We start from the raw sequence: 66,138 nt of genomic DNA on the forward strand, positions 1-66,138 counted from the left end.
AAATGAAAGTGAATGTTAAGAGATATAATAGACAAAACAACTGTGAATAGTAATATTTTGCTCTAAATTTGTAGTATTTTACAAAGTTTACTTCATAACCGACTAGTCATTGTTGTCATGATGAAGATCAGTTTGATCTTCATCATTAGCTTTGATCAATGAGCCAAGTTCCGTTTTTTTGATATTTTTAAAAGTCGTAACTTTTAAACGCCCACGTTTGAGTTGGGTTATGCTAATTTTCTGTCTTTGTTGATTGTAGTATATGGTTTGCAACACTTTTGACTTTTACTCTTCACAAACTGATTTATATAGTTTTCATAAAACAGCTGTCATTTAAAGCGATTACATCAGAAGTGATTTAAATCAATTTCAAATTGAAAAACACTGAAACAAATTGTGATATTTGAAGTGAAAATTAAACGTTCATATTTAGTTAAAACTAGAAATTTTATTCAATTTCATTCAAACATGTTGCTGGCAAATGATTTGAAGTTTTCTGTAAAGAAAATCTTGATCGTATTGTTCAAATACACTTTCAATACATCAATTGTTTAGTTCTCTCTAAAATAATCATTTGACATCACTGTCAACCATTGTTATCAACTTTATTGTTTTCATCATCGTCGTCACCGCCATTCACCATCATCCTAGTCATCGTCAGCAAGTTTTTGCTTTTTGTCATAACATAATAAATCAATATTTAGCAAAAATAATACAAATTCATAATAAAAATTGTCAGAGTTTATTCAACATTATAAAGTCAATTTGAAATATAAACAAATAATCGTAGAAACAAGTAAGAAATTATAGTCGGGCGAGGCCGACCATATAATACCCTACACCTTTGACAAAAATATAATGTGATTTAGTTGCCATAATAAAGCATTTAAGTTGAATTGTACCTTGCCTTAGATATACATACTTAAGCCGTTTATTGTTGAATAAAATTGTGGACATTTAAGTGAAATTTTGATGGGGGCTTTTCATAGGGGCTAGGGTCATATGAGAACCTATTATTATGGAATTCGTGAGGGTCATCAAGTCTTGTATACAACTTGGTTATTGCAGCTTTTTGTCGAGATATGAGTATATTAAACATAATTATGAACTTAAAAGCCCTATTCGGCGGGTTCAGTTGTATGGGGGCTAGGTGAAATAATGGACCGATGTAAACCATTTTCAACAGACTTCATCTACGGTACCATAAAAGATCATGTGCCAAATTTCATTTCATTATTAATAATGGACCGATGGTAACCATTTTCAATAGGCTTCGTCTACGGTACTTTTATTGTAAGCTCAACTAAAGTGGTGTAGGGTATAAAAATAACTGTCGCAAAAATACAAAAACATCAGTCAGTCATCATTGATTTTTTACACATTTCATTTCTTTCTTTTTTGTATAAATAGCGAAAAGCTATGTTAGAGGAAATATGGTAAATTAATATAAATATTGATTTTTGTTATCAAAATGAGTGAAAAATCAGTGATTTTATAAAAGATCTAAATTAAGTATTAATAAAATATGCAAATTAGACAGTTGAGCTTACAATAAAAGTACGATGAACTTATTGAAAAGATTCTCTATAAATAGATCTAATAGTGGTTCTACGAGCAGACAAATTGCAGCTTAAATTCCAGCATTATCTGCAGTTTTCTCTAATATTTTAGAATAGACTATAGACTAGACTATAGACTAGACTATAGACTAGACTGTAGACTAGACATGACTATAGACTAGATTATAGACTAGACTATAGACTAGACTATAGACTAGACTATCGACTAGACTATAGACTAGACTATAGACTAAACTATCGACTAGACTATAGACTAGACTATCGACTAGACAATAGACTAGACTATAGACTAGACTATAGAATAGACTATAGTCTAGACTATAGAATAGACTATAGTAGACTATAGACTAGACTATAGACTAGACTATAGACTAGACTATAGACTAGACTATAGACTAGACTATAGACTAGACTATAGACTAGACTATAGACTAGACTATAGACTAGACTATAGACTAGACTATAGACTAGACTATAGACTAGACTATAGACTAGACTATAGACTAGACTATAGACTAGACTATAGACTATAGACTAGACTATAGACTAGACTATAGACTAGACTATAGACTAGACTATAGACTAGACTATAGACTAGACTGTAGACTAGACATGACTATAGACTAGATTATAGACTAGACTATAGACTAGACTATAGACTAGACTATAGACTAGACTATAGACTAGACTATAGACTAGACAATAGACTAGACTATCGACTAGACTATAGACTAGACTATAGACTAAACTATCGACTAGACTATAGACTAGACTATAGACTAGACTATAGACTAGACTATAGACTATACTATAGACTAGACTATAGACTAGACTATAGACTAGACTAGTCTATAGATTAGACTATAGACTAGACTAGTCTATAGATTAGACTATAGACTAGACTAGACTATAGACTAGACTATAGAGTAGACTATAGACTAGACTATAGACTAGACTATAGACTAGACTATAGACTAGACTATAGACTAGACTATAGACTAGACTATAGACTAGACTATAGACTAGACTATAGACTAGACTATAGACTAGACTATAGACTAGACTATAGACTAGACTATAGACTAGACTATAGACTAGACTATAGACTAGACTATAGACTAGACTATAGACTAGACTATAGACTAGACTATAGACTAGACTATAGACTAGACTATAGACTAGACTATAGACTAGACTATAGACTAGACTATAGACTAGACTATAGACTAGACTATAGACTAGACTATAGACTAGATAGACTAGACTATAGACTAGACTATAGACTAGACTATAGACTAGACTATAGACTAGACTATAGACTAGACTATAGACTAGACTATAGACTAGACTATAGACTAGACTATAGACTAGACTATAGACTAGACTATAGACTAGACTATAGACTAGACTATAGACTAGACTATAGACTAGACTATAGACTAGACTATAGACTAGACTATAGACTAGACTATAGACTAGACTATAGACTAGACTATAGACTAGACTATAGACTAGACTATAGACTAGACTATAGACTAGACTATAGACTAGACTATAGACTAGACTATAGACTAGACTATAGACTAGACTATAGACTAGACTATAGACTAGACTATAGACTAGACTATAGACTAGACTATAGACTAGATATAGACTAGACTATAGACTAGACTATAGACTAGACTATGGACTAGACTATAGACTAGACTATAGACTAGACTATAGACTAGACTATAGACTAGACTATAGACTAGACTATAGACTAGACTATAGACTAGACTATAGACTAGACTATAGACTAGACTATAGACTAGACTATAGACTAGACTATAGACTAGACTATAGACTAGACTATAGACTAGACTATAGACTAGACTATAGACTAGACTATAGACTAGACTAGACTAGACTAGACTATAGACTAGACTATAGACTAGACTATAGACTAGACTATAGACTAGACTATAGACTAGACTAGATAGACTATAGACTAGACTATAGACTAGACTATAGACTAGACACTACTAGACTAGATAGACTAGACTATAGACTAGACTAGACTATAGACTATAGACTAGACTATAGACTAGACTATAGATAGACTAGACTATAGACTAGACTATAGACTAGACTATAGACTAGACTATAGACTAGACTATAGACTAGACTATAGACTAGACTATAGACTAGACTATAGACTAGACTATAGACTAGACTATAGACTAGACTATAGACTAGACTATAGACTAGACTATAGATAGACTATAGACTAGACTATAGACTAGACTATAGACTAGACTATAGACGACTATAGACTAGACTATAGACTAGACTATAGACTAGATATAGACTAGACTATAGACTAGACTATAGACTAGACTATAGACAGACTATAGACTAGATATAGACTAGACATAGACTAGACTATAGACTAGACTATAGACTAGACTATAGAAGAGACTATAGACTAGACTATAGACTAGACTATAGACTAGACTATAGACTAGACTATAGACTAGACTATAGACTAGACTAAGACTAGACTATAGACTAGACTATAGACTAGACTATAGACTAGACTATAGACTAGACTATAGACTAGACTATAGACTAGACTATAGACTAGACTATAGACTAGACTATAGACTAGACTATAGACTAGACTATAGACTAGACTATAGACTAGACTATAGACTAGACTATACTAAAGACTAGATTATAGGCTTATATATAGAGAGTACTGACTACAGACTAGACTAATTGATTCTTGTCTACAAAAACTGTTCCTTCGATCCAGAGCTTTTTTAAAACCCGTTCTTTACGTTATAAATATTAAGGCTTTCTTCTTTCAAAGAAGTCCTTCAAATTCCAAACCTATAATCTATTTTCCTAGAAATTTAATTCCATCAAAACTTTTTCTATTTGCTTTTCCCTATCAAATACTTTTTTCTAAATTATGAACAAAACATGCCAAACAATTTTTCTTTAACTTTGTTAGTCTTTCTCACCCAAAAATCTTTGTTAACCTTTTTTTATCAGCTCTGTTGCAAAAGAAAAAAAGAATTAAAGCAAAAAATGCAATAATTTATTTAAGTTTTTCACTACAACCTGATTTTGAAGGTTTTAAACTTCAACATTTATCACACATTTAGTTTCTTGTTTTCCCTCCTTAAGTTGTTTTTCCTTATTGACTAGAAAAAATGGAAAAAAAATGAATAACAAACTGGACAGAGGAATTTATTTTACAAATAATGTAGAGAAACGAGAAAAATAAGAAAAAATTTGGTATTAAACAGTTTTCACCGAGTAGCGTAAACGGCAACACCCAATAATACAGAGGAGATGAGCTATTGCCCATAAAACTGTCGAATTAGTTACAAAACTCATAGGTAACAAGTATTTTGTTTTAGGTTTGTTGATATATAACACGTTTGTTGATATTTTATAGCTCTGATTCTCGGCTCGAAAGACCATGAATATCAATTCACATTATCTCCTAAAATGTTAAGCAAAATGAAATGTTGTTTTGAAGGACCATTATCCAATTTAAACACTGAATAGCAAACTTCAATATCTTATTGTCGACAAGGATCTTAAGGGGTTTGTTGGCATTAAAAGGTTCCACATCGTGGTTCGATGTGGAAGTTCTGATATTTTGAAACATTTGTCTCTTTATAACACAATTACGAAAAATTCTAATATCTAGTCGACAATCAGTGGATCCATATCTGTCTAGTGTATAGTCTAGTCTATAGTCTAGTCTATAGTCTAGTCTATAGTCTAGTCTATGGTCTAGTCTATAGTCTAGTCTATAGTCTAGTCTATAGTCTAGTCTATAGTCTAGTCTATAGTTACTCTATAGTCCGTCTATAGTCTAGTCTATAGTCTACTCTATAGTCTACTCTATAGTCTAGTCTATAGTCTAGTCTATAGTCTACTCTATAGTCTAGTCTATAGTCTAGTCTATAGTCTAGTCTATAGTCTAGTCTATAGTCTAGTCTATAGTCTAGTCTATAGTCTAGTCTATAGTCCTAGTCTATAGTCTAGTCTATAGTCTAGTCTATAGTCTAGTCTATAGTCTAGTCTCTGTCTAGTCTATAGTCTAGTCTATAGTCTAGTCTATAGTCTAGTCTATAGTCTAGTCTATAGTCTAGTCTATAGTCTAGTCCTATAGTCTAGTCTATAGTCTAGTCTATAGTCTAGTCTATAGTCTAGTCTATAGTCTAGTCTATAGTCTAGTCTATAGTCTAGTCTATAGTCTAGTCTATAGTCTAGTCTATATTCTAGTCTATAGTCTAGTCTATAGTCTAGGCTATAGTCTAGGTATAGTCTAGTCTATAGTCTATTCTATAGTCTAGTCTATAGTCTAGTCTATAGTCTAGTCTATAGTCTAGTCTATAGTCTAGTCTATAGTCTAGTCTATAGTCTAGTCTATAGTCTAGTCTATAGTCTAGTCTATAGTCTAGTCTATAGTCTAGTCTATAGTCTAGTCTATAGTCTAGTCTATAGTCTAGTCTATAGTCTAGTCTATAGTCTAGTCTATAGTCTAGTCTATAGTCTAGTCTATAGTCTAGTCTATAGTCTAGTCTATAGTCTAGTCTATAGTCTAGTCTATAGTCTAGTCTATAGTCTAGTCTATAGTCTAGTCTATAGTCTAGTCTATAGTCTAGTCTATAGTCTAGTCTATAGTCTAGTCTATAGTCTAGTCTATAGTCTAGTCTATAGTCTAGTCTATAGTCTAGTCTATAGTCTAGTCTATAGTCTAGTCTATAGTCTAGTCTATAGTCTAGTCTATAGTCTATTAAAAGGTTCTACATCGTGAATCGAAGGACCAGGTAAAGGTGGTTTCGAATTTTTGATATTTTGAAACATTTGCTTTTTTATAATACAATTACGACAATAAGTGGATCCATATCTCGGTTCGAAGGACCAAAATGAGCAATATGATTCAAGCAATTTATGTTTTCCTATAAAATTTTTTATAACAATCAAGAACCATGATAAAGGTAAAATGTTATTTAAAGTCAAATGTGGGTTCGAAGGACCATAATCTAGTTAAAGCTCTAGATAGTAATTTTTATTCATTGACTTTTTTATAACACAATTACGACGTATTTAAAAGGTTGGTAAAATCGAATAGGGTACCAAAACTAACAACATATTCTTTTCAAATTGGATTTTGCCATGTATATCTGGGGGAAAAAAATGAATGGACATTGACAATACAGCAAAAGAGTGGAATAGGAAACAAACAATCTAGTTACACGTACCAAAAGTGCTATTAATCGCAAAAGAAAAAGGAAACACTAAAGGGCATAAAATTAAGGGCGGGTGGTAAAAAGTCCCCTGAAAAGCTAAACACACTCTTACAAAAGCTTAAAATTTTGAAATTCTGATAAGCTTCAAAAAGCCTTTAAACTTATAACCCTCACTGTACTGCATGATTAATACGAAAGTCTAGTTATAATTTTTTGTTCCAACATTCATTGTAAAACTTAACTAAATCCATTTGAAATGCCATGTAAAAGGTAACCATAGATAGATAGTGCAACTACTTTTTGCATGTATAACTTGGTCATATTGTAAATGTATGTATGTTACAATGGAACATGTAACATATGTATGTAACCAACCGTCCCTCCAAACATTCATTTCAACTGACTCTTAACCAGTTACCAGTGGAAGAAGAATGTACTAAGAGCAAAAAACACAAACCGGCTAGACGCGTTTTCTAAACTGCAATCAAGCATTGTCAAAGCTAGAAAAATAATAAAACTTAAAACTAGAAACCAGGCACAAAACCATAAGACAAAGAACTACAAGTATCTATTGGATAAAAAACTGAAAAAAAAACAGTTAACAAAATAAAGTGTTAGTGAAGTTTTGCACAGAAACCAGCCAACCAACCAACCAACCAACTAACAATTTAAGCCATGACAGGGTGTACTCCATATATTAAATGTTTAAAGAGCAACTATTTTTAAAAGTTGTTAAAATACAAAGGGGGTGGGTGTTGTGGTAGTGATGTTGATGCTTTACAAACTCTTGCCATTTTACAAATGTTAACATAACGCTTGGAAAGATTTCCGTATGTGTGTTTAAATGCCATATAACTGGCCATGAGAGTCTTAGTATGATGGTAAAGTATGAGAATTGTTCGAAGAAGATGTATGCAATTGAGATAGATTTGGCAAGGAGGACGGTGGTCGACTTGGGTAAGAGCTATAGTTGGATAAAAATTGCAATGTCAGGCGATTTAAAGGAGCATTAATAATTTTAAGAACAAATAAAGGAAAATTAGAATGGACGGTAAGAAAGGTTCATCTTCATGAAACGATTTTAAGAGAATATCAGGTTCGTAGGACCATCATTGCAAGTATGTTAGCTGTGGATCGAAGAACCCTTTACTTAGTGGGATTTTTATCGAAACTCGAATGGCAATTCGTTCTCGGTTGTATTTTTATTGACAACATTATTGTGTTCATAAACGTAAGTTTCCTATAAAGGGTTCGAAGGACCGAAGACAAAGTTCCAGTAAATCCGTATGTTTGTTGAAATAATTTAATAGGGAACTGGTTTGGGGGACCTAGTAGTTAGTTAGTTAGTTAGTTAGTTAGTTAGTTAGTTAGTTAGTTAGTTAGTTAGTTAGTTAGTTAGTTAGTTAGTTAGTTAGTTAGTTAGTTAGTTAGTTAGTTAGTTAGTTAGTTAGTTAGTAGTTAGTTAGTTAGTTAGTTAGTTAGTTAGTTAGTTAGTTAGTTAGTTAGTTAGTAGTTAGTTAGTTAGTTAGTTAGTTAGTTAGTTAGTTAGTTAGTTAGTTAGTTAGTTAGTTAGTTAGTTAGTAGTTAGTTAGTTAGTTAGTTAGTTAGTTAGTTAGTTAGTAGTTAGTTAGTTAGTTAGTTAGTTAGTTAGTTAGTTAGTTAGTTAGTTAGTTAGTTAGTTAGTTAGTTAGTTAGTTAGTTAGTTAGTTAGTTAGTTAGTTAGTTAGTTAGTTAGTTAGTTAGTTAGTAGTTAGTTAGTTAGTTAGTTAGTTAGTTAGTTAGTTAGTTAGTTAGTTAGTTAGTTAGTTAGTTAGTTAGTTAGTTAGTTAGTTAGTTAGTTAGTTAGTTAGTTAGTTAGTTAGTTAGTTAGTTAGTTAGTTAGTTAGTTAGTTAGTTAGTAGTTAGTTAGTTAGTTAGTTAGTTAGTTAGTTAGTTAGTTAGTTAGTTAGTTAGTTAGTTAGTTAGTTAGTTAGTTAGTTAGTTAGTAGTTAGTTAGTTAGTTAGTTAGTTAGTTAGTTAGTTAGTTAGTAGTTAGTTAGTTAGTTAGTTAGTTAGTTAGTTAGTAGTTAGTTAGTTAGTTAGTTAGTTAGTTAGTTAGTTAGTTAGTAGTTAGTTAGTTAGTTAGTTAGTTAGTTAGTTAGTTAGTTAGTTAGTTAGTTAGTTAGTTAGTTAGTTAGTTAGTAGTTAGTTAGTTAGTTAGTTAGTTAGTTAGTTAGTTAGTTAGTTAGTTAGTTAGTTAGTTAGTTAGTTAGTTAGTTAGTAGTTAGTTAGTAGTTAGTTAGTTAGTTAGTTAGTTAGTTAGTTAGTTAGTTAGTTAGTTAGTTAGTTAGTTAGTTAGTTAGTTAGTTAGTTAGTTAGTTAGTTAGTTAGTTAGTTAGTAGTTAGTTAGTTAGTTAGTTAGTTAGTTAGTTAGTAGTTAGTTAGTTAGTTAGTTAGTTAGTTAGTTAGTTAGTTAGTTAGTAGTTAGTTAGTTAGTTAGTTAGTTAGTTAATTAACAGTATGTTAATGGTGGACTGAGGGACCATATATTCCTGATTATATTATATTCCTGATTATTCCGGTTTTCACTACAAAGTCTCATAGAATATAATGTGTGATAGACACAGAGACGTCAATCGTCAAAATTCGTTTCCATAGAAATATGACTCGAAAGCTCATCTTCTTATTATATTATTACCTTCTGTATAGCACCTAACAGTTCTAGTTCAGTTCTAGTTTACTTCTAGTTTAGTTCTAGTTCAGTTCTAGTTCAGTTCCAGTTCAGTTCTAGTTCAGTTCTAGTTCAGTTCCGAAAGTATGTTAATGGTGGATTGAGGGACCTTATATTAGTCGGGTTTTCACTAAAAAGTGTGATGGAATATAATGTGTGATAGACAAAGAGGTGTCAACCATTAAAATTTATTTCCCCAGAAATATGACTCGAAGGACCATCTTCATATCATATTACATATTGCCTTCTGTAGAGTACCTATTTTTAAAAATACCAAATTTTTCTCATAAACATTTCTCTTCAACAACATATTTATTTTCTACAATCTACTGCAACGTCAATTTTACACATTTTGTGTGCTGTCCATAACACACTCTCATTCGCATTGGCAACACTTTCGGCATCAGCAATCCGTAACACAACAACAGCAATATCAGCAGCAGCAGCTTTAGAAAAAAAAATATAATTTCAACACTGACTTTTACATAAACTTGAACTTGTTTAAAAAAAGCTTATTGCAGTGCGCGGAGAAAGACAGTTAAAGTAAACGTGATAAATTGTAGAAATGCAATAATCTAGGAAGTTAAAGTAGAAAAATTTTTCACATAATAGAATTTCTATTGTTTTCTTTGTTGTAAGTGAAAAAAAATATAAAGAAAAGAAATGTGTAAAGAAATTTTCTTATTAATAACACGTTTTATACAAAACACATAATTTGTTAATTTAAACGTTTAAGAAGTTTTTTTTTTTTTCAACAAAATAATTTCTTTACTTTCATACCTGTCTAAACGATTATGAAATATTTTTAGAATAATAATAGTTTTTCGTTATCATAAAACGAAAGTTTCTTTATAGAATTTTTAATAAAATATAGTTTACAATTTTGGACAACGTTAATGGTTCCGTTAGTGATAAGAACTATCGATTTCAATAGAAATGTTATATTAATTAGTTTTACTTATCTTTTTAATAAGAAATTTAATTAAAAAATTATTTTATTGATAAAAAATACCGAGGAATTCCATTTTAAAACGATAGACAACCTTTTGTCTAATTTATCGCTCTGACTCGAAAAATGACTTTCTAGTTAATTTCCACCTCAGTTCTAGTTCAGTTCTAGTTCGGTTCTAGTTCAGTTCTAGTTCAGTTCTAGCTCAGTTCTAGTTCAGTTCTTGTTCAGTTCTTGTTCAGTTCTAGTTCAGTTCTAGTTCAGTACTAGTTCCGTTCTAGTTCTAGTTCAGTTCTACTTCAGTTCTAGTTCAGTTCTAGTTCAGTTCTAGTTCAGTTCTAGTTCAGTTCTAGTTCAGTTCTAGTTCAGTTCTAGTTCAGTTCTAGTTCAGTTCTAGTTCAGTTCTAGTTCAGTTCTAGTTCAGTTCTAGTTCAGTTCTAGTTCAGTTCTAGTTCAATTCTAGTTCAATTCTAGTTCAGTTCTAGATCAGTTTCTAGTTCAGTTCTAGTTCTAGTTCAGTTCTAGTTCTAGTTCAGTTCTAGTTTAGTTCTAGTTCAGTTTAGTTCAGTTTTAGTTCAGTTCCAGTTCAGTTCAGTTCTAGTTCAGTTCTAGTTCAGTTCTAGTTCAGTTCTAGTTCAGTTCTAGTTCAGTTCTAGTTCAATTCTAGTTAAGTTCTAGTTCAGTTCTAGTTCAGTTCTAGTTCAGTTCTAGTTCAGTTCTAGTTCAGTTCTAGTTCAGTTCTAGTTCAGTTCTAGTTCAGATCTAGTTCAGTTCTAGTTCAGTTCTAGTTCAGTTCTAGTTCAGTTCAGTTCTAGTTCAGATCTAGTTCAGTTCTAGTTCAGTTCTAGTTCAGTTCTAGTTCAGTTCTAGTTCTAGTTCAGTTCTAGTTCTAGTTCAGTTCTAGTTCAGTTCTAGTTCAGTTCTAGTTCTGTTCTAGTTCAGTTCTAGTAGTTCTAGTTCAGTTCTAGTTCAGTTCTAGTTCAGTTCTAGTTCAGTTCTAGTTCAGTTCTAGTTCAGTTCTAGTTCAGTTCTAGTTCAGTTCTAGTTCAGTTCTAGTCAGTTCTAGTTCTAGTTCAGTTCTAGTTCAGTTCTAGTTCAGTTCTAGTTCAGTTCTAGTTCAGTTCTAGTTCAGTTCTAGTTCAGTTCTAGTTCAGTTTTAGTTCAGTTTTAGTTCAGTTCTAGTTCAGTTCTAGTTCAGTTCTAGTTCACTTCTAGTTCAGTTCTAGTTCAGTTCTAGTTCAGTTCTAGTTCAGTTCTAGTTCAGTTCTAGTTCAGTTCTAGTTCAGTTCTAGTTCAGTTCTAGTTCAGTTCTAGTTCAGTTCTAGTTCAGTTCTAGTTCAGTTCTAGTTCAGTTCTAGTTCAGTTCTAGTTCAGTTCTAGTTCAGTTCTAGTTCAGTTCTAGTTCAGTTCTAGTTCAGTTCTAGTTCAGTTCTAGTTCAGTTCTAGTTCAGTTCTAGTTCAGTTCTAGTTCAGTTCTAGTTCAGTTCTAGTTCAGTTCTAGTTCAGTTCTAGTTCAGTTCTAGTTCAGTTCTAGTTCAGTTCTAGTTCAGTTCTAGTTCAGTTCTAGTTCAGTTCTAGGTCTAGTTCAGTTCTAGTTCAGTTCTAGTTCAGTTCTAGTTCAGTTCTAGTTCAGTTTAGTTCTAGTTCAGTTCTAGTTCAGTTCTAGTTCAGTTCTAGTTCAGTTCTAGTTCAGTTCTAGTTCAGTTCTAGTTCAGTTCTAGTTCAGTTCTAGTTCAGTTCTAGTTCAGTTTTAGTTCAGTTCTAGTTCAGTTCTAGATCAGTTCTAGTTCAGTTCTAGTTCAGTTCTAGTTCAGTTCTAGTTCAGTTCTAGTTCAGTTCTAGTTCAGTTCTAGTCCAGTTCTAGTTCTAGTTCAGTTCTAGTTCGGTTTCATTTTCATTGCACAATTAAATTTTCATTGAACAAAATCATGACATAATTTCTAAAACACTGAATCATAATTTGCTATAAAAATGTTCTTAACGATAAATAGTCTATTTAAATTATAGCTGCTAAATCCCACGTTTAAACATTTAAAATTGTGATTAAACAAAATAATCATACGATTAAAAACGATAAATGGGAATTTTGTTTAAAGTTATTTTTAAAAGAAAGTGTTTTAGATAAGAAGTGCAATGATAATAAAAAATAATTAGCAAGTAACAAATTGTTTAAGCAAATAGAATTACTTAGTTTTTTAAAACTGTTTAAAACGCAAATGTGAATGTTAGTGATAAGAAGAAAATAAATATAATATTAAAAGTTGCAATTTATAAAGGCAGGTGACTAAAATTGGCAATTAGCAATATATTTAACTTTTTCATTGAAAGTTTTAAAGCTATTAAGTGATTTCGTTTAAAAGCTGTTAGCGGTTTGCAGTGACATTGTTTAATCACTGCATTGCTTAGGCAATTAAAGCTGCATTGAAGTTAAGTAGGCAATGAATTGTTCATTAAATAATGCTCTAGCTTATTACTAACTGAAGATAATGTAATGAAACAATTTGTTCAATAATAAAAAATTATTTTGTAAACATTTTCTTAACCAATTACTGTAGATTTCTTTTAGCATTCTTAAGAGGTTTTAAAATTTTCCTAAACAATTTATGTTTTCACATTATATCACCTCTAAGTTGTGGTTTCCATCACTACCATAAATTGTTTCAACATATTTGGACATTTGTGGTTAAATATCATTAGAAACTAAATAAGTATCATAGACGAAAGTTTGAAATTTCTCCACAAATATTTCATTTATTTTTACAGCATATAAACTTGAAATGATTTCATTTCTCATCATAGACAAAAATATTTATTATAGTACTACTGTATGTGATCTCTATATATAATAATAATACAATATAATACTCAATTAAAATAATATTAATAATTTCCTGGTCATTTAAAATAATATGTCTACATTGAATATGAACGTAATACTACTTTTACTCAACAATGAATAACTGAATCGTATAGGAATTATCATGCTAATGTAACATTTATAATGAAATGTTCTATAACATATAGACAGTAAATTATCATAAAGCGGGCCATTTCCGTAAGAAAACTAAAACGGAAACCATCTTACCAAACTATCTTAAAGATCTGTAAATTATTTAACATGTTGTTTGTTAATCACAACCATAAACTAGTTATTAAAGAGCCACCTGTGATCATTTATGAAATTGATCTTTGTAACATTTCTGTGTGTTTGAGGAATATTGACTGACTTATCCGTTGTCTTCATTATCACTTAACCACTATACTGCCATTTCTTTGTGTTATTAATCTTTATATAGAGTTTATCAAATGTTAATGACCTCTACCCTCCTCTATTTTATTTTAAACTAGCTTTCGTAAAGTCTTCTTTTCATACTACTTATTATACTCGTAATATGTTTCAGTTAACCAACAACAGCATCCATCCATCCATCTCCCAAGCAACTTAAATCATTATGTTTTATGATTAATACTAAATTATTATTTGCCATTTGTTGGTTTTAGTTGCTTTTAATAACTTCCAACATTCAACTAAATGGCAGGCTGTTCCAAAGCCTCACAAAAAACACACACGCAATACTTTATATGTGGGCAAAGTTTGAATTCCAAAGAAACTTGTTCAGACATATGAGTTCACTAGCAAACAATATATATTGTTCATACATTTAACTACAATTAGTTTTTTGAAAGTAGTTTTATGAGTTCAAAAGGAAATTCTAATACATTTTAATTATAATAATATTAACAAGTCTATATCGTTTTTTAAAATTGCTCGAAATCAGTTTGAAACGAATTAAGCATGAGCTAAATGAAATGAAATTATTGCAGAACAAATTATGAAACAAGTTTGATCAAACACAAGATCAAGCTATTGAACTCTGTAATTGAAATCGTTGATCAAACAATTGTCATAGCTTCTTACCTTTTAACTAGATTGCAGAACAATTGAACTATAACTGAACTAGAAACTGAACTAGAACTGAACTAGAACTGAACTAGAACTGAACTAGAACTGAACTAGAACTGAACTAGAACCGAAGTAGAACTGAACTAGAACTGAACTAGAACTGAACTAGAACTGAACTAGAACTGAACTAGAACTGAACTAGAACTGAACTAGAACTGAACTAGAACTGAACTAGAACTGAACTAGAACTGAACTAGAACTGGACTAGAACTGAACTAGAACTGAACTAGAACTGAACTAGAACTGAACTAGAACTGAACTAGAACTGAACTAGAACTAAACTAGAACTGAACTAGAACTGAACTAGAACTGAACTAGAACTGAACTAGAACTGAACTAGAACTGAACTAGAACTGAACTAGAACTGAACTAGAACTGAACTAGAACTGAAGTAGAACTGAATTAGAACTGAATTAGAACTGAATTAGAACAGAACTAGAACTTAACTAGAACTGAAGTAGAACTGAAGTAGAACTGAACTAAAACTGAACTAGAACTTAACTAGAACTGAAGTAGAACTGAAGTAGAACTGAAATAGAACTGAAATAGAACTAAAATAGAAATGAACTAGAACTGAACTAGAACTGAACTGAACTAGAACTGAACTAGAACTGAACTAGAACTGAACTAGAAACAGAACTAGAACTGAACTAGAACTGAACTAGAACTGAACTAGAACTGAACTAGAACTGAACTAGAACTGAACTAGAACTGAACTAGAACTGAACTAGAACTGAACTAGAACTAAACTAGAACTGAACTAGAACTGAACTAGAACTGAACTAGAACTGAACTAGAACTGAACTAGAACTGAACTAGAACTGAACTAGAACTGAAACTAGAACTGAACTAGAACTGAACTAGAACTGAAACTAGAACTGAACTAGAACTGAACTAGAACTGAACTAACTGAACTAGAACTGAACTAGAACTGAACTAGAACTGAACTAGAACTGAACTAGAACTGAACTAGAACTGAACTAGAACTGAACTAGAACTGAACTAGAACTGAACTAGAACTGAACTAGAACTGAACTAGAACTGAACTAGAACTGAACTAGAACTGAACTAGAACTGAACTAGAACTGAACTAGAACTGAACTAGAACTGAACTAGAACTGAACTAGAACTGAACTGAACTGAACTAGAACTGAACTAGAAACTGAACTAGAACTGAACTAGAACTGAAACTAGAACTGAACTAGAACTGAACTAGAAACTGAACTAGAACTGAACTAGAACTGAACTAGAACTGAACTAGAACTGAACTAGAACTGACTAGAACTGAACTAGAACTGAACTAGAACTGAACTAGAACTGAACTAGAACTGAACTAGAACTGAAACTAGAACAGAACTAGAACTGAACTAGAACTGAACTAGAACTGAACTAGAACTGAACTAGAACTGAACTAGAACTAACTAGAACTGAAACTAGAACTAAACTAGAACTGAACTAGAACTGAACTAGAACTAACTAGAACTGAACTAGAACTGAACTAGAACTGAACTAGAACTGAACTAGACTGAACTAGAACTGAACTAGAACTGAACTTAGAACTGAACTAGAACTGAACTAGAACTGAAACTAGAACTGAACTAGACTGAACTGAACTAGAACTGAACTAGAACTGAACTAGAACTGAACTAGAACTGAACTAACTGAACTAGAACTGAACTAGAACTGAACTAGAACTGAACTAGAACTGAACTAGAACTGAACTAGAACTGAACTAGAACTGAACTAGAACTGAACTAGAACTGAACTTGAACTGAACTAGAGTTGAACTAGAGTTGAACTACAACTGAACTAGAACTGAACTAGAGTTGAACTAGAACTGAACTACAACTGAACTAGAACTGAACTGACAATTAAAGATCTAGTTCTTCTATAAGTGAATCGTTATAAAAAGAGAAGTATGGTAAGACTGTAATTCAATCAGGGGAAGATTGACAATAATCTTCTTTGCAGCATTCTGGATCGTGGACGTCCTCTAAATGTAAATATGACACTAATTACTTGGATTGGATCTTCATTAGTTTGAGCATTTATCAAAAGATGTGTGCATAGGTCCTTGAATCAGTAAAAAGATTGTATGTGTTTGATCATATATGCGTATAAGATCTTCTTGACTCGTAAATAATAATAAATTGTGAAATTTAGTTATAGAACTATGAAAATGAAAAACTTAGCCGAACTTCATCAAACTTCTTCAGTTTACTTTTTATTGCTCTGCAACTGCATACCATTAACAGTTATTTGAGATTTTATTATTTCCGAGTGTTTTTAACAGAACTTGTTTTGAAACAAATTTCAGCACGAACTGTTACTGAACCCATTCGTAATAAAATTATTTATTCAAACAATTGCTTCCTCTTTTTTTTTTTTTTTGAAATAATTTAATTACTTTCTTCCCAATAAATTCCGCACATGACTAAACAAATGAATAAAAATTTCAAAGATTTTTATATGATTAAAAATCGATAAAAAAAATAAACAGGTTATCACCAAAATAACGCATACGCACACACACACAAAATTTTAATTATTTACAAATTTACTGATATTGTTTATAAATAATAAAATTTTTATAGAGATTACTAACAAAATAAACAATTTGATTAATTTAAACTCTCTTCTCTATGATAGTACTAGTAATACGATTGGTTGCTTCCAAAGTCTTCAAAAATTTTCGTAAAAATTTATTCATTCATTCATTGACAAGCAAACCGCCAGCAACAAATCTGCTGCCAAACAAACAAATCAAGCAACCAACAGCAAACGACGTTTGAACTTGATACAAAGTCAATGACTGTGCGTCATTAACTTGTTGGCCAAAAGCAGCAGCAAACGAACAAACAACAACAAATTGGAAACACTAAAAAAAAAGTTTTGTTTTTAAGTTAGCAGCAACAAAAACAATACAAAAACGTGGCTTAAGTCAAGGTCAGCTTTTAAGAAATTAAACGTTTTTATGTTTTGATTGGACTAAACTTCTTTTAATTTATTGCCTTTTCTTCTTTACATTTCTATTTTATTTTCTTTTTAACTAATTTTGAATTTTTCTTTTTTATTTATTTTTTCAGGTTTTCTGTTTGTACTTATGTTTGACAACCAACCCCGCTTAATAATGACTGCTTCCTAAGTGCTAAAAGAAAAAGGTAAGTTTTTCTTTTTAATGTGAAATTTTCAAATACTTAATTAAGTTTTCTACCATTGAAATGCTCAATAACAATAATAATGCAAAACTTTTGCAACGAAAATTAATTTCAGTTTAAAATTTTTGCTTTTCAATTTTACTTCCATTTTGCTTTTTTTTTTTTGGCAAAACTTTTAACCGAAAAGTTTTATAACACAATATCAATTTCCTTTATGAAAAGTTTAGAGCCATCAACAGAAGGAAACTGATACATAAAAATAAATAAATGAAATTGTTATGAAAATTGTTAGGAAAAGAAAAGGAGAACGAGGGACAGAATAATGACAAAACGATAAAATTGTTTATAAAAAGTGTGTATAACAGTTAGATAAAGTATGTCAGTGCGCAATGAAAATAAGTTTTGAACTATTTGTTTATATAATAGTTTTTCTGTTAAGCAAGGTCAGTTATGATACTAAAAATACTGGTAAAATTGTAATGGCCCTTAGGCAAATTTACTGATTTGGTCAGAACATAAGTTATAGCTTAGTGAGTTTCTCAATCAGAGACTAGTTTCTCATTCTGATCTAGAGAGTCTGATCGATACACTAGCCTAAGTTTAATTCGAGGCACTAGAACAGTGTCTAATCAAAATATTAGTGAAGCCTCTAATAAAGACACTTGAATGAGGAAAACACTAGTCCAGTGTCTAATCGATAAAATACACTCCAATAATATTCGATCAAAGCACTATAATAATATATACAGTATATGATCGAAACTAATCTCTCCCAAGGTCTGACCAAGACTTTAGGCTAGTGTTTGTTCGAGACAGTGCAATGGACTATAATCTGATCAAAGCACTAGAATTATCGAGACAACTGACTAGTGTCTGGCGAAGACATTAGATCAGATTTTCTCCTAGACTAGTTCAGTGTTTTGACAGAGATATTAGACTAGCGTCTAGCACAGAAGCTGATTGAAAGATCGACTAGTGTCGGACTTAGACAAAGCATAAGTGCAGGACCCGAACTAATGTCTGATCGATACAATTAACTAAAGACTAGACTAGCGTTCTAAAGAAGTATTAGCATTGATCCCAGACTAGTGTCTGATCAAAACATTATAAACAATCATTCTGATTGAGGCTAAACTAAAGACTAGAATAGAATCTATAATAGATTCTAGACTAAAGATTAGATAGATTCTAGATTAGACTTTAGACTGGAGTCTAGACTGAACTCTCGACAACAACCTAGGCTAGACTCTAGACTAGTCTCTAAACTGTACTCTGGATTAGACTCTAAATTATACTATAGACTAGACTCTAGACTAGACTCTAGACTAGATTCTAGACTAGACTAAACTCTAGACTAGATTCGAGACTAGACTAGACTAGATTCTAGACTAGACTAGACTCTAGACTAGACTAGACTAGACTAGACTCTAGACTAGACTAGACTAGACTCTAGACTAGACTAGACTAAACTCTAGACTCTAGACTATAGACTAGACTCTTTGGACAATACTTGAGATTCTGGACCAGGCTCTAGACTAGATTCTATACTAAGCTCTAGACTAGATACTATATCCGGCTCCAGACTTGATTCTATACTATACTCTAGATTAGACTCTATACTAGACTGTACACTAGACTCTATACTAGACACTATACTCTATACTAGACCCCATACTAGACTCTATACTTGACCCTATACTAGACTTTATATTAGACTCTATACTAGACTCTATTCTAGAATCTAGACTAGACCCTATACTAGACTATATACTAGACCCTATACTAGACTATATACTAGACCCTATACTAGGCTATATACTAGACTCTATACTAGACTCTATACTAGACTCTATACTAGACTTTATACTAGACTCTATACTAGACTTTATACTAGACTCTATACTAGACTCTACTAGACTCTATACTAGACTCTATACTAGACTCTATACTAGACTCTATACTAGACTAGACTCTATACTAGACTCTATACTAGACTCTATACTAGACTTTATACTAGACTCTATACTGGACTCTATTCTAGACTCTAAACTAGACTCTAGACTAGACTCTAGACTAGACTCAATACTATACTCTATACTAGAATTTATACTAGACTCTAGACTAGACTCTAGACTATACTCTATACTAGACTCTAGAGTAGACTCTAGATTAGACCTATGCTAGACTCTATACTAGGCTCTACACTACACTCTTCTCTTCTAGACTCTATACTAGACTCTGTACTAAAATCTAGAGCAGACTCTTCCCGTTGTTCTAAAGACAATTTCTGCTTAAGTAGCCTTCCATATTTTGTTGTGGAACTATGACGAATTATTATTCCGTTTTAAATATCTATTTTCCTCTACTTCTGCTTAGTAAAGCCTACAACGTTTTCAAAAAAAATGTTTTTTTTTTTTTGCCATTAAATCATTTTAAAATCTTGGTTAATATTTTTATTTCCTTTAATTTCATAATCTTCAAGAAAAAAAGCAAAGCTCTTTTAAAATATCTTTATTTTTTTGTTAATTTCAAAATTACGTTTTAGACAATCTTATAGACGGGGAGACAGCTTAAGATAAAAATAATATAAATAAAATAAAATAGACGTAAATACAATAAGACTTCCTACAAAAAGAAGTTATCAACTGTCAACGCCATTTCTAGCCATGGCTTTACAACTACAAAGACTACTACTTCTGCCTCTCTCGCCGTTTGGCTTTTTTATAATCCCAACAACTTGAAAGTATGAAAATCACTATGTGTACTGACTGACTGTCTGAATACCTATTATAAATATAATGAAAAAAATATGATTTTTTTTGCTGCTGCTTATTTTTGAATACATTTATAGAAAAAAAAAACGAATGGCTGGCTCAGCATTTTAGACAAGAAGAAACTTTGCAAAACGCCAACTAACAAAGTACTTAGATAGATATAAAGAAAAAACAAACATAGATTGGTGAATACTAACAGACAAACGGACGGACGGACGCACCGACATAGGGACAGATGTTTGCAGAGGGGAGTACAGATATACGCATAGATAGACTTACATATAGACTAACAGATATTATGATTATTAAAATGATGACGATAAACACAAAGATAAACAGTAAGCGCTATAAAATTGTGGTTCCAAAAGAAATTGAACACGATTTTTAAAAAGTTTTGACCATAATAAAGAATAGAATATTTAAAGTAATGGTTGAATTCAGATTTTTAAACTATTATATAAAACCTTGCTTTTAAAGAGCCACCTGTTTAACATCTATAGACGTTTGTTAGATTATTTACGTATTTTCGTCATTACAATTCAACAGCTTTAACAACTTCTTAAAAAAAACCACTCTCATACACATATTCACAGCAGGAATACTAAGTTTCAAATTCATTCATATGACTCTTACTGGGGATTTTTTTGTTTCCATATAAAAATATCATAAAAAATATATAATAGTCAGCAGCCAGTAGTAATAAAAAGAAAATCATTTTCTATATAAAAGCTGAGAGTTATTTTATTTATTTTCTTTTTTTTTTTACACTTCCAAATATGTTCTGTCTGTCCCCCTCTTTACATTGACAGCTTTTTGTCTTCCCAAGTAGTCATTGTATTTAAATTGCAAGTTTTTTTCCTAATATTTTATGACAAAAAAAAAACAACTCAGTAATGTACATTTAGTTGCAATTTCAATTTATTTCTTGGAGTAGTCGACTGCTTTATTTTATACACAAAAAATATGAGTGGTTTCCAACTCTCCCTATTTCTTAGCTGTGCAATTCAAGTGCAAATGACAATGTAATAATCGCTTTTCTAACACTCCTCCTTTATATAGAAGCAAAAAAAAAAAAATGAAGTAGTTGAATAAAGATGTGTACTTGGGAATTATATTATAAGTGTTAACATACTCTTATTTTCTTGCAAAATGCTTAGAGAACTTGCAAAGTACTTGGTATAACTAAAGAAGTTTTTCTAGGGTGGAGTATTGAGACAATAAGGTTTTGAAATGGGAATAACTAAAGTTTGAAATGTTAAAAAAATATGAAGAAAATCGAATGCACCAAACAAAGACTAGTAAAGAATTAGGTCTAGATTCTGGAGTTGCGTCTAGAAACTGGTTTAAAGCCTAATACTTGTCTAGAGTTTGGTTAAAAGTTTAGAAATCATTATAAAGTCCAGAGCCTCGTCTAGAGCCCAGCCCTCATTTTAGTATTGAGTATAGTCTAGACTATTATGAACTCTAAAATCGTATCTAAAGTCTTATATACTTAGAGTCTAGTCTAGAATCAAGTTATAGTATGAATGTTTGCCCAGAATAAAGTCTAAAGTATAGACTCCAGAACAGAGTCTAATCTAAGGTGCAGATTATTGTATGGAGTCTAGTATAGAGTCTTATATACAGTCTAGAATAGAGTTCAGTATAGAGTATATTCTAGAGTCTAATACAGAGACTAGTATAGAGTCTAATATGGAGTTTCGTATGGAGTCTCTCGCATGTAGTCTAATAGGGAGTCTAGTATAGAGTCTAATATGGAGTCTATTATCGAGTCTAGTATAGAGTATAATAGGGAGTCTAGTATAGAGTCTAGTATAGTGTCTAGTATAGTGTCTAGTATAGAGTCTAGTATAGAGTCTAGTATAAAGTTTAGTATGGAGTCTAGAATGGAGTCTAGTATAAAGTCTAGTATAGAGTATAGTATAGAGTCTAGTAGAGAGTCTAGTATAGAGTCTAGTCTAGAGTCTAGTATAGAGTCTAGTAGAGAGTCTAGTATAGAGTCTAGTCTAGAGTCTAGTATAGAGTCTAGTCTAGAGTCTAGTATAGAGTCTAGTATAGAGTTTGTCTAGAGTCTTGTCTAGAGTGTAGTCTAAAGTCTTGCATAGAGTCTAGTCTAGAGTTTGTCTATAGTCTTGTCTAGAGTCTTCTCTAGATTCTAGTCTTGAGTCTAGTCTAGAGTCTAGTCTAGAGGCTAGTCCAGAGCCTAGTCAAGTCTAGAGTTTAGTCTAATCTAGAGTCTAGTCTAGAGTCTAGTTTAGTGTCTAGTCTAGAGTCTAGTCTAGATTGTAGTCTAGTCTAGTGTCTAGCTTAGAGTCTGGCCTAGAGTCTAGTCTAGAGTCTGATCTAGAGTCTACTCTACAGTCTGGTCTAGAGTCAAGAGTAGAGTCTAGTATAGAGTCTAGAGTCTGGTCTAGAGTCAAGAGTAGAGTCTGGTCTAGAGTCAAGAGTAGAGTCTGGTCTAGAGTCAAGAGTAGAGTCTAGTAAAGAGTCTAGTACAGGGTCTAGTAAAGAGTCTAGTATAGAGTCTAGTATAGAGTCTAGTATAGAGTCTAGTATAGAGTCTAGTAAAGAGTCTAGTATAGAATATGGTAGAGAGTCTAGTATAAGGTCTAGTATAGAGTCTAGTCTAGAGTCTAGTATAGAGTCTAGTCTAGAGTCTAGTATAGAGTCTAGTCTAGAGTCTAGTATAGAGTCTAGTCTAGAGTCTAGTATAGAGTCTAGTCTAGAGTCTAGTATAGAGTCTAGTCTAGAGTCTAGTATAGAGTCTAGTCTAGAGTTTAGTATAGAGTCTAGTATAGAGTCTAGTCTAGAGTCTAGTATAGAGTCTAGTCTAGAGTCTAGTATAGAGTCTAGTCTAGAGTCTAGTATAGAGTCTAGTCTAGAGTCTAGTATAGAGTCTAGTATAGAGTCTAGTTTAGAGTCTAGTATAGAGTCTAGTTTAGAGTCTAGTATAGAGTCTAGTTTAGAGTCTAGTCTGGAGTCTAGTATAGAGTCTATAATAGAGTCTAGTCTGGAGTCTAGTATAGAGTCTATAATAGAGTCTAGTCTAGAGTCTAGTCTAGAGTCTAGTATAGAGTCTAGTCTAGAATCTAGTATAGAGTCTAGTATAGAGTCTAGTATAGAGTCTAGTATAGAGTCTAGTCTAGAGTCTAGTATAGAGTCTAGTTTAGAGTCTAGTATAGAGTCTAGTCTAGAATGTAGTATAGAGTCTAGTATAGAGTCTAGTCTAGAGTCTAGTATAGAGTCTAGTTTAGAGTTTAGTATAGAGTCTAGTTTAGAGTCTAGTATAGAGTCTAGTTTAGAGTCTAGTCTGGAGTCTAGTATAGAGTCTAGTCTAGAGTCTAGTATAGAGTCTAGTATAAGGTCTAGTATAGAGTCTAGTATAAGGTCTAGTATAGAGTCTAGTCTAGAGTCTAGTATAGAGTCTAGTCTAGAGTCTAGTCTAGAGTCTAGTATAGAGTCTAGTATAGAGTCTAGTCTAGAGTCTAGTATAGAGTCTAGTCTAGAGTCTATTATAGAGTCTAGTCTAGAGTCTAGTCTAGAGTCTATTATAAGGTCTAGTCTAGAGTCTATTATAGAGTCTAGTCTAGAGTCTAGTATAGAGTCGAGTATAAAGTCTGGTCTAGGGTCTAGTCTGGAGTCTAGTCTAGAGTCTAGTCTAGAGTCTAGTATAAAGTCTGGTCTAGGGTCTAGTCTGGAGTCTAGTCTAGAGTCTAGTATGGAGTCTTGTCTAGAGTCTAGTATAGAGTCTAGTATAGAGTCTAGTATAGAGTCTAGTTTAGAGTCTAGTATAGAGTCTAGTTTAGAGTCTAGTCTAGAGTCTAGTCTATTGTCTAGTCTAGTCTAGAGTCTAGTATAGAGTCTCGTCTAGAGTCTAATCTAGAATCTAGAGTCTAGTCTAAAGTCTAGTCTGGAGTCTAGTCTAGGGTCTAGAGTCTAGTATGGAGCTTAGTATAGAGTCTAGTTTAGAGTATAGTATAGAGCCTAGCATAGTGCCTATTTAATAATCTAATCTAGAGTTTGTTCTAGTGTATAGTGTACAAAATCTAGAGAGGAGTCGAGTCAAGAACTTGTTCCCTATAGTGCAGTCTGTTTTTTTCATTCCTGAATCCAGTGTCTAGTCTATCATAGTTTATAGTCTTTTTGCAGGGTCCCGGCTAGTTTATTGTTTAGTCTTGCGTCTAATCTGTTGTCTTATCTAATTTTGGAATTATTTTACAAAATTGTACTCAAACTTTAAATTATTTGTAGAGTAAAATAAAATACAAAAGTAAAATATCCTTAGGAGTCCTCTAATTCCCATTTCACTATTCGACATATGTAAACAATTTAAAAAAATATTTTGTTTAATTTTTTTTAATAAAAAAAATCACAATTTGATTTGATTTCCTTGTCACGTACCTAACTAACTATATAAAGTAACTCGGATATTTCACATGCACAATACTATTCCTGGTAATCAGGAGTAGAAGCAGAAGTTATAAGTAAGAAAAAATATATGTTATTGAAAATCATTATAATACAAAATGAAATTGTATATTGAATGTACTTCAAAAATGTTAAATTTTTACAAAAAAAAAGTAAAGCAAGTATTGAACAGGAGAAATCTGTAATGTAGAAAATGTAAAGAAATCATATTCTATAAATATGTGATGCCTGGCAGTCATATAAAATGAATAGAATAAAACACTGAAAGAAAAAGTGTGGATAAAAAGACTTGTAAACATCATAGAGAACAGTTTTTTTTTCCAAGCTGTTAAAGGTGCAGTTGAGGAATGTGTGGCCTGTAGTTGGAAAATATGTTTAGAAAGAGTTCTTTTAAGTTCAATTTTTTTCAGTGTATTTTATATTTGCTTTTCCACAAGACGATTGAATCTTCATTTTCAACTTTATATATGTTTCCAACTTTAAAGATTGGTATAACATCGTCAACGATTGACTTTGATTGCAAAATGCGCGTGTTGCATACTGAATACTGTGCAGTCACTACTCAGTCACTCATTGATGCATTCATTCATTCTTTCATTCATTCATACATATAGTACGTTTCATCATTCCATTGTATTTTATTATAAGCAACGTACAATATTGTTGATTTATAGAAAATATACCGCCAATATCTCGACAAGAATTTGTATGAGAAAATATGTTTTCTGTTCAAACTAAAAAAAAAAGAATATCTGCAATTTTCTGTGGCACAGAGTTAACTTAACTGAATAGTTGTAGAAAAAATTGATTACCTACCGAAAAAAAGAGAAATACCATAAACTACAGAAAACAAAATGAGCAAAATTGGTTACAAATTATAAATCAAGGAGAAAACCTAATTTACTATGCAATGGTAAATAATAAAATTTATAAAAGAAATGAAAATATTGGAAAATTATGTTTATGAAAAGCTTAAAATTAAACTTTAAAGCCCAATTTTACTACAGCAGAAACAGTGTTCGGCAGTCCTAGCTTTTAAGGGCCAAGAGATATAAGCTACTAACACTGTTTTAATTAATCATTAGCTTTAAGCCTCTCTCTATGCTGACCCCTTATCGCTAAGCTTTCAAAAGCTTTAAAGCTTTTACTTTAATTAAAAAATCTGCTCTTTAACTTTTGTATGCTAAACCAAATTTCTAGTGAAAAGCTATTCCTTTTGTTTTCTAGTTTATGGCCTTATTTATTTTTCTATTTTGATGGATTATACATTATTCTTGTTGTTGTTGTTTTCTATTATTTTTCTTTATTACCATGTCACCTTTAAAAAGTTTTTTTTTTTTTGTTTTTTTCCTCAACTTTTTGTTTTTAATTAAAAAATTATTTACTAAACAAAACTTGTCATATGAAACCATATAAATCAACATCCATTCAGCAACATAAACACCAACTGTAACAATCAAAATTATTGCACAAAAAAAAAGTTAGTTTTGTTGCTTGTGGTGTTTTTATATTGTTTAAACAAAACAAATATCATCTAAAACAATAACCAACAACAACAAATAACAATAACATTTTCCAACTTATACTCTCTTTTTTTTAAGGCAGATGTTTGATAATCGGCAATAACGAATTTTGAGAACCCGACAACCAATATATCATTGACACTTGTAGACTATAATAGACTAAAGTCCAGTCTTTAGGCTAGACTAGTCTATAGAATAGACTAGAGTCTCGCTTAGAGTGTAGTCTATAGAATAGACTAGAGTCTAGCTTAGAGTATAGTCTATAGAATAGACTAGAGTCTAGTCTATAGAATAGTCTATTCTATAAACTCTAGTCTATTCTAAACTAGACTCTAGTCTATAGAAGAGACTAGAGTATAGTTTAGAGTCTAGTCTATAGAATAGACTAGAGTCTAGTTTAGAGTCTAGTCTATAGAATAGACTAGAGTCCAGCTTAGAGTCTAGTCTATAGAATAGACTAGAGTCTAGTTTAGAGTCTAGTCTATAGAATAGACTAGAGTCTAGTATATTCTATAGACTAGAGTCTAGTCCATAGAATAGACTAGAGTCTAGTCCATAGAATAGACTAGACTAGAGTCTAGTCTATAGAATAGACTAGAGTCTAGTCTATAGAATAGACTAGAGTCTAGTCTATAAAATAGACTAGAGTCTAGTCTATAAAATAGACTAGAGTCTAGTCTATAGCATAGACTAGAGTCTAGTCTATAGCATAGACTAGAGTCTAGTCTATAGCATAGACTAGAGTCTAGTATATAGAATAGACTAGAGTCTAGTTTAGAGTCTAGTCTATAGAATAGACTAGAGTCTAGTATATTCTATAGACTAGAGTCTAGTCCATAGAATAGACTAGAGTCTAGTCCATAGAATAGACTAGACTAGAGTCTAGTCTATAGAATAGACTAGAGTCTAGTCTATAGAATAGACTAGAGTCTAGTCTATAAAATAGACTAGAGTCTAGTCTATAGCATAGACTAGAGTCTAGTCTATAGCATAGACTAGAGTCTAGTCTATAGAATAGACTAGAGTCTAGTCTATAGCATAGACTAGAGTCTAGTCTATAGAATAGACTAGAGTCTAGTCTATAGAATAGACTAGAGTCTAGTCTATAGAATAGACTAGAGTCTAGTCTATAGAATAGACTAGAGTCTAGTCTATAGAATAGACTAGAGTCTAGTCTATAGAATAGACTAGAGTCTAGTCTATAGAATAGACTAGAGTCAAGTCTATAGAATAAACTAGAGTCTAGTCTATAGAATAAACTAGAGTCTATTCTATAGAACAGACTAGAGTCTAGTCTATAGAATAGACTAGGGTCTAGTCTATAGAATAGACTAGAGTCTAGTCTATAGAATAGACTAGAGTCTAGTCTATAGAATAGACTAGAGTCTAGTCTATAGAATAGACAAGAGTCTAGTCTATAGAATAGACTAGAGTCTAGTCTATAGAATAGACTAGAGTCTAGCCTATAGAATAGACTAGAGTCTAGTCTATAGAATAGACTAGAGTCCAGTCTATAGAATAGACTAGAGTCCAGTCTATAGAATAGACTAGAGTCCAGTCTATAGAATAGACTAGAGTCCAGTCTATAGAATAGACTAGAGTCTAGTCTATAGAATAGACTAGAGTCTAGTCTATAGAATAGACTAGAGTCTAGTCTATAGAATAGACTAGAGTCTAGTCTATAGAATAGATTAGAGTCTAGTCTATAGAATAGACTAGAGTCTAGTCTATAGCATAGACTAGAGTCTAGACTATAGAATAGACTAGAATCTAGTCTATAGAATAGACAAGAGTCTAGTCTATAGAATAGACTAGAGTCTAGTCTATAGAATAGACAAGAGTCTAGTCTATAGAATAGACTGGAGTCTAGTCTATAGAATAGACTAGAGTCTAATCTATAAAATAGACTAGAGTCTAGTCTATAGAATAGACTAGAGTCTAGTCTATAGAATAGACTAGAGTCTAGTGTATAGAATAGACTAGAGTCTAGTCTATAGAATAGACTAGAGTCTAGTCTATAGAATAGACTAGAGAATAGACTAGAATCTAGTCTATAGAATAGATTTGAGTCTAGTCAATAGAATTGACTTGAGTCTAGTCTATAGAATAGACTTGAGTCCAGTCTACAGAATACTAGAATAGACCAGAGTCTAGTCCATAGACTAGAGGTCTATAGAATAGACTAGAATCTAGTCTATAGAATAGACATTATTTCAATGACTTACAAACAGCATAACAGAATCATAATATCAACAACTTTATAGCGGTTGTTGTTTTGCTAACAGTCATCACTCATTCACTTGACTTTATTTGCAACAATAGTTGTTATTGTTTTGGTCATCACTAAACAAATCCCCTACTTCTTATCCACCTACAACATATTGTTTTAGAATTCTAAACGGCCTACAAAACTCAAAGGAAGGGAATAACAGAATGACGGACTGACTGAGTTAGTAAGAGTGAATGATGAATGTCTAAACAAATAGTTTCGGTTTTAGACTCATCACTCAGTCCGTAAAGTTTTCGCATATTGTTTTTGTTTTCTTGCTCTGACTGACAACAAGTGACAGTTTTGTGTTTCCCTGCCTTTAGGCCTTTTTCTGTAAAAACTTGATTGTTTATATAAATGTATGAAAAAAATTGTAACACATCATAATCATTATCTCTATCATCACCGCCGAGACAAATAAAGTAAAAATATGTTAAACAACAAATTTCATAAAATGTGGTCATTAATCAAAATATATCAAAAGTCAAAAAGGAAATTTTTTTTGTTGAGTTAAGTTTCTGTTGTTCAAAAACAGAAAAATAGCTTTTAACCTGTAGTGGTCTTTTTGCTCTATTTCGGAAATTAAATTAAAAAAAATGTTTGGAAAATTTAACGTGGGAAAATATGCGTTAGCAGTTAAAGGATATGGAGACATATTAAGTTTCCTCCTATTAAAATTTGGAGTTAACTGGTTAGAAAATATAGTATAGTATTGTCTGTAGTCTGGTCTGGTATAGTTTATAGTATAGTAAGTATTCTTGTATAGTCTATAGTCTAATCTAGTCTATAGTCTAGACTAGAATATAGACTAGATTATAGACTAGAATATAGACTAGACTATAGACTAGACTATAGACTAGACTATAGACTAGACTATAGACTAGACTATAGACTAGACTATAGACTAGACTATAGACTAGACTATAGACTAGACTATAGACTAGACTATAGACTAGACTATAGACTAGGACTATAGACTAGACTATAGACTAGACTATAGACTAGACTATAGACTAGACTATAGACTAGACTATAGACTAGACTATAGACTAGACTATAGACTAGACTATAGACTAGACTATAGACTAGACTATAGACTAGACTATAGACTAGACTATAGACTAGACTATAGACTAGACTATAGACTAGACTATAGACTAGACTATAGACTGGACTATAGACTAGACTATAGACTAGACTATAGACTAGACTATAGACTAGACTATAGACTAGACTATAGACTAGACTATAGACTAGACTATAGACTAGACTATAGACTAGACTATAGACTAGACTATAGACTAGACTATAGACTAGACTATAGACTAGACTATAGACTAGACTATAGACTAGACTATAGACTAGACTATAGACTAGACTATAGACTAGACTATAGACTAGACTATAGACTAGACTATAGACTAGACTATAGACTAGACTATAGACTAGACTATAGACTAGACTATAGACTAGAGACTAGACTATAGACTAGACTAGATAGACTAGACTATAGACTAGACTATAGACTAGACTATTATAGACTAGACTATAGACTAGACTATAGACTAGACTATAGACTAGACTATAGACTAGACTATAGACTAGACTATAGACTAGACTATAGACTAGACTATAGACTAGACTATAGACTAGACTATAGAACTAGACTATAGACTAGACTATAGACTAGACTATAGACTACATAGACTATAGACTAGACTATAGACTAGACTATAGACTAGACTATAGACTAGACTATAGACTAGACTATAGACTAGACTATAGACTAGACTATAGACTAGACTATAGACTAGACTATAGACTAGACTATAGACTAGACTATAGACTAGACCTATAGACTAGACTATAGACTAGACTATAGACTAGAACTATAGACTAGACTATAGACTAGACTATAGACTAGACTATAGACTAGACTATAGACTAGACTATAGACTAGACTATAGACTAGACTATAGACTAGATTATAGACTAGACTATAGACTAGACTATAGACTAGACTATAGACTAGACTATAGACTAGACTATAGACTAGACTATAGACTAGACTATAGACTAGACTATAGACTAGACTATAGACTAGACTATAGACTAGACTATAGACTAGACTATAGACTAGACTATAGACTAGACTATAGACTAGACTATAGACTAGACTATAGACTAGACTAGACTATAGAATTGACTATATATATGGACTAGTCTAGACTACAGTCTGGCCTTTAGTCTATTCTATCGAATAGCCTACAGCGTAGTCTATAGTCTAGACTTTAGTCTAGACTATAACCTAGACTCTAAACTAGACTTTAGACTAGACTATAGACTAAACTATAGACTAGACTATTGGCTAGACTATAGGCTAGACTATAGACTAGACTATAGACTACACTATATGCTATTCGATAGAATAGACTATAGATTATTCGATAGAATTGACTATAGACTAGACTATAGACTAGACTATATAGTCTAGTCTAAAGCCCAGTTTTTAAAAAATCTGTCAATAAAATTGACATTTCATTTGTCCCATTGACTGCTTCCCTTGTACATATACATACTTAGCTTCTGTTAAAAATATAAACTACCAGTTGCTGCATTTGATACTTCCTTTACACTAAAGAAACAATTCATCACGCAATTTATTTGTAGAACAAAAGATCTTTTGTTTATCACTGAAATACAATCTTTGTAAATTACCCCTCTTTTAATATTTCAGCTCTGTTTTATTTATTTTAAGTTAATTTTCAGCATGAAACCAAAACGAAATGCGCTTTAATTTAGAAAAAAATATATGAATTTGCGTTTTTATATTCTGCTCAAACAGAAAACAGATTCACGCTTTATTATAAATTTCAATAGAGATCATGTTAGGGATCATCTATAGAAAATTTTGTGTGGCCGTTTTGAAATTAAATATTAGTTAGAGTCTTTGTTTTCAATAGATTTTTTCAATTTGTTTAAATTTTTTGGTTTATTATTTCAACACTTTGTAAAGAAAAACCTAAATATAGTATTGGTCTATAAACATTTCACGATTCTTTTGATGGTGGTTTTGTGTGGTTTTTGAATGCAAAAAGTGTAAGGTTTAGTATTAAGGGTATTCACAGCAGCATGTAAAGAAACTTTGAATTGCAATAGTTGTATGTGCTATGTCTTTATTGGCCGAAAGTTGCTAAATTCTTTTTAAGCTTTTTTTGCAAATTGTAATTTTCCTTGTTTAGTGAATACCCTTATTATTTCAATTTTAAAAACCCTATACCCTCATTATGATCCTCTTATTTTCACAAGCTTTTAAAAACCACAATCATCGCCATCATCATCATCCTCATCTTTCCTATGCCAATTGCATGCTTATTATTTATGAAAATGCAATTTCTATTGTTGAATTAAATTTAAAATTTAAGATGACCAGATGCAAAAAATGTTTCAATTTAATAATTCGAAATAAACTAATATTTTAAGAAGTTATAAAGTCAACTAACGACTATTTACCAACGACTATTACTTACCATTCTTATTACCTTTAATATATACTGAACTTCATTACTTGTAAGTTGTTTAGTAATGGCACCTAAATAATATGATTTAAAATCAGTTGCCTAACCAGTGCATATCTCCCTTGCAAAGTAGAGGTGCTTTCTTCCATATGCTTTCTTCCAATTTGTATTCACAATTTTGCTCCTTACTTGTAAGCTTGTGGTAAGCACTTGTTTCCCATTGTTCTAATTCCCCTATTTTTATTATTTTCTATATCAGTGTAGAAGCCAATAAAAACTCTGGTCATCTTATTATTTATATTTCCTTTTGGTTTACACTTCCCTAGTCATATTTCAAATTATTTAAATTTCATTTCTAAAAAAAATAAAATCCACAAATCACGATTTTTAACTTTTGATTATTTACTTTTTTGTTGCTTTGATTACAATGCAAATTTCCAAAAAAAAAAAATGCTTTAAAAAGGCAGATGCTTAATAATAATTTTATTTGCAATTCCCCTATAATATATAGTTTGTTCAACATGTTTTAAAGGAATGAAATAAATCGATCAAGTAGTGTAATCTATTTATTAAAATCGACCGAAAATTATAAAATAAAATGGATTTAAATAAAAGCCGCAAAACAAAGTCCTATAAATGAGTAAAACAAAAACTAGGAAAAAAAATATCAAAACAAGTAGCCTTTCAATCAGTGATTTCGATTGTAATCAAGCCTATAGGCTGGCCTAAAAACCGGACTGTAGTCTCCTCTTTAAACTGGACTGCACCGCCTATAAAAAGAACTATAGTCTCACTCATAAGCTGAAACATATTCTTGTTTATAGTCTGTACTATAAACTCGTCTATAGCTTTAACCATAGTCTCGTCTATGGTCTGTAATATAGCCTCGTTTATAGTATGGACCATAGTTTCATCTATAGTCTGGACTGTAGTCTGGATTATAGTTTTGTATATAGTCTTAACTATATGCTCGTTTGGACTATAGACAAGTCCATAGTCTCGTATATAGACTGGACTATGGTATAATTGCTAGCCTGGCCTATCGTCTACAATCTGGACTACAGGCTCGCCTATAGTTCACATTATTGCCTCGTCTATAGTCTGGATTTCTGTCAAGTCTATAGTCTGAGCTATACCCTAATTTATGGTTTGGACGATAGTATATTCAATAGTCTAGACTATAGTTTGGACTATAATCTTGAATTTATTTTGGACAATTTTCTCGTCTATAGTCTAGACTATAGTTTGGACTATTCTCTCGTCTTTATTTTGGACAATAGTCTATATATATATATATATATATATATATATATATATATATATATATATATATATATATATATATATATATATATATATATATATATATATATATATATATATATATATATATATATATATATATATATATTCTATAATCTATTAATCTCATCTGTAATCTGGACTATATCTCGTCTATAGTCTGAAAAATAGATTCGTCTTAGGTCTGAATTATAGACTCGACTTATATATAGCCTGGACTATAGTATCGTCTATAGTCTGGACTATAGTGTCGTCTATAGTCTGGACTATAGTCTCGTCTATAGTCTGGACTATAGTCTCGTCTATAGTCTGGACTATAGTCTCGTCTATAGTCTGGACTATAGTCTCGTCTATAGTCTGGACTATAGTCTCGTCTATAGTCTGGACTATAGTCTCGTCTATAGTCTGGACTATAGTCTCGTCTATAGTCTGGACTATAGTCTCGTCTATAGTCTGGACTATAGTCTCGTCTATAGTCTGGACTATAATGTCGTCTATAGACTGGACTATAGTCTCGTCTATAGTCTGGACTATAGTCTCGTCTATAGTCTGGACTATAGTCTCGTCTATAGTCTGGACTATAGTCTCGTCTATAGTCTGGACTATAGTGTCGTCTATAGTCTGGACTATAGTGTCGTCTCTAGTCTGGACTATAGTGTCGTCTATAGTCTGGACTATAGTGTCGTCTATAGTCTGGACTATAATGTCGTCTATAGACTGAACTATAGTCTCGTCTATAGTCTGGACTATAGTCTCGTCTATAGTCTGGACTATAGTCTCGTCTATAGTCTGGACTATAGTCTCGTCTATAGTCTGGACTATAGTCTCGTCTATAGTCTGGACTATAGTCTCGTCTATAGTCTGGACTATAGTCTCGTCTGTAGTCCAGACTATAGTCCAGAGAATATAGTCTGAACTATAGTCTGTACTATAGTCTGCACTATAGTCTGCACTATAGTCTGCACTATAGTCTGCACTATAGTCTGGACTATAGTCTCGCCTATAGTCTGAGCTATAGTATAGTCTGGATTATATTCTTGTATATAGTCTGGATTATGGTCTCGTCTATAGTTTAGACTATAGTGTGGAAAATAGTCTAGTGTGGATTATAGTCTAGTATATATTCTGGACTTTATTTTCGTCTTTAGCCTGGACTATATTCTGGAATAGACTCGTATAGTCTCGTCTGTAGTCTTGACTGTAGCCTTGTATATAGTCTTGTAATATTCTGGACTATAGTCTCGTCTATGATCAAGATTATAGTTTCGACTACAGTCTTGCTCGTCTACAGTGTAGCCTAAATTCTAAACTATTGTCCGGAGTATATTCTCATCTACAGTGGGGACTATAGCCTAGTCTATAGTTTTGACTAATAATGCCTGTATATTCTAAAAAGTAGTCTGGACTATAGTCTAGGCTACAGTATGAGCAATAGTCTTGTCTATAGTCTGGACTATAGTTTCATCTAGAGTTTGAACTAAAGTCTCGTCTATACTGTAGATTATTGTCTTGTCCATATTTTCTAAGTACTTTATAACCTAGTGTACTTGACTAAAGTCTCGTTTGTAGTCTATATTTTTATCTGGATAATTGTCGGGACATTGTCTTCTATAGTCTGGTCCATTTGTATTGTATTTGGTTATAGGGATCTTTGCCAAATTCTGGAAATATTCTCTGTTGTGATGTAAAAAGAAATCGGATGAGTAATGTGATTTATAAACAATGTTTTAAAAGTAAACTTAGAAAGTGCGAAATTCGAAAAAAAAACTTTTTGTTTTAATTTCTGTCAATTCTAATTAAATTTTATTTATTTTTACCAAAACCACAAATTATAATTAACCTGCTAAACCAACAGGCATAGAAAAGTTAATAAATTTTTTCTCACTTTATTTTTTTTTTTTTTTCAAGTTTAATTTTCCATTTTCAACAGAATAGAAAAAGTGCTAGAATTTGCACAATTTTATGGATTTTGTTTTTGGTGTTTATTTTTAGTTAGAAATAATGAATATTTATTATTTTTATGAAAACAAAAAAACTTAAACTGGATTCTAACAGCAACACCAACATGAACTTTTATGAACTCTCTATCTAACCATATGTATGGTACAACCAACCAATACAACAAGGAGATAGAACCGAAAAAAAGAAAATATATTAAAAGTATCTAACGTTAGCTTAAGATACAATAGAAACCAGTACATTTAATACTAAAACATTACAGTTTTATGATTACTTTTTTTTGAGTTTTTTTGCTGTTGTCTTTATCTTTCTTCTTTTGCGGTTCAATGTTATTTTTTCTAATTACATAAATTGAAATCTCTGATTCAAGAATTGGAGTGTAGCAGCACACACGACTTAATGGTAAAAGTTGTAATAGAAAGACACACCAAATCGTCTTATACATAAACTAGAATTTCCATGAAATTGATTCTAAAGGCCAGGAACCAAACAATTGACTTTTGATAGTTTTTTTCTTCTCGAATTTAATATTCATTGAGTGCTAGTAGCTATAGAGCTAGAGTTTTGTAGCCTATTGGCTGTTAACTGTGGGTATTTGAAAGTTTTTTTTTTGTTATCTTGCTATAGACTTGTTTGCACTGAGATGTTATTACCACTTTTGGTTTGGTTTTTTAGTTTAAGCCATAAAACACTACAAATCCATAAGTAGGTAGCAGCTAAAGTTTTTTGTATTTTGTTCGCCAAGTCTAGATGTTTAAGCCTGATCATGAATATTTTTTTTTTCTTTACGCTGTTAACGGTAAAAAGCTGTTATTTTAGTTTTTATGACCATATTTTCTTTTATTACTATTTTAATATTTTTATTAAAAACTGGCTGCTGAGCATATGGGACCAATAATTGATTATTGTATTTAGAGCAAAATAATATTAAAATTAAGAGTTGAAAAAGAAATCTGAAAAACTGAACTAGAACTGAACTAGAACTGAACTAGAACTGAACTAGAACTGAACTAGAACTGAACTAGAACTGAACTAGAACTGAACTAGAACTGAACTAGAACTGAACTAGAACTGAACTAGAACTGAACTAGAACTGAACTAAAACTGAACTAGAACTAAACTAGAACTGAACTAGAACTGACTATAGTCTGGTTCGTACTATAGTCTGGTCTATAGCCAAGACTGTAGTCTGATGTATAGTCTGGACTATAGTCTGGTTTATAGTCAGGACTATAGTTTGAACTATAGTCTGAACTATATTCAGAATTATAGTCTGGACTATAGTCTGAACACTATTCAGAATTATAGTCTGGTCTATATTCTGGACTTTAGTGTGGTCTATATGCTAGACTGATATATAGTCTGGAATATAGTCTGAATTGTAGTCTGGACATTAGACTCTATTTTAGTCTGGACCATAGTCTGTTCTATGGTCTAAACTATATTCTGTACTATAGTCTGGTCTATGGTCTCGACTATATTCAGGTCTATAATCCGGACTATATGTAGGCGTAGAATATTGTCTGATATTTAGTCTGGACTTTTGTCTGGAACATAGTCTGGTATATAGATTGGACTATACTCTGGACTATAGCCTCTGTTAAAGTCTGGTCTATAGTCCGGACTATAGTGAGTTCTATATGCTGGACTATATGATGTGTATTCTGGAGCATAGTCTGAACTGTATTCTGTATTATAGTTTGGTCTATAGTCTGGTCAATGGTTTTATAGCTTAACTATAATCTGTACTATTGTCCCGAGTATGGTAAAGACTATAATGTGCGCTATAGTCTGGACTATATTCTGGTCAATAGTCTGTACTATAATCTGATCCAGTGTCTGGACTATAATCTGGAGATAGTATGTCCTACAGAGTGGGCTACAGTTAAAACTATACTCTGAACTATAATTTAAGCTTAAGTCTATAGTATAGTCTAAACTACATTCTGCCCTATAGTCTGAACTGTAGTCAGGCTATACTCTGTCCTATAGTGTGGACTATAGCCTGGACTTTTGTCTGGATTTAAGTGTGAACTATAGTCTAGACTAATATCCAACCATTTTTATACTCCGTGCTATAGTCTGCAAGTATCATGAAATATGTTTATTATAAATCTTTAAAAAAATATAGGTTTTAATATGTCCTCTCTATTAAATTCCTTTTTTGTTCAAGCAATATTAATTCACCTTTCTGTATTCTTTATATACATACATATGTATTTATATACATACATTCATGCATCTTCAATGACTATGAAATATTCATAAATTTCATAATGATGCAATTTTTCATCATTTCTTTTATTTTATGCAAAATATTCTTCTATCTCTTACACATTTTCTATGAATTTTCAACTCCCAGCTGTAGCTTTTGCTTTCTGTTTCCATCTATTCGCTGTCGACAAACAGCATGATATGGTTTTCATCATTATTATGTTTCTATGAAAAAAAAGGATTTTTATATATATAAGCAAGAAAAAAAGGACCAAAAATGACATAAAAAAGGAGGCCATTGAAAAAAGTTTAAAATTTAAAAACAACATGGATTAGAAGTAAAAATTAAATGCATGAAAATTATAAACACTTTAAGTTAAAGCAACGTAGAAGAAAATGTATGTTTTTAACCCTCAGATGATAATTATATCGCGGAAATGAGACAAATAAGAAAGATGAGAAAGTATTCAAAACGGAATTAATTGAAGTAATCTGCCAACTTACTGGATAAGAAATTAACTTGATTCTGAAACAATTTTAAAATTATAAATTTGTTCGTCCTTTAAAGGGTTAATCTCTTCATACATATTCATAATATACTTATTTATCTAAAATCATCCGAAAATAGTAAAAACAAACAAACAAAAAACTCTAGGTGTTGGCCAAAATGTCAAGGGAAATTGCATAAATATGTATATTATCCACAAGAAAATCATCATCTCTGACAAAAAAAGAAAAAAGCTCAAACCTGAATATGATGAGCAAAATTATTCTAATGCTTTTGAAGGCTAGTAGAAAAAAAGTAATAGTAAAATGCTAAATGAAGACAAGAAGAATATGTAACCAGCATATAATGATGCTGTTGATGGTGATGATGATTTTGTTGTGTTTGGCTTCTGTTCTGAAAAACTAGATAATTTTAAGTGAAATGCAGACATTATGCAGATCAAGGTAAAGATGCCACCACCAACAACAGCAGCAGCTATTATTTGTTATGCAAAAAAGGAGTAAAAATATAGAAAAAATATGTATATGAAAAATAATGGTTGGATGATAAAAAGTTTAAGAAAGTGTTAAACAGTAGCAAAGGGATTTAAGCGAAAACATAAGATTTAAGGAGTTAAATAAAGAAAAAATTTTATATTTTTTCATGAGAACATTTTGGAAGAGGATAACTACTACTGCTGATGAAATGTGGTAAATTGTGAAAAAGGTGTAAAGTCAAGATTTTATGTTAAGAGAAAAAAATATATGACTACGACTAGAATATGACTAGACTCTGACTAGACTATGACTAGACTATGACTAGACTATGACTAGACTATGACTAGACTATGACTAGACTATGACTAGACAATGACTAGCCTATGACTAGCCTATGACTAGACTATGACTAGACTATGACTAGACTATGACTAGACTATGACGAGACTATGACTAGACTATGACTAGACTATGACTAGACTATGACTAGACTATGACTAGACTATGACTAGACTATGACTAGACTATGACTAGACTATGACTAGACTATGACTAGACTATGACTAGACTATGACTAGACTATGACTAGACTATGACTAGACTATGACTAGACTATGACTAGACTATGACTAGACTATGACTAGACTATGACTAGACTATGACTAGACTATGACTAGACTATGACTAGACTATGACTAGACTATGACTAGACTATGACTAGACTATGACTAGACTATGACTAGACTATGACTAGACTATGACTAGACTATGACTAGACTATGACTAGACTATGACTAGACTATGACTAGACTATGACTAGACTATGACTAGACTATGACTAGACTATGACTAGACTATGACTAGACTATGACTAGACTATGACTAGACTATGACTAGACTATGACTAGACTATGACTAGACTATGACTAGACTATGACTAGACTAGACTATGACTAGACTACAAACTATACTACAAATTATACTACAAATTATACTACAAATTATACTACAAATTATACTACAAACTATACTACAAACTATACTACAAACTATACTACAAACTATACTACAAACTATACTACAAACTATACTGCAAACTATACTACAAACTATACTACAAACTATCCTACAAACTATACCACAAACTATACTACAAACTATACTACAAACTTTACTACAGACTAGACTACAAACTAGACTACTAACTAGACTACAAACTAGACTACAAACTAGACTACAAACTATACTACAAACTATACTACAAACTATACTACAAACTATACTACGAACTATACTACAAACTATACTACAAACTATACTACAAACTATACTACAAACTATACTACAAACTATACTACAAACTATACTACAGACTATACTACAGACTAGACTACAAACTAGACTACAAACTAGACTACAAACTAGACTACAAACTAGACTACAAACTAGACTACAAACTAGACTACAAACTAGACAACAAACTAGACTACAAACTAGACTACAAACTAGACTACAAACTAGACTACAAACTAGACTACAAACTAGATAACAAACTAGACTACAAACTAGACTACAAACAAGACTTCAAACTAGACTACAAACTATACTACAAACTAGATTACAAACTAGAATAGAAACTAGATTGCAAAGTAGACAAGAAACTAGACTACAAACTAGACTATAAACTTGACTACAAATTAGATTACAAAGAAAACTCCAAAATAAACTATACACTAGACTACAAACTAGACTTCAAACTGAAATACAAACTAGATTACAAAGAAAACTCCAAAATAGACCACAAACTATATTGCAAACAAAACTACAAACTCAACTACATATTGTATTACTAATTACTTAGACTACAAACTAGACTACAAATTTGAATTCAAAATAGACTACAAACCAGACAAAAAGCCAGACTGCAAACAAGACTACAAATTTGACTTCATAATAGACCACAAACTACATTGCAAACTAGACTACAAACTGGACTACAAACTAGACGACCAACTGGACTACAAACTGGAATTCAAACAGACTATAAACAAGATTAGAAACTATACTACAAACTGAACCAGAAATCAGATTTCAAATTCGACTACAAACGTTACTATTACAGTGACTACAATCTATACCACAAAGTAAACTACAAACCAGGTTTCAAACTAATCTACAACCTATACTACAAACTAGACTCTAAAAGTATAACTCCCTTTTCAATTTCAAACTTCTAATTAAATCTCTACTTTATTCCATTCACTACCATTTGGTCACATTTTCAAACTATTTCAGTTAATTTTTATATATTTGTCTACAATTAATCAATGTCAAGTATTAAACATTAAATAAAGCAAAACTAAATATTTATTTGCTGGTGTTTTTTTGTTTAATAAAAATAAACATATTATTTGTATTCAAAACCCTGCTTGTTGCCGGTATTTTAAGTAAATAGTTTGACAGTCAATAAGATCGGTATGTTACAAGTCAGAATAAATTATGGTTTTATAAGTGGGCACTGCTCACTAACCTGCCCTGTGTCTGTCCAGTACAAATAATTTGAAAAGTGCGCCAAGCCTTTAAACAACATTCAAGCGATTGAAATAAAAACTAACAACTTGAACAAAAAATTTATAACCAATATTTTTAAAATTGGTAATAGATTGTTATAATAAAGTGTTAAAAAGGCGAACAGTGGATTAGATGAAAATAAAGCTTAAAGCTGAAATTCAAAAAATTTGCAAAATATAGAAAATAAAAAAACCTATGCCGCTGGACTAGACTACACTGCCCACTGTTTTATTTTTATTAAAAATCTTGTTTGGTATCTAGAATCAATAATATTCATTAACATTTATTTATTTTCATATAAAAAGCTTGTAATTTGTCTACAAAATCAAGAACCAGAAATAGCTAAAATGACCTAATTTGAGTTTTTTTGAAAACAACTACAAAAACTAGATAATTTTTAAAAAAAGTAGCATGACAAATAAATTAACAAATAAATTTGCATAAATTCTTAAGTTAGAAAAAAATAGTCACAACAAAACGAGTTTTTAAGTGGTTAAACCCTTCTTTGATAAAACGCCTAAAGGTAGGTGTTGATAAAATATCAAAACAGGCAGTAGCAAAGTGGCACAGTGTAACGTAGAAAGCAAAAAAGTAAAATATAACTAAATTGGAATTGGCTAGATAATGACTATGACTAGATATGACTAGACTATGACTAGACTATGACTAGACTATGACTAGACTATGACTAGACTATGACTAGACTATGACTAGACTATGACTAGACTATGACCTAGACTATGACTAGACTATGACTAGACTATGACTAGGACTATGACTAGACTAGGACTAGGACTATGACTAGACTATGACTAGACTATGACTAGACTATGACTAGACTAGACTAGACTATGACTAGACTATGACTAGACTATGACTAGACTATGACTAGACTATGACTAGACTATGACTAGACTATGACTAGACTATGACTAGACTATGATGACTAGACTATGACTAGACTATGACTAGACTATGACTAGACTATGACTAGACTATGACTAGACTATGACTAGACTATGACTAGACTATGACTAGACTATGACTAGACTATGACTAGACTATGACTAGACTATGACTAGACTATGACTAGACTATGACTAGACTATGACTAGACTATGACTAGACTATGACTAGACTATGACTAGACTATGACTAGACTATGACTAGACTATGACTAGACTATGACTAGACTATGACTAGACTATGACTAGACTATGACTAGACTATGACTAGACTATGACTAGACTATGACTAGACTATGACTAGACTATGACTAGACTATGACTAGACTATGACTAGACTATGACTAGACTATGACTAGACTATGACTAGACTATGACTAGACTATGACTAGACTATGACTAGACTATGACTAGACTATGACTAGACTATGACTAGACTATGACTAGACTATGACTAGACTATGACTAGACTATGACTAGACTATGACTAGACTATGACTAGACTATGACTAGACTATGACTAGACTATGACTAGACTATGACTAGACTATGACTAGACTATGACTAGACTATGACTAGACTATGACTAGACTATGACTAGACTATGACTAGACTATGACTAGACTAGACTAGACTAGACTAGACTAACTAGACTAGACTAGACTAGACTAGACTAGACTAGACTAGACTAGACTATGACTAGACTATGACTAGACTATGACTAGACTATGACTAGACTATCACTAGCCTATGACTATGACTGCAAACTGCAAACTAGTCTTCAAACTAGACTACAAACTATATAGTAGACTACAAATAGGTTACAAACTACACTACAAACTAGTTCACAAACTGGACTGCAAACTAGACAAACAAATTAGACTCTAACCTAGACTACAAAATAGGCTTCAAACTAGACTACAAACTATACTATAAAATAGACTACAAACTAGACTACAAATTTGACTACAAACAAGACTACAAACTGGACTACAAACTAGACTACAAACTAGACTACAAACTAGACTACAATTTAGACCACAAACTGGACTACAAAGTAGACTCAAACTAGACTACGAACTAGACTACAAACTAAACTACAAACTGGGCAACAAACTAGACTACAAACTAGACTATAAGCTAGACTAAAAACCAGACTACAAACTAGACGTAAAACTTGGCTACAAACTAGACTACAAACTAGTCTACAGAATTAACTACAAACTAGATCTCAAACTATACTACAAATTAGACTACAAACTACACTACAATCTAGACTACAAACTAGACTGTAAACTAGACTAAAAACTAGACTTTAAACTAGACTACAAACTATACTAAAAGCTAGACTACAAACTAGACTACAAATTAGACTTCAAACTAGAGTACAAACTAGGCAGCAAACTAGACTACAAACTGGACTACAAGCTAGACTATAAGCTAGACTAAGAACTAGACTACAAACTAGACTTAAAACTTGGCTACCAACTAGACTACAATCGAGACTGCAAACTAGTCTACAGACTTGACTGCAAACTAGACCACAAACTATACTACAAACTATACTACGAACTGGACTACAAACTAGATTACAAACTAAACTACAAACTATACTGCAATATAGACTACATGCTAAACTACAAACTAGACTATAAACCTGGCTACAAATTGTATTAAAATATACTGAAAATTAGACTATATACTAGACTACAAACAAGACTGCAAAGCATACTACAAACTAGACTAGAAACTAGAGTACAAACTAGACTATAAACTAGGCTTAAACTATTCCACAAACTAGTCTATAAACTAAATACTTAGCTAGACTTTATAGTCTAGCTAGTCTATTATAAAGTAGACTATATAGAATATTTAAAAATTTTTATTTTTTTGTATTATTTTTTGTATCTTTTCGTTACACTGTTCCTTAACTTTTATCTGCATTTTACTTAATTTACAAATATTCTTACTTTTTTAATTCTTTTTATTCTAAAAAGTTTTTTTCTCTATTATTTTTGTTAATTTCATTTTGTTATATTTTTCCCCCCATCCAAGTGTCTATTGCATTAACAAAACAATTACAACAAAAAATTGTTTGGCATTTTTTAATTTAACACTTAAATTGAGGTTAAAAATCATTAAAGATTCTATTGAGCAGTAAGTAGTTAAAGAATCACCTAAAAGAACACGAAAACCGTTATAATAAAATTTTTTTTTTAGAATTTAAATTAAATTGAATTGTAATCTAATGCTTTGGAAATGATAATAAAAATTTATATGGTTTTTGTATGCTAAAAGCTATTTTAAAGAAATCAATGCAGAAGCAACAGTGTGGTCTAAGGAACGCTTAATGTTTCAAGGTTAATGACCTGTGCTAGAGAGCAATCATTTTGGTAGAATATTGGAATTGAAGGTTTAATGAGAATGGTGGAGAATGTTTTCAAGAAGTTTTAAGGTGTTATTTGGTTTATATAGTAGAGAATTTGGTTGTAATTGCGTTGCAAGTTTGTTTAAGTTTAGTGAAATTATGTTTAAGGGATTTATGGCCATTTAAGATGTATTGGATAGGTCTTGTAGTGGTCTTTAAGAAACTGAAAGAATTTTGTGTGATTTTGCTTTATATACTTTTTTTAGCAACTTTTGACAATTTTATTAAAAATTATAAGTTTTTGGAGTAAAAGTCCTTATGAAAACTATCATGCTAAGTAATTAAACCTTAAGGCTGTCATATCGTTGACCCAAAATTATAATAACAAATTTCTTACTGACAGCCTTAAACAGGCTACATTCATAAACTGTCCATCCGTTTTTGTGACATGTCAGACTATAAAGACAATTTTAAATACTTGTCTACAAAATTGTCTAGCTGCAGGTCTTTGGCAACAATAGATATTCTTTAACAAGGAAGAATAGCCTCAACAATGTCTTTGTCCTTATGGACAAACAATTTTCTACTGCATAAATATTTTAAATACAAAAAAAAAAACTTATAATAAAGACAATTTAAACCAGAAAAAGTTAGTCTTTACCAGCAAAAAGTTTCTTAAACAAAGCACAAGCAAAACTCTAAATTATTCCTTAATTTAACAAATGACAATCAAGGAAAACTGACGAGACATTTGGCAGTTACAAAGAAAACACAAAGAAACCTTCTCTTCCCTCCCAAAAAATAAACAAAAACACAAACAGCATTTAAAACAAGCAACCAACATTCACGCAGGAAGTGTAAAATGTAAAACGGAAATAGACGCCACAGGAAATAACAACAACAAATAATAATAATAACAACAGTTAGACCAGCAGTACTAAAACATGGCAACAATGTTTCAGTTGTCTTAGGCAAAAGAAAAAAAAATCCTGAAAACATTTCTAATAAAATGTACAAAGCAACAACCATAATAATAATCATGTCGAGACCAAAGTCTTTAATGTTTTTATTTATTTAAAGCTAACATTTTCTACTACTATTTCCGTTTCCCTTTTTGACCCTTAATGTTAATTAGGAAGTTTTTTTTTTAACAAAGCGCCCCAACAACCCAAAAATCTCTAAAACAACAACATTTCATATAACAACAAACTAATTAAGTCTTTTTTTCTACTATAACAAACAAAAATAACAATTTTATTATATTCCTCTTTTTCTTCTTTTGTCTCATTTCAGCTTTCATCACACATCTTTATAAACAGGAATTTTTGCTCCCATGCCTTACTTTCCTATTATAATTTTCTAATTAAATTTGTTTAAATTACGTTTTTTTTTTTCTGCCCAAAAAAAAAACAAAACCCTCAAAAATCACACTCAAATAGTCAAATCCCATATAGACTCAAAAATGGCGCGCACAAATGTTATATTAAAAATCCTTTTCACTTTATGTGTTTGGTCCTTCGTCATAATTGGCGTCTTTAAAATGCAGGGCACAAATATTGTGTCACAAGAGTATGCCTCAATGCCCTTGAGTGGTCGTATATTGTTACAAAAGGATATGCTGAGATTTGCAGAAACAACGTCAACAACTACAGATAAGTTTGATCCTTCGGAAATATTGGTCGATAATAGAACGGGTGAGTACAAGCAAAAGCGAAAGACACAAATATGACCATACTTTAAACAGCCTATGACTAGACTAAAAACTAGACTGAAGACAAGACTACAAGACTACACTATAGACTAGACTATGGACTATTTTATATACATGCGAATAGAGTAGACTATAGACAAGACTATGGACTACACTAAAGACTCGCTATAGACCAGACTATAGACTAGACTATAGACTAGACTATAGACTAGACTATAGACTAGGACTATAGACTAGACTATAGACTAGACTATAGACTAGACTATAGACTAGACTATAGACTAGACTATAGACTAGACTATAGACTAGACTATACTAGACTATAGATAGACTATAGACTAGACTATAGACTAGACTATAGACTAGACTATAGACTAGACTATAGACTAGACTATAGACTAGACTATAGACTAGACTATAGACTAGACTATAGACTAGACTATAGACTAGACCATAGACTAGACTATAGACTAGACTATAGACTAGACTATAGACTAGACTATAGACTAGACTATAGACTAGACTATAGACTAGACTATAGACTAGACTATAGACTAGACTATAGACTAGACTATAGACTAGACTATAGACTAGACTATAGACTAGACTATAGACTAGATTATAGACTAGACTATAGACTAGACTATAGACTAGACTATAGACTAGACTATAGACTAGACTATAGACTAGACTATAGACTAACTATAGACTAGACTATAGACTAGACTATAGACTAGACTATAGACTAGACTATAGACTAGACTATAGACTAGACTATAGACTAGACTATAGACTAGACTATAGACTAGACTATAGACTAGACTATAGACTAGACTATAGACTACACTATAGACTACACTATAGACTAAACTATAGACTAGACTATAGTCTATAGTCTAGACTATAGACTATAGACTAGACTATAGACTAGACTATAGACTAGACTATAGACTAGACTATAGACTAGACTATAGACTAGACTATAGACTAGACTATAGACTAGACTATAGACTAGACTATAGACTAGACTATAGACTAGACTATAGACTAGACTATAGACTAGACTATAGACTAGACTATAGACTAGACTATAGACTAGACTATAGACTAGACTATAGACTAGACTATAGACTAGACTATAGACTAGACTATAGACTAGACTATAGACTAGACTATAGACTAGACTATAGACTAGACTATAGACTAGACTATAGACTAGACTATAGACTAGACTATAGACTAGACTATAGACTAGACTATAGACTAGACTATAGACTAGACTATAGACTAGACTATAGACTAGACTATAGACTAGACTATAGACTAGACTATAGACTAGACTATAGACTAGACTAGACTAGACTAGACTATAGACTAGACTATAGACTAGACTATAGACTAGACTATGACTAGACTATAGACTAGACTATTAGACTGACTATAGACTAGACTATAGACTAGGAAACTATAGACTAGGATATAGGACTAGAATATAGGACTGACTATAGACTAGATATAGATAGAAAGTAGACTAGACTAAGACTAGACTATAGCTAGACAAGATAGAGATAGGACTAGACTATAGACTAGACTATAGAACTAACTTTTTTTAGGACTAGACTTGATCTGACTATAGACTAGACTATAGAATAGACTATAGACTAGACTATAGACTAGGACTTAGAATAGACTACTAGACGCGACTGTATAGACTATAGACTAGACTATAGACTAGATATAGACTAGACTATTAGACTAGATATAGACTAGATATAGACTAGACTAAGACTAGACTATCAGAACTAGGACTATAGACTAGACTATAGATAGACTATAGACTAGACTATAGACTAGACTATAGACTAGACTATAACTAGCTCTAGACTAGATCTATAGCTAGACTATAGACTAGATATAGACTATACTATAGACTAGGACTATAGACTAGACTATAGACTAGACTATAGACTAGACTATTAGACTAGACTATAGACTAGACTATAGGACTAGACTATAGACTAGACTATAGACTAGACTATAGACTAGACTATAGACTAGACTATAGACTAGACTATAGACTAGACTATAGACTAGACTATAGACTAGACTATAGACTAGACTATAGACTAGACTATAGACTAGACTATAGACTAGACTATAGACTAGACTATAGACTAGACTATAGACTAGACTATAGACTAGACTATAGACTAGACTATAGACTAGACTATAGACTAGACTATAGACTAGACTATAGACTAGACTATAGACTAGACTATAGACTAGACTATAGACTAGACTATAGACTAGACTATAGACTAGACTATAGACTAGACTATAGACTAGACTATAGACTAGACTATAGACTAGACTATAGACTAGACTATAGACTAGACTATAGACTAGACTATAGACTAGACTATAGACTAGACTATAGACTAGACTATAGACTAGACTATAGACTAGACTATAGACTAGACTATAGACTAGACTATAGACTAGACTATAGACTAGACTAGACTAGACTATGACAACTATAGACTAGACTATAGACTAGACTATAGACTAGATTATAGACTAGAACTAGACTATTAGAAGACTATAGACTAGACATAGACTCGAATATAGACAGACTATAGACTAGGACTATAGACTAGACTATAGACTAGACTATGACTAGACTATCGATAGACTATAGACCTAGACTATAGATGCTATAGACTGGACTATAGACTAGACTATAGACTAGACTATAGACTAGACTTAGGACTAGGACTATAGACTAGACTATAGACATTTAGACTAGACTAGAATATAGACTAGACTATAGACTAGACTATAGGACTAGATATAGGACAGACTATAGGACTAGATATAGACTAGACTATAGGAATAGAATATAGACTAGACTATAGACTAGACTATAGACTAAGGACTATAGGACTAGACTATAGACTAGACTATAGACTAGACTATAGACTAGACTAGGACTAGACTATAGACTAGACTATAGACTAGACTATAGACTAGACTATAGACTAGACTATAGACTAGACTATAGACTAGACTATAGACTAGCTATAGACTACTATAGACTAGACTATAGACTAGACTATATACTAGACTATAGACTAGACTATAGACTAGACTATAGACTAGACTATAGACTAGACTATAGACTAGACTAGACTAGCTATAGACTAGACTATAGATTATAGACTAGACTAGACTATAGACTAGACTATAGACTAGACTATAGACTAGACTATAGACTAGACTAGACTAGACTATAGACTAGACTATAGACTGGACTATAGACTAGACTATAGACTAGACTATAGACTAGACTATAGACTAGACTATAGACTAGACTATAGACTAGACTATAGACTAGACTATAGACTAGACTATAGACTAGACTATAGACTAGACTATAGACTAGACTATAGACTAGACTATAGACTAGACTATAGACTAGACTATAGACTAGACTATAGACTAGACTATAGACTAGACTATAGACTAGACTATAGACTAGACTATAGACTAGACTATAGACTAGACTATAGACTAGACTATAGACTAGACTATAGACTAGACTATAGACTAGACTATAGACTAGACTATAGACTAGACTATAGACTAGACTATAGACTAGACTATAGACTAGACTATAGACTAGACTATAGACTAGACTATAGACTAGACTATAGACTAGACTATAGACTAGACTATAAGACTAGAACTATAGACTAGACTATAGACTAGACTAGAGACTAGACTATAGAATAGAACTATAGACTAGACTATAGCTAGACTATAGACTAGACTATAGACTAGACTATAGACTAACTATAGAACTAGACTATGACTAGACTATAGACAGACTATAGACTAAACTATAGACCTAGACTATGACTAGGACTATAGACTAGACTATAGACTATACTATAGACTAGACTAATGACTAGACTATAGAACTAGACTATAGACTAGACTAAGACTAGACTATAGACTAGACTAGATAGACTAGACATAGAGCTAGACTATAGACTAGACTATATACTAGACCTATAGACTAACTATAACTAGACTATAGACTAGACTATAGACTAGACTATAGACTAGACTATAGACTAGACTATAGACTTAGACTAATAAGACTAGACTATAGACTAGAAAGACTATAGACTAGACTAATAAGACTAGAAAAACTATAGACTAGATATAGACTAGACGATAGACTAGACTATAGACTAGACTATAGACTAGACTATAGACTAGACTATAGACTAGACTATAGACTAGACTATAGACTAGACTATAGACTAGACTATAGACTAGACTATAGACTAGACTATACTAGACTATAGACTAGACTATAGACTAGTCTATAGACTAGACTATAGATTAGACTATAGACTAGACTAAAGAATAGACTATAGACTAGACTAAAGAATAGACTATAGACTAGACTAAAGACTGGACTATATTTTGACTACATATAGTAAAGGTTTCTTTCTTATTTAATATGTTTTCTTTGTTTTTCATCTTTCAGCCATGGACGACGAACAGCTAGTACGCGATGTCGAATCGCGCATACCCTCACTCCCCATCGCTTACTGGAGTAAGAATAAAAATTTCCTACAACAAAAATCTTCAACATGTGCCAAATATCCCTCCATCTTTGAGCTGGAATTCAATAATATTTATTGGCAAACTATGCGTACCTCAAATGGTACGTTCCAGCTTTTTGGAGCCTACTATGATATACGTAAAAATTCCCTATTAGGGCCCTCAGTACGTATTTTGGGAATGATTGACCGCATTGAACCTAAAGTCAAGACTTATTGTCAATTTTGGTTTGATGGTCAAAAGGAACCGTTCATAGTAAAGACTTATGAGTATAAATATATTTGGTACAATAAATGGGGTAATTATAAGCAGGGCATTTACCAGCCCTATTTGATCGCCTGTCAAATACCCAAACCCTTTCATGGCGTAGTGCCCAGTTCGGTGTCGATGGTAGAGAAAGAATGTGATACCGCCACTAATAATTTGAGAGTCATCTATAACCGTCCCCCTGATGACCAAAAGAAAGGATTTGCCGTCTGTGTTAAGGGTTTGGATTTCTTGTATGATGATTTGTCTGTACGTTTGATAGAATGGATTGAAATGTTAAATATTTTGGGTGCCGATAAGATCTATTTCTATAATTTACAAGTTCATCCTAATATCTCAAAGGTGTTGCATCATTATGAACAGGAGGGTAAGGTACAAGTTATACCTTTGACTTTACCCGGAGGACAACCCAATGTGCCGGGTTTTCAACATTTATATTTGACCAAGAAAACGAATCATAAACGCCAAAATGAGGTTATACCCTACAATGATTGTTTGTACAAAAACTTATACCTCTACGATTATATAGCACTACTCGATATAGACGAAGTTATCATGCCTAAAGGTAATTTCGTTTTATGGTCCGAACTTATGGCCAAAGTAGTGCCCGAATCTTTAAAGGCCCGCCCCGAGGGTTATCACAGTTTCAACTTCCGCAATGTGTACTTTTTGGATGATCAACAGCATGAACATGGTTGGCATAAGGATATACCCAAATATATGCATATGTTGCAGCATGTACATCGGGCCAAAAACTATACGAAACCCAATCAATATGTCAAATGTTTCCATAATCCCGAAAAGGTATTAACCCTACACAATCACTTCCCTTTGGCCTGTTTGGGTGGTGTTTGCAAATCATATCCTGTGGATATACAAGATGCCCATCTTCAGCATTATAGAGCTGATTGTGTTAATACTTTGAAAAAATCCTGTGAGGAATATAGAGAAAACTCGGTGGAAGATAAAACCATATGGAAGTATAAAGATGAGCTAATAAGACGTTCGGTTAAAACTTTGGAGACTTTAGGATTCTTTAGACGTTCCTCGGCCACTACTTACGGTAGCGGTTTTGGCTCTACCACACACTCAACGGAACGGTGATTACCAAATCTTTGGTGGTCTCTAACAATACCATCTTGGTTGGGCATTAGGGGGTCAGCTAATGAGAATGAAGTAAGTAGCATTAGTACCAGTAGTAGTAGTATCAGCAGCAATAGCATTAGCGGTAGCAGCAGCAGCAGCAGTAGTAGTAGCATTAGTAGTACTGCTACTCCTTTAAAATTTCCAATTTTAGAACAACAACCACTAGAAGTACTTGATACAAGTCAAGAGTATGTTACCGATTTCACTTATATAGAGGCAGAAAATAATCAGGATTTATATAAATCTACTACTACCATAAACTATAATAGGTGATAGTAATCTAAGTAAAGAACTAAGGGAATTATAACAAAAAACTACTTAGATATACTTACATATATAAAAGTAATGTTAAACTAATGGATTTAAAGTAATTAAATTACCTTAAATGGAATTATTTAATAAATTAGCAAATGTATATAGTAAATTTAAATGATATATGAATAGTATAACCTATAGTAGAAAAGTACTTAATAATTAGCGAAATTTTTTTTTTAGGAAATGTCAGCTTTTGTTAAAAGTTTTTAAAGGGAAAAGTTTTTGGGATTTGCTTTTAAAAGAAGTATATCTTTTGTCACAAAATACGAGAACATTTTATTTAATTTTTTTTATTAAGAAAGGGCTTGGTTTTTGAAAAATAACATTCTTTTTAAAAACCAGTATTTTTCAAAACTGATTAGTTTTGTTTTGTTTTCTAATGAAAATTTTTATATTTTCTATGAATTTTTCATTTTTGTATGAACATTTTTTATTAGTGTTTTAAAAACCAGTATTTTTGTATAGATTTTGTGATTTGAAAAAAAAATACTGGTTTTTTAAATTCCACATTTTGTATGAATTTTTAATATAAAATGTTCCTGAATTAGAAACATTTTTTTAAATTTTTTGAATTTATTACCATTTACTTAAAAACCAGTATTTTTTATCAAAATTTCATAATTTTTGAATTAAAAGAATTTCTATTAATTTATTACAAGACTCTTAAAAACCAGTATTTTTATTACATTTCATAATTTTTAAAAAATATTTGGTTTTTTTAATGTCCCAATTTCTATGAATGTTAATAATTAGTAAAAAAAAAACAGTATTTCTATATAGATCTTATGTTATGTAAAAAATACTGGTTTTTTAAAATTTCATTAAAAATTTACCACAAATAATGATAATTATTTAAAAGATTTCATTACTTTATTATCAGTTATTTTAAAAACCAGTATTTTTATTTAGATTTCATAATTTTTCATAAAATACTGGTTTTTAAAATGTTGTTTCTTTTTCTTTCTATGAGGTTTTAATCAGCTGAAACTTTTGTTAACTTTATAAAATACCACTATTTTTATATAGATTTGAAATTACTGAAAAATACTGGTTTTCAAATATAATATTTTCTATGAATTTAAAATTTAAAATGCCACTTAATTAATAGAATTGATTGAAAAATTGCTTAAAACCAGTATTTTAATACAGAGTATATAATTTTTAAAAAATACCGGTTTTTTATAAAGTTTTAATCTGTTTGTAAACAATTTGTATCAGTTTTTGTTTTAACCAGTATTATTAAACAGATTTTTGTGATAAATGAAAAATACTGGTTTTTCAAATTTCACATATTTCAAGAAGTTTTTATTTATATTTTCCCTGAAAAGTTTTTTTGTAATTTAATATTTCAGTAGCTGATTAAAAACCAGTATTTTGATAGATTTCATAATTTTTTGAAAAATACTGGTTTTTAAAATGTTTCTTTTCTATGAACTTGTATTCTATATATGAGAACCTTTTACTAGTTTTTTTAAAAACTCGTATTTTGAACACATTTTGTGATTTATGAATAATACTGTTTTTTCAAATTTCATATTTTCTATGAATATTAAATTTATTTTCTACTTTCTGAAAAATACCGGTATTTTCTAAGATTTATTAACAGTTTCTTAAAAACCACTTTTTTCGTATGGATTTTTTATTTATGAAAAAATACTGGTTTTCAAACTTACTTGGTTTCTATGAATTTTAAATTAGTTTGTCAGCATTTCATGACTATTTTTAAAGTTTTTTTAATATTTGTGAAAAATACTGTTTTTCTTAAATTTTTCATTTTCCATTAAAATACTGGTTTTTGAAAAAGGTATTTAGAAAAGCACTATGTAATATTTGTTAAATTTAATTTATGGTAATAAAATAATTTTATAAAGTATTTCTTTGTTTTGAGAAAATACTGGTTTTATTAAGTTTTACATATTGCAAAGAAAATACTTGGTTTTTCAAAAAAAAGTACATTTTAATATATTTTTTCTAATTTCTTCTATATAAACACATCTTTATAAGAAAATTTTGAATTTTTAAGAAAATATTGGTTTTTATAAAAGTTAGTTGAATAATACTGGTTTTTCTAAATGAAATATTTTAATGTTTTCAAATTTTTTATTAAATTTTGTTTAAGAAAAAAAAAACATATTCTTATGTCAATTTCAAAGTTTTTAGGAAAATACTGGTTTTTAATAAAAACTACTTTATTTTTAGAAAAATACTGTTTTTTTATAAATCAAGTATATATCATTTATTAGAGTAAAAATTACTTTTTCTTAAACAAAAAAAATCTTAGTTTTTATCACTCTTGAATGAAGTTTATTAGTTTTAAATAGAAATACTGGTTTTTTTAAAGAAAGTATTTTGTTAAAGATTTGAATTAGTTCATTTTTTTAGTTTTTTTTTAAATTTCAATCAATTAATCAAATCAATTTTTATTGCTTTTATTATCCTAATATTGGTTTTTATAAAAGTTTTTATATAAAAACGGTTTTTTTGGGTTGAAAGAAAAATAATGTTTTTTTAGAAATGAAGTATCTTTTGTAAAATTTCTTTAATATTTATAAGAAAATATTGTTTTTTTTTCCAGAAGTTTCTGCTCTGAAGTATGTATACTGGTTTTTATAAATGAAGAATTTTTTAGTTTTTGAATTTTTTTTTTTAATTTTCAGCCTCATTTTAGGAAATACTGGTTTATTTCTAACTCTACAGGTTGTTCTTTGTAATGTTTTGCATAGAATTAAATTATTTATTATTTTCTCTAATAAATACTGGTTTTAAAAGTAATCATGTTTTCTTTAATATTATTTTCAATTATGGGTTGAAAATACTGGTAATTTTGTTAGAAATTTAGCGTTTTAACAAAAATACTGGTTTATTTAAAAAATACGATTTCTTTAAAAACTCTTTGGATTCGTATTTTAAATTAACTTTAACAAACATTTTGTAACTTTTTAGATTTTGATAAATATTGGTTTTAGAATTGGGTAACTTTAGGGATTTTTAAAAAAAGGTACTTTCTAAAGTACTTTTACAAATTTAGTACTTTTCTTTAAATTCATTTAGAAGTTTTTAATATAAATAAAGGATTTCTTTTACAAAATGCTCTTTTAGCCAAATTTCGTTAAAAAAAATTACTTAAAAAAGTCTGTTTGAAACAAGTACTTTTTCACACTACTACTGGTACTTTTAGTGTTAATACTTTAAATTTCTCTTACAAAAGGTACTTGAAATCAACGAAACTACTTACTCTTTTTAAAAATTAATCTTTATTTTATTGTAAAAATTTTACTTCTTCTTTTAAATTAAATTTAAACCTAAATATACATTTATTATTTAAAACCTAATACCTGTATTATATTTATCCTATATTAAAAATAAGCAAATAGTTTAAACCCACAATATTAAGGCTTATCACAGTTTCTTAACTGAAAGTTTTTTATCCACACAAATTTTATTTCATTTAAATTTTTAAATAATTTAACAAAACTGTGTAAGCTGTTAGTAATATATTTTTAAGTTTTTAAGCTAAATGGAAAAAAAAACTTTAACATACAACAAAACAAAAACAAAAAAAAAAAACATAATTGTGCCTTCTAAGTAATTATTACTTTGTTTATTTTTCACTTAAACTACAAAAAAAAAAAAAGAAATATCATAAAAGTCATTAAAACTTATAATTATTCTTAAATAAGTCTTTAAAATTATAAATTCTTGTAATATACTACTATCCTATTAATTATTGTAAATTAATTATTATTATTAAACATTATGTCGCTCATAAGCCAATTGACTTAAGTCACAAATTTAGTTAAATTTTGTAATATGTTTAATTTCAGTTTTTTTCCTAATATTAGTTTACTATCTACACATATTAAATATAATAAGTTAAATATAAAAAATATTATAAATACATTAAAAATAATTACCCTTTAAACCCCTGTAGGAAATTTTTTGTAATAATTTCCTTGGGCGCGGTTTATATACTATTACAAAACAAAATATAAATGAAGAAAAAAAAATTAAGTTAAAGACTGATGTTTAGAAAAAAAAATTGTTTTTTAAAAAAATATTATATTATAAAATAATTTAAAAATAAAAAACAATGTAAAAATACTAAAATATATCATTGTAAAATTTATTATAATTGTAAAATAAAAATAAAAATTTAAACAAAAAAATTAAAAAAAAAAAAATCAAACGGTGTTATTATTTGTTCAAGGAATTTTCAGGAAAAACTATAAAAATAGTAATGAAACTGAGAAAGGTAAAATTTGTTAAAACTTAACATGAACAGTAACAAGAGCAAAACTATAACTAGAAGAGAACTAGACTAGAACATAACTAGAACAGAAACATAATTAGAACAGAACTAGAACAGAACTAGAACAGAACTAGAACAGAACTAGAACAGAACTAGAACAGAACTAGAACAGAACTAGAACAGAACTAGAACAGAACTAGAACAGAACTAGAACAGAACTAGAACAGAACTAGAACAGAACTAGAACAGAACTAGAACAGAACTAGAACAGAACTAGAACAGAACTAGAACAGAACTAGAACAGAACTAGAACAGAACTAGAACAGAACTAGAACAGAACTAGAACAGAACTAGAACAGAACTAGAACAGAACTAGAACAGAACTAGAACAGAACTAGAACAGAACTAGAACAGAACTAGAACAGAACTAGAACAGAACTAGAACAGAACTAGAACAGAACTCGAACAGAACTAGAACAGAACTAGAACAGAACTAGAACAGAACTAGAACAGAACTAGAACAGAACTAGAACAGAACTAGAACAGAACTAGAACAGAACTAGAACAGAACTAGAACAGAACTAGAACAGAACTAGAACAGAACTAGAACAGAACTAGAACAGAACTAGAACAGAACTAGAACAGAACTAGAACAGAACTAGAACAGAACTAGAACAGAACTAGAACAGAACTAGAACAGAACTAGAACAGAACTAGAACAGAACTAGAACAGAACTAGAACAAAACTAGAACAGAACTAGCACAATGCTAGAACAGAACTAGCACAAGGCTAGAACAGAACTAGAACAGAACTAGAACAGAACTAGAACAGAACTAGAACAGAACTAGAACAGAACTAGAACAGAACTAGAACAGAACTAGAACAGAACTAGAACAGAACTAAAACAGAACTAGAACAGAACTAGAACAGAACTAGAACAGAACTAGAACAGAACTAGAACAGAACTAGAACAGAACTAGAACAGAACTAGAACAGAACTAGAACAGAACTAGAACAGAACTAGAACAGAACTAGAACAGAACTAGAACAGAACTAGAACAGAACTAGAACAGAACTAGAACAGAACTAGAACAGAACTAGAACAGAACTAGAACAGAACTAGAACAGAACTAGAACAGAACTAGAACAGAACTAGAACAGAACTAGAACAGAACTAGAACAGAACTAGAACAGAACTAGAACAGAACTAGAACAGAACTAGAACAGAACTAGAACAGAACTAGAACAGAACTAGAACAGAACTAGAACAGAACTAGAACAGAACTAGAACACAGAACTAGAACAGAACTAGAACAGAACTAGAACAGCTAGAACAGAATTAGAACAGAACTAGAACAGAACTAGAACAGAACTAGAACAGAACTAGAACAGAACTAGAACAGAACTAGAACAGAACTAGAACAGAACTAGAACAGAACTAGAACAGAACTAGAACAGAACTAGAACAGAACTAGAACAGAGCTAGAACAGAGCTAGAACAGAACTAGAACAGAACTAGAACAGAACTAGAACAGAACTAGAACAGAACTAGAACAGAACTAGAACAGAACTAGAACAGAACTAGAACGGAACTATTGTACAGCACACAGTGGTATAGGAAAAAAAAAGAGGGAAATAATCGGTAACTTCTAAACGGTTAATCCGATTTTAATGAAATTTGGTGTGCACAAAGAGGAGGTGTTGTCGAGTTTAGGTTTTGAATTTGGACCTTATAGGCCAACCAGGGGCCCGGCGGGGGGTCATCAAATTAGGACACCTCGGCTATGTTAAATTTTTAAAACGATCCTATTTCTTCATTTGAGTTCCGATTTAAAAAAAATTTCGTATATAGAATCTCCTCATCGAGCACTATAAAAAAAAAAAAATCCCATTTTTGGGATTTTTTAAAACTTTTTTGGGAATTCCGGGATTTCTAATAAGAAAATTCGAAATTTTTATTTAATTTTGGATTTTGAGTAAAAAAATCTACCTAACTGTAAAATTTCATCAAAAAATATTCATAAATAAAATTTTTATTGCAATTTGAAAAATTTGTATCTTCGCAAAAACTGAATAAAAAACATTTTTTAAATTTTTTTAAAAAAGTATTCCGCGAATTTTTTAATTTTCAAAAATTATATACAGTTTTGAAAAATAGACAAAATTACCTTTCCATTGATATATAACATGCCTACCTAATGTTTTTTAAGTGACAAATTAATTAGGGAAAACTCAACATCTTTTAGAAAATTTACCTAGCACTATTATTTTCATCCATATATGTAACAAATTTAAGAGTTAACCTTATGGATGAAAATAATAGTGCTAGGCAAATTTTCTAAAAGATGTTGAGTTTTCCCTAATTAATTTGTCACTTAAAAAACATTAGGTAGGCATGTTATATATCAATGGAAAGGTAATTTTGTCTATTTTTCAAAACTGTATATAATTTTTGAAAATTAAAAAATTCGCGGAATACTTTTTTTAAAAAAAATTAAAAAATGTTTTTTATTCAGTTTTTGCGAAGATACAAATTTTTCAAATTGCAATAAAAATTTTATTTATGAATATTTTTTGATGAAATTTTACAGTTAGGTAGATTTTTTTACTCAAAATCCAAAATTAAATAAAAATTTCGAATTTTCTTATTAGAAATCCCGGAATTCCCAAAAAAGTTTTAAAAAATCCCAAAAATGGGATTTTTTGGTTTTTTGCCTATTATATCCATACCAGGGGCGGGGTTATCGAAACCCGTTACAAAATGATTAAGAACTTATTGGGTCATATAAAACAGGTCACTATAATTTGATATCGACTATGCGATTTGAGAATTTTTGCTCAAAATTTAATTTTCCATAAAAAATAGGGTTTTTTTGGATGGACCTGGTCCCCTCGGTATCAAAAATTTTTAGGTTTTGTTTCATTTATCGTATTTTATGTAAAGTCAGCTTTCCAAAAAGTATAAATTCTATATACATCTTCTTAGAAACTTTTTAGATAACTTAAAAAGAAAAAGATACTTTTTTCCCAAAAAAATGACAAAAAATCGCCTTTTTTTAATTTTTTAAATTTAAATGCCTATAACTTTGGACTCAGTCATGATTTTTACATAATTCTTTCACTGCTTGGTATATAAACTTGTTGTTAAGCAAATAAAAAAAAATGGCGAAAATCGGAAATATTTGGACCTGCTATTATCAAAAAAACTAAAGTAAGGACGGTACAAATTTTAAAATTTTAATATTCAAATGCGAATATCTCCTAAACTATAAGAGATAATTTACTGCTACGACGACATTTTTTATAGTGCTCGATGAGGAGATTCTATATACGAAATTTTTTTAAATCGGAACTCAAATGAAGAAATAGGATCGTTTTAAAAATTTAACATAGCCGAAGTGTCCTAATTTGAGGACCCCCCGCCGGGCCCCTGGTTGGCCTATAAGGTCCAAATTCAAAACCTAAACTCGACAACACCTCCTCTTTGTGCATACCAAATTTCATTAAAATCGGATTAACCGTTTAGAAGTTACCGAATTATTTCCCTCTTTTTTTTTTTCCTATACCACTGTGCAGCACTGATACTTTAAAATTTATTTATAAATTTAGCCAAATTATTTTTGATAATAAATACTCTTTCCCAAATTTAGTACACATTGTTACAATTTAAAAGGATTCACATTAAAAGTAAATTTGATAGGCTTTGCTAAAAATTACAATTATAATAATTGTTATTTTTGCTATGTAAATATTTAGACCTTATAGGCCAACCAGGGGCCCGGCGGGGGGTCATCAAATTAGGACACCTCGGCTATGTTAAATTTTTAAAACGATCCTATTTCTTCATTTGAGTTCCGATTTAAAAAAAATTTCGTATATAGAATCTCCTCATCGAGCACTATAAAAAAAAAAATCCCATTTTTGGGATTTTTTAAAACTTTTTTGGGAATTCCGGGATTTCTAATAAGAAAATTCGAAATTTTTATTTAATTTTGGATTTTGAGTAAAAAAATCTACCTAACTGTAAAATTTCATCAAAAAATATTCATAAATAAAATTTTTATTGCAATTTGAAAAATTTGTATCTTCGCAAAAACTGAATAAAAAACATTTTTTAAATTTTTTTAAAAAAAGTATTCCGCGAATTTTTAATTTTCAAAAATTATATACAGTTTTGAAAAATAGACAAAATTACCTTTCCATTGATATATAACATGCCTACCTAATGTTTTTTAAGTGACAAATTAATTAGGGAAAACTCAACATCTTTTAGAAAATTTACCTAGCACTATTATTTTCATCCATATATGTAACAAATTTAAGAGTTAACCTTATGGATGAAAATAATAGTGCTAGGCAAATTTTCTAAAAGATGTTGAGTTTTCCCTAATTAATTTGTCACTTAAAAAACATTAGGTAGGCATGTTATATATCAATGGAAAGGTAATTTTGTCTATTTTTCAAAACTGTATATAATTTTTGAAAATTAAAAAATTCGCGGAATACTTTTTTTAAAAAAAATTAAAAAATGTTTTTTATTCAGTTTTTGCGAAGATACAAATTTTTCAAATTGCAATAAAAATTTTATTTATGAATATTTTTTGATGAAATTTTACAGTTAGGTAGATTTTTTTACTCAAAATCCAAAATTAAATAAAAATTTCGAATTTTCTTATTAGAAATCCCGGAATTCCCAAAAAAGTTTTAAAAAATCCCAAAAATGGGATTTTTTGGTTTTTTGCCTATTATATCCATACCAGGGGCGGGGTTATCGAAACCCGTTACAAAATGATTAAGAACTTATTGGGTCATATAAAACAGGTCACTATAATTTGATATCGACTATGCGATTTGAGAATTTTTGCTCAAAATTTAATTTTCCATAAAAAATAGGGTTTTTTTTGGATGGACCTGGTCCCCTCGGTATCAAAAATTTTTAGGTTTTGTTTCATTTATCGTATTTTATGTAAAGTCAGCTTTCCAAAAAGTATAAATTCTATATACATCTTCTCAGAAACTTTTTAGATAACTTAAAAGAAAAAGATACTTTTTTCCCAAAAAAATGACAAAAATCGCCTTTTTTTAATTTTTTAAATTTAAATGCCTATAACTTTGGACTCAGTCATGATTTTTACATAATTCTTTCACTGCTTGGTATATAAACTTGTTGTTAAGCAAATAAAAAAAATGGCGAAAATCGGAAATATTTGGACCTGCTATTATCAAAAAAACTAAAGTAAGGACGGTACAAATTTTAAAATTTTAATATTCAAATGCGAATATCTCCTAAACTATAAGAGATAATTTACTGCTACGACGACATTTTTTATAGTGCTCGATGAGGAGATTCTATATACGAAATTTTTTTAAATCGGAACTCAAATGAAGAAATAGGATCGTTTTAAAAATTTAACATAGCCGAAGTGTCCTAATTTGAGGACCCCCCGCCGGGCCCCTGGTTGGCCTATAAGGTCCAAATTCAAAACCTAAACTCGACAACACCTCCTCTTTGTGCATACCAAATTTCATTAAAATCGGATTAACCGTTTAGAAGTTACCGAATATTTCCCTCTTTTTTTTTTTTCCTATACCACTGTGCAGCACTGATACTTTAAAATTTATTTATAAATTTAGCCAAATTATTTTTGATAATAAATACTCTTTCCCAAATTTAGTACACATTGTTACAATTTAAAAGGATTCACATTAAAAGTAAATTTGATAGGCTTTGCTAAAAATTACAATTATAATAATTGTTATTTTGCTATGTAAATATTTAAGTAAATAATTTATTTAATTTGTATTATTTAGCAAGCATATGTAAATATATTTGTCTAATTTATTAAAATATTTTATTATTTTTTCTAATTATTTTTTTTCTGTTTTCCAAATTACAAAAACAAAGAAAGAAACGACCAAAAAAAGCATGAAATCCCAAAATGGTTTTATTTGTTAGTTAATTTAGTTGTAAAAATAATATTTAGACACAAGAGAATAAATAAATTGTAAATGAATTTAAAAATATTAATTACATTTATGCAGATGCATGTTTGTACGATTGAAAATGAAAATTATATAATAAATTGTATTTAGTTTATTTTATTTATTAAACAAATAAATAAAGAAACAAATATGTAATAAAATATGTAGTTAATTTTCATATAATGAAATAAATAGTAAGCAAAGGAAAACAAAAAATATGGCAATAAAATAATAGGATATTAAAAAAATAGCGCGAAATTTGCATAAATGTGGCTTGCAAGGTGATTTGATTAAATTACCATTTTCATCATATAGATTTTTGGCAATGGCAATAAATAGCTTAATTAAAATAATATGTAAATTTTGAGTGTTTACAGTGTTTACAAAAAAGAACCCCGAATTACAAATTACGACATTAAAACCAATCAAATTTCATCATCTGTAGTTCGTTTGCTCTAGATTTTCTCAGGAACATACTTGGACAATTTTGACCAGAATATTCAAACATAACGGAATTTCATTTTAAAATGCTAGTAAACATTTACTGTTAAAGTTAACAGCAATATTAATATTAATTATTTTTTTGTATTTATCCACTGTTAAAAGGGAAATTTTCTTCCAATTATGTGCCAAATTCCCTTTCACGGTGCATGTCTCTACTATATTTTTTTTCCAAAAATTTGGTTTTGGCCTCCACTTTTACAGCAGTGTAAAGTTAACAGAAGAGTGCTTGACTTTTGCTACAATAATTGTTTTGAAACGTAATTAGCAGTTTCACAACCTTCAATAAACTCTGTACAAGGACAGTGGTGACTGTAAAAAGAAAAACAAAATGACTAAAAAACAAAACATGAATTAATATCGAACTATAACTGAACTAGCACAGAACTAGAATTACACTAGAGTCAAACTATAAAAGAACTGAACTAGAACAGAACTAGAACACAACTAGAACAGAACTAGAATAGAACTAGAACTAGAAAAGAACTAGAACAGAACTAGAACAGAACTAGAACAAAAATAGAACAGAACTAGAATAGAACTGGAACAGAACTAGAACAAAATAGCACAGAACTAGAACAGAACTAGAACAGAATTAGAACAGAACTAGAACAGAACTAGAACAGAACTAGAACAGAACTAGAACAGAACTAGAACAGAACTAGAACAGAACTAGAACAGAACTAGAACAGAACTAGAACAGAACTAGAACAGAACTAGAACAGAACTAGAACAGAACTAGAACAGAACTAGAACAGAACTAGAACAGAACTAGAACAGAACTAGAACAGAACTAGAACAGAACTAGAACAGAACTAGAACAGAACTAGAACAGAACTAGAACAGAACTAGAACAGAACTAGAACAGAACTAGAACAGAACTAGAACAGAACTAGAACAGAACTAAAACAAAACTAGAACAGAACTAGAACAGAACTAGAACAGAACTAGAACAGAACTAGAACAGAACTAGAACAGAACTAGAACAGAACTAGAACAGAACTAGAACAGAACTAGAACAGAACTAGAACAGAACTAGAACAGAACTAGAACAGAACTAGAACAGATCTAGAACAGAACTAGAACAGAACTAGAACAGAACTAGAACAGAACTAGAACAGAACTAGAACAGAACTAGAACAGAACTAGAACAGAACTAGAACAGAACTAGAACAGAACTAGAACAGAACTAGAACTAGAACTAGAACAGAACAGAACAGAACAGAACAGAACTAGAACTAGAACAGAACTAGAACAGAACTAGAACAGAACTAGAACAGAACTAGAACAGAACTAGAACAGAACTAGAACAGAACTAGAACAGAACTAGAACAGAACTAGAACAGAACTAGAACAGAACTAGAACAGAACTAGAACAGAACTAGAACAGAACTAGAACAGAACTAGAACAGAACTAGAACAGAACTAGAACAGAACTAGAACAGAACTAGAACAGAACTAGAACAGAACTAGAACAGAACTAGAACAGAACTAGAACAGAACTAGAACAGAACTAGAACAGAACTAGAACAGAACTAGAACAGAACTAGAACAGAACTAGAACAGAGCTAGAACAGAACTAGAACAGAACTAGAACAGAACTAGAACAGAACTAGAACAGAACTAGAACAGAACTAGAACAGAACTAGAACAGAACTAGAACAGAACTAGAACAGAACTAAAACAGAACTAGAACAGAACTAGAACAGAAATAGAACAGAACTAGAACAGAACTAGAACAGAACTAGAACAGAACTAGAACAGAACTAGAACAGAGCTAGAACAGAACTAGAACAGAACTAGAACAGAACTAGAACAGATCTAGAACAGAACTAGAACAGAACTAAACAGAACTAGAACAGAACTAGAACAGAACTAGAACAGAACTAGAACAGAACTAGAACAGAACTAGAACAGAACTAGAACAGAACTAGAACAGAACTAGAACAGAACTAGAACAGAACTAGAACAGAACTAGAACAGAACTAGAACAGAACAGAACTAGAACAGAACTATATCAGAACTCAGAGACTCCTTTTTTAGAGATTTCATGTTTCTAGGAACATAAAAAATTCAGCAAGTACAGTTGAAGAACGAAAAAGTACCAAATGCTTCTTCTAGGTTCAATATTATAGAAAATGCAAAAAGTACCTTTTGAAGAACAAAAAGTACCAACAAAAAAAAAAAAACACTCCGCGCTCTACGTGTTTTATTTCATGTTTCTAGGTTCAATATTATAGAAAATTCAAAAAGTACCTTTCGAAGAACGAAAAAGTACCAAAAAGTCCCATTTTATAGATTCTCATTTTCTCCGAGCTCTACATACTTAATTTCATGATTCTAGGTTCAATTTAATAAAAAACTCAAAAGTACCATTCGAAGTATGATAAAGTACCAATAATTTCAATTAATAGAAAACTCAAAAGTACCATTCGAAGTATGATAAAGTACCAATAAGTGCAATTTAATAGAAAACTCAAAAAGTATCAGTCGAAAGTCAAAACTGTACCCTTTTATAGATTCTCATTTACTCCTGGCTCCACATGCTTAATTTTGGTACTTTTTTCTCCATATTGAAGTAATAAACATTCTATTCCGAAGAGTTGCAAGATCATAGTGGGAGCCCAACATTAAGTATTCATTGACATGTACAAATCATAGGAAGTACCATAATTAGGTACAATTTTCAACCCTTAAATGACCGAATATCCAAAAAGTACTAAATTTGTATTTATACCCTACACCACTTTAGTGGGGAGGGTATATTGGGTTTGAGCTGATGTTTGTAACGCACAATAATATTGGTCCTATACCCACCTTAAAGTATACCAATCGGC

The 66,138-nt window shown here is 30.8% G+C and overlaps 1 protein-coding gene across 1 annotated transcript; it reads left to right on the top strand.

The window, feature by feature from the left end:
• The first annotated feature begins 17,174 nt into the window (after positions 1 to 17,174).
• Positions 17,175 to 55,340, top strand: LOC119613067. The gene is made up of 6 exons (XM_037969004.1): positions 17,175 to 17,407; positions 17,548 to 17,622; positions 45,788 to 46,188; positions 50,764 to 52,283; positions 55,144 to 55,159; positions 55,226 to 55,340. Exons 3-4 carry the CDS (start codon positions 45,957 to 45,959, stop codon positions 52,209 to 52,211), a joined length of 1,680 nt encoding a protein of 559 aa, XP_037824932.1. The 5' UTR covers positions 17,175 to 17,407; positions 17,548 to 17,622; positions 45,788 to 45,956; the 3' UTR covers positions 52,212 to 52,283; positions 55,144 to 55,159; positions 55,226 to 55,340.
• The last annotated feature ends 10,798 nt before the right edge of the window (positions 55,341 to 66,138 follow it).

This window comes from Lucilia sericata, unplaced genomic scaffold (genome assembly GCF_015586225.1).
Source record: "Lucilia sericata isolate MDLA Ls3-8-SP2 unplaced genomic scaffold, ASM1558622v1 Contig001957F_arrow, whole genome shotgun sequence".
In the NCBI taxonomy this organism is placed as follows: Eukaryota; Metazoa; Arthropoda; class Insecta; order Diptera; family Calliphoridae; genus Lucilia; species Lucilia sericata.

Excerpts from the sequence above, each read along its gene's own strand:
- LOC119613067 (XM_037969004.1), top strand. The coding sequence starts at position 45,957 with ATGGCGCGCACAAATGTTATATTAAAAATCCTTTTCACTTTATGTGTT. Across the intron at positions 46,189-50,763 it reads ATTGGTCGATAATAGAACGG|CCATGGACGACGAACAGCTA; the intron begins GTGAGTACAAGC and ends TTCATCTTTCAG.